This window comes from Hyla sarda, chromosome 3, assembly GCF_029499605.1.
Source record: "Hyla sarda isolate aHylSar1 chromosome 3, aHylSar1.hap1, whole genome shotgun sequence".
Taxonomy (NCBI): domain Eukaryota; kingdom Metazoa; phylum Chordata; class Amphibia; order Anura; family Hylidae; genus Hyla; species Hyla sarda.
In genome coordinates this window covers 53,981,622-54,053,710 of record NC_079191.1, presented here as the reverse complement: position 1 = coordinate 54,053,710, position 72,089 = coordinate 53,981,622, and positions in this window count along the sequence as shown.

The following is a 72,089-nucleotide window of genomic DNA, read 5'->3' as shown; positions in this document are numbered from 1 at the left end:
TAGCATCCTGCCTAACAAATTCTGGGCTGGCTGGGACTTGTAGTGTTGCTGGCTTTAAATAGATTTTCTGTTCTGGCTTAGCTGCTGGGGTCGACGCTAATGGCTCCTTCTCCATGAGTGATGTGAATTCCGAAGTCTGGGGCTGCCCCTCCGAGCGCACCCTAGCTCCTCCCACATTGCCTGGGCTTAGTTTGCCCAGCTGCATGGGCTCTGCCCCTGATCCTTGCGCCCGGACACTCCCCCCCCCCCTCACAGAGGAGTGCCCCGCAGCGCCCGCAGAACACACAGTACTCGGGGGACTGCCCACCGAGCACATGGACCCACCGCTCTCTGCCACCGGCGCCCGGACACTCCCCCCCATCACAGGGGAGTGCCCTGCAGCGTCGGCAATGCCCACGGCACTCGGGGAACCGCCCCCCGAGCACACGGCAGCATAGCTTGCCTCGCCACTGCCCACCATGAGCCCATCCTGCCCCTCCCTACCGGCAGGATGGGTGGGCTTCACATCTATTGCATCCACAGCCTTTCCTGACGCCATGCTGTATCCCCCATGCTGGCTCTGTTCCACCACAGAAACGAAGTCTGGCAGTCTGGGGGGCCCAGCAGCCTGAACCAGCTTTGCAGCTGGCCCAGACTGCTGGAAAGGAACAAACACGTACTTCACTGATTCTTGTGTCTTTTGCTTTGTCCTCTTAACTGCCACATCATCACAGAGATCATCACCAAAGGTGAAATGCTGGAGGTAGGCTGGGGACTCCTGCATGACTATCGCCCTTAGCAATCCCCCAGCCTCACTCTCCACATCATTCTCCTCGCTCTCACTTGAAGGAAGAGCCACCTGGGCCGGTTCAATATAGCTGTCCTGGGTGGCCTGGGTGTCACAGGGAGCAGCCACAGACACAGCGTCTTCCTCCACATTCTCATCCTTATCCTCATCACCACCATCCTCACTTTCTTCACCCCCACTACTCTCCCTATCATCCACCTCCACCTTACCTGGGGATTTCATGGCGGCAAACCGGTCTTCATTAATCAGCTTTTCCTGGAAAAGACCGCTTCCCTCCAGGATCTCGTCTCTCCTCTCCTCCAGCTTCACAATCTCGCTTTTCAGCGCTGTGATCCTCTTTCTTAGCTCTGGCCTGTTCTTTTTGGACCCCGTGCTCACCAGATTCTGAGCCACACGTAGATCCTCCCTGGCCATCCTCAGCTCCTTATCGCACTGGTCATATTCCGCAAAGCGTGCGGCCATGCGGGAGCAGTATGTATCGCTTGACTCCTTGGGCCCTCTCTCTGCCCACATCTCCACTCTTTTCCTCCTCGCCTTGCTTCCTCCAGATCTCTGGTTGGCACCCGTCGCCGTGGAAGCAGAGCCTGCATTGCTGCAGACTCTGCCAGATTTTCTTCCTCCGGCCGGAACAATGGCTGTTGCAGTTTTCTCTCCACCCCCCGCCAGCCTGGAAGAACGGGGAGTGGAGGCTCGAGATTTCCGGGGCTCCATGCAGGGGAGGCTCTCCCCAGGAGTCTGCCAGCCTCCTGGGAAAAGCAGTTAGAACACCTGCCTCTGTAGTCCTCTTGGAAGTCCTGGAGAGCTCAAACAGGGACACACTCGCACGCTTCTCACACTGAACTGGTGTGTTTCACAGGAAGTGCTCTCTGCTGACACCTCTGTCAATGTCAGGAACTGTCCAGAGCAGGAGAGGTTTGCTATGGAGATTTGCTCCTGCTCTGGACAGTTCCTGACATCTGGCTTCATTGGACCTGCTAAAGGAGAAAAGATAGTAGCTATAGCACACCGTCCATTTGAGATCTTTCAAGTCTCCACAAGTCTTTTTCAAGCTAAATTGTTGCACTTTTGCTTGGTGCAATAAATTATGCGATGACTTGGAAATGGAGGGTGTGCAGCTATTGCTATGACCTTCTCTCATCTGGATGATTATGGTATAACCAGGCTTTCACCTGATGCTGCTTGCTCAAAGTGGAGATGACAATAATGTATATTGGTGCTGCTCGAACTTTTTCATAACTTTAGGACATGCTAAGGATAGACTCAGGACAGAAGGGAATAGTTTGTTGGATTTACTAAGAAAACTTCATTGAGTAAGAAACAAGGTTAGGACAATTATGTCTATCTATTTATCTATCACCTATCTATCATCTATCTATTTATCTATCTACTGTATCCATAATCTTTCATTCCTGAATTAAAGGGGTACTCGTTCCCCTAGACATGTTATCCCCTGTATTATCCCATGTTATCGCCTGTCCCTGTCGCTGGCGCTGCAGCATCCATGAACACAGAAGCATGGGGCTTCTTTGTTTGTGATGTCACGCCCCCTCTATTCATGTCTATTGGAGGGGGCTTGTCGGCCGCTGGGGACCCCCGCCCGTGCCGGATGACTGGTTACCACAGGTGCCAAGCCCCCTCTATCTAGCCATCACGCCACCTCCAATAGACATGAATAGAAGGGGCATGACGTGATGTCACAAACACGGAAGCCCCATGCTTCCTTGTTCATGAACACCGCAGCACCAGCAGTGGCCGGACCCCCTGCGAACAAACATGTTATCCCCTTTCCTTTGGATAGGGGATAACATGTCTAGGGACAGAGTACCCCTTTAAACTGTAATTTGCCTTATGTCACTAGTAATGATGTATAAATGACAGAATATAGAAATAATCATAATATTGCTTGCAAAACTCCCTGAAGTACAACAGTATCAAATTTATGTACAGTACCTAAAATTTATAGTCCATATGATAATTAAATAGTAAACCGAAGATGCATTGGGGTATTCGTGTGAATATATGGGGGCTCAACCCATTCAAAGTTATATCCAATATAGAAGAAAATTCACACTGGACAGGTATGTACGTTTTAAATTGCTTTTAGTAAATTATTAATAATTGGTACAAACTTGGTGGATGCTCCACTTTTTTCAAATGTATTCATTACAAATAGTACTTCACCCCAAGTGCACACTAATGAACGTCCGGCATCTCCTGATCCAGCTGCCGATCTATCTTCGCCGTAGCCAAGGCATAGCGGAGTGGATCCTCCTTCCTCTCACGAAGGGGAAAAGTAGGTGAGTGTGTAGGCCGGACACTTCACAGCAGTACCAGCAGTACCTGCAATTTATCTCTGGAATAGACCAAAAATAAAGTGATGAAAATACATGACATATTCTAACATGATGCAGAAGAGTTTTATGTCGCCCATTGTTGCTTTGGGTATCCGTCACCTGATTCAGGAGGCTGTTTATTTTTCAGTAACTGTCATAAAACATCATAAAGTATATGCACAACAACTACTAGTTTTGAAACAGTTGGAGGCACACTGATCAGTGCTGTGCTTTGGTATGGCAATGTTCAGTGTATGCAATCGCAAGACTTCATGAAATGGTGAGTAAAATGTAAAAAATTGTCATAAATGTAACTAAGTTCCTTTGCTAATAAAATCTTAAATCTCCCCTCTTTTCCTATTTTTCAAATAAAATAACATAAACAAAAATAAACATAAACATATGTGATATCACTGCCAAAATGTCCCATCTATTAAAATATTAGGTTAATTTTAGGTTGATTTTTGGTCGCTTTATATTTCAGAAAAAATGTAATAAAATATAATCAAAAAGGTCCATCAAAACAAAAAAAATTAAAACTACAGATCATGGAGCAAGAAATGAGCCCTCATATAGACCCGTATATGGAAAAATAAGTGTTATAGGGTTCAGATGAGGACAATTTTAACCCCTTAAGCCCATTTTCACCTTGCATTGTTGTTTTTCCCTCCTTCTAAAAATAAAGCGCTGTCAATTTTGCACCTGTAATGACATGACTTATTTCATAATATAATCTGCGGCTAAACAAAAATAAAGGATTTGTGAGGTGAAATAAAATAAAAAATGGCATTTTTAACTTTTGGGGGCTCCTGTTTCTACACAGTGCACTTTTCGGTAAAAACAACACATTCGCCCTCATTTACTATTGCAAACCCGATATGTTTTGTCGGGTTGTGCACCAGATTGTTTTGCATTGTGCCAGTAATTCTGTCTGCGTCAGATTTTGCGCCAGAATTTGCGCCAGAATTGAAAAAAACATGACTTACTCTCCATTTTGCTAAGAAAACCCGAAAAAGAGGCGTGGCCACCGGGAATGGGCATGTTCCCGACATTTTCACAAAAACCCAACAAATATACTAAGGATTCACAAAAGATGCTGTGATTAACTTTGATTGTGGTGTCTAAAGGGTTAATGCCAGGCATCGGCCCGATTGGCGGTGCCCGGCATTAGCCGTGAGTCCTGGCTGCCAGTAGCAACTGGGTCCCACTGAGTTTAACCAGTTCTTTGCTGTTAAGAATGGTTTAAACCCGATAAACGGGACCAGGGCGTACAGGTACGCCCTGAGATGTTGAGTGCCAGGACATTAGGGCGTACATGTACGCCCTGCATCCTTAAGCCGTTAAGCATATTCATTTTCATGCAAAAAGTTATTAAACAACTTTTTAAAAGTTGTAAAATAAAACAAAACCTGTATAAAGTGGGTATCATGTAAATCATGTGGACCTACAGTATAAAGATAACATGTAATGTTTACCGAAAAGTGAACTTGCAAAAAGGCTGGAAGAGAAGACTGTGAATACTGAGGGAGGGTGGGGGCTCAGTGAATGAGAGGATTTCCACAGCAGCTGCCTTCTAACTGATCATTACTTGCCCAAATGCTTACAATACAAAGGATGGGCACAAGACTCGGCTGGTCCTGCAGTACACCTGTTATATGGAGTGACATTCCTGCTGTAAAAAAAAGACTCAAGCCCTGCCCAGGAGGACTGCTCTATGCATAAGGATTCAAGCCAAACCCAGGAGGACTGCTATATGCATAAGGATTCAAGCCCTGCCCAGGAGGAATGCTGTATGTATAAGGACTAGGATGACCCCATAAACAATTAGCATAACTGGGCGTGGCTCAAGTTCCTATAGCAGTAGCTTTTGGAACAATTTCTCTTCCAAATAAACACCTTAAGTGTTTAAATAAAATGAAGGCCACTTAAAAAATAAATCAAGCTGCTCTTCATTAAAAACAAATAGGAAACAAGAGTGCCCCCCATGTGTAGAACCATAAATTACTGACATAGGTGAGATAGATGGTACAGAAACCCCTCACCTATCAGGGTTGTACAAACACACCAGAATAAAATCCAAGGCTCTATTCAGCTGGGCTGCTGCTCCTCCCCAAATATGCTCCAAGGTGCAAATTACCACCACTACTTTCGCCTTGAGGAAATCTGGGTGCCATCACATATAAAAACAACAGGCTGATTAAAAGAAATATTTAAAAAAATACTAATTTATTAATAGTACAGCGTGTTTCAAAACTGGTCCGGCTTCTTCCTCAGATACAATAATAAGTAAAAGGTAACAAACTGAATACCTGAAACCTTGATCACATGAAAAAAGCCTACAAATAAAATCCTAACATCATCTGTTTAGCACATGGGGGGAATAAGGATGTTTTAAGTTTGTCTCTTAATAAAACTATCCCGTTGTCCTTTCCTAATTGCTTTCAAAGATTAATTACCAGGGAATCCTAATGGATATTTAAATGTAACACTTTTATGCCTGCCTGAGGATTTGAATGAAATTATAGAAAGGACATGTCTTAGATATAAGCACTTTATGGTAATATATGTATGTTTTTATATATTATTATTTATGTTTCATAGATAAGGGGATATTATGGCTACATATGTATATTTGTGTTTATGAATATTTATGTCCGATATATTTTTGGATTATGGATTATGTATTTATGACACTTGAAATACATGCCTATTCGTTATGTAAAGTAATGTGCAGGAATGGGACTACAACTCCCAGCAGTTTTGATATCACAGGTGTATGAGAAATTTGTAAGCGGTATAATCAATTGATGTGAGAGGGACCTTCGTATTTGGATTTTATTTGTAGGCTTTTTGGTCATGTGACTAAGGTTTCAGATCTGCTACTTTTTTATTATTCTTGCACCTGGAAAAGAAGCCAGAATGGCTTTGAAACGCGTTGTACTTTAAATAAATTAGTTTTTTTCCAATCCTAGTCCATGCAGGATATTGGAATAAACCAAGTAAAATTCAAGAGTTAAAAAGCTATATTCCCTCTTCCAACCTATCACTAGGAGGTCCCCAAATAATGCTCCTGGGTTGCATAAGTGGGAAGTTAATTGTACCACAAGATTTTGAAGATAGAAATCAATACAGTGCAAGAGTTGCGATGTTAAAGACTCTATCCCCGAGATGATTGGGTGTCCCGGTGGGTTAACTATACCCTTGGGAATTTTTGGAAAGTGATAGAAAAAAGGGGTACATGGTTATTCAACCAATAGAAATCTCTTCTCTGCCTTATCCAATATTTTGCAATATCTTTTCACAAACTCCTTCTGTGGGTCAGTGTCAATAACTGTATAATAATTAGTATCCCCCAGAATCCTACAGGCCTCACTGAAGTAATCTTTGCGGCCCTATATGATTATCATGGGGAGATAACTATTTTTTTTATTGTAATTTTACAGCAAAAGGTAATAGAAATGGAGCACTCACCAGGTCAGTAGCTTGAAGACTGTATTCTTTATTTCATAAATTCATCACATGTGCAGGGGAGCGGACAAAAGCAGTGGGGGACGGGAGGGGGGAGTGTATGTGCAATGGTCAGTATCACGCATGTAGTGCACTCCCCCCCCCCCTCCCCACTGACCTGGTGAGTGCTCCATTTCTATTACCTTTTGCTGTAAAATTGCCATAATCATTTCATGTGAGTACCGAAGAGGTCGTATGCATTGGTCATAAGAGCTGCAGCACCTGTCCATGTATACACACGCTAGCTGTGCCGAGGATATATTTTGTGAGAGACTTTATTTTATTCTTGATCTGCAATTTTTTCAGATTTTTTTCATTTTACTTTTACGTGAATAAAGCCACTAGTCTCAGGGTTTTCATTTTTGTGTTATTTTAACATTATTTACTGAAGGCTCTGATGCAGCATAGCTAAAGCACATTACAAGTAGAAAGCATATTACGTTTTTAACAATTCTCTGACTTAGTTGGAATGTACAGAGGCTGCTGCCCCCTAGAAGTGTTTATTTTTTCCTTTGCCGAGTACTGGCGTTTCTGATGTCCTTTCTACTTCTTGACTGCGTCTGAAGTGTTGTCGCACAAGGTGCTGTGGCAACCCATGTGATTTGGCGTACAGAAGAGTTGCGCCTAACACTGCAGGTTAGTACAGTGATTGACAGGTTTGGGCCCGGGTACACCTGTATATACCCACTGAGGATAGTATACAAGGTAGAGCCCCTCCATACTTTTTTGTCCTTCTAGGAAATAAAAAGGTGATTTTATGAGGAAAGGTGTAGTTAAATGTGAAAAATAGAAAATGTATTGAAAAAAACAAACAAATGCCTGCAATGGATGCTCAATTTTTGGTAAAACAGATATATCAATATTATGAATAACTTAAATCTGCGGTTTCAACATGTACACATAGTTGTCAAAAAAGGAAATATCGTCCTGAGGATAATGTTCAATATCTGTACACAGTTGTCTAAAAATGCTTAAAAAATGAACAACACCATGTAGATGTCCTATTTCTGTCTGTTTATCTCAGAGAGAACATCTCCCTAAGGTAAGTCAGGATGCCCTTCGAATCTTCCTTTAAATATAATGACATTTTCACTAAGGAGTAAGAGGAATATATGGAAACCGGCTTGAAGGGCATGATGCAGAGATGACAGAAAAAAAAAAAAAACTCTTGTGCCAACTTACATTAAAAGTCTGATGGCAATTCTCTAAGCATTCTGGAACCAAAACTTACTCTAGGTGTAACATTGTAACATAGGTATTATATATTTTAGGGACTTTTTCTTTTTTTTTTTACATAGACTTTCCTGTCAGTTTGTATAAAAATAACAACAACAAAAAAAAATACTTTGGTGTTATTGCAAGCCATAAAAGCCTCAAAATAAAGAAAAGCAAGAAGTAGGCTTCAGGATGAAGTCTGCACATTTTATATATGCATCCATGTGCAGATCTTGACTGACGAGCAAGTGCCATGTCGATGAATTTAAGGGCCCATTCACACGGCGGAATTCCGAGGCAGCAGTCTCCAATTGTTTTTAATGGGATTCTGCTGCACTGTGAATTCTGTGATGGAAGTATCGGTCAAGGAAATTCAAATTCCAGACTCTGCAGAAAGAATGAACATGTTTATTATTTTAGTAGAATACTCTTGTAAATATACTGTCATCTATGGGAATGGCGAATTTCTGAGTGGTCCTATCACCATCACATGCTGCTTACGGAGTCTCTACTGGGATTCTTTCTAGGCAGACTTTCTGCCATGTGAATGTGCCCTAAATGTGGCAAACTGTAACACAACTGCAATGCAACCAGATTGTGTGGTTTCACCCCTATAGAAAGAAAACTTTGAAACTAGCAAGATAACATTTAACTCCTTAACGACCATATTTACACAGGCCAGCTCCTGGTATGTGAAGCTCGCTCAGGAGCTGAGTGCGCTTCGTACCTGCGGGGCCCCGGTTGCTATCAGCAGCCAGGACCCGTGGCTAATATCAGACATCGCCGATCAAGCTGATGTCTGGTATTAACCCTTTAGATGATGCAATAAAAAAAAAACGGGAGAAAATACTGCCGGTTAGCTCAGCGGAGCTGTTCAGGAGCGCCGCTACGGCATTCCGAACAGCTGAGAGGACAGCGGGAGGGTACTTACCCTCCTTCCAATTGTTCGATCGGCGTTTGATTGCTCCAATCCTGAGATCCAGGCTTGAGCAATCGAGCGCAGATAACACTGATCAATGATATGCTATGGCATTTCATTGTTCAGTGTATGCAATCAAAGGATTGCATGTATTGGGGGCTAAAAAATAGTAAGAAAAAAAAAAGTTAATAAATGGGATTTAACCCCTTCCTGAATAAAAGTTTGAATCCCCCCCCCTTTTCCCATGAAAAAAAATATTTAAACAAAAATAAACATATGTGGTATTACCATGTGTGTAAATGTCCAAACTATAACGCACAGTCAATGATGTACACGTAAATAAAAATGCATATTTTTGGTCACTTTGTATACCCTAAATTTTTTTTTATAAAAAGCGATCAAAAAGTCCCATCAAAACAATATGGATTCAACTTGAGAAAATACAGACATGGTTGCACATCCACAACATGCACCTTGATCTAATGTTTCTCAGCAACATTTATTCAACTAACAGGTCGTTAGTGTACTTTATGATCATGAAGTCCAAGCCCACTAGCCACGTCACTGCCACCTGTAAGTAGTGGGTCCCCTGCATGTTGTGGATCTTCAACTATGTCTGTTCTTTCTCAAGTTGAATTCCCATCAAAACAATCATGGTACCGATAAAAACTTCAGATCACGGCACAAAAATATAAGCCCTCACACCAGCTCTGTATATGGAAAAATAAAAAAGGTAAAGGGCTCAGAAGATGACAATTTTAAACATACTAATTTTGGTGCATGTGGTGCTTTTTTTTATAGTAACTGTCACGATGCCGGCTGGCAGGAGGTGGATCCTCTGTGCCAGAGAGGGATTGGCGTGGACCGTGCTAGTGGACCGGTTCTAAGTTACTACTGGTATTCACCAGAGCCCGCCGCAAAGCGGGATGGTCTTGCAGCGGCGGTAGTAACCAGGTCGTATCCACTAGCAACGGCTCAACCTCTCTGACTGCTGAAGATAGGTGCGGTACAAGGGAGTAGACAAGAGCAAGGTCGGACGTAGCAGAAGGTCGGGGCAGGCAGCAAGGATCGTAGTCAGGGGCAACGGCAGGAGGTTTGGAACACAGGCTAGGAACACACAAGGAAACGCTTTCACTGGCACGATGGCAACAAGATCCGGCGAGGGAGTGCAGGGGAAGTGAGGTATACATAGGGAGTGCACAGGTGAACACACTAATTAGAACAACTGCGCCAATCAGGGGCGCAGTGGCCCTTTAAATCGCAGAGACCCGGCGCGCGCGCGCCCTAGGGAGCGGGGCCGCGCGCGCCGGGACAGGACCGATGGAGAGCGAGTCAGGTACGGGAGCCGGGGTGCGCATCGCGAGCGGGCGCCACCCGCATCGCGAATCGCATCCCGGCTGGAGGCGGTATCGCAGCGCACCCGGTCAGTGGATCTGACCGGGGCGCTGCAGTAGCGAGGATGTTGCGAGCGCTCCGGGGAGGAGCGGGGACCCGGAGCGCTCGGCGTAACAGTACCCCCCCCCTTGGGTCTCCCCCTCTTCTTGGAGCCTGAGAACCTGAGGACCAGACTTTTGTCTAGGATATTTTGCTCAGGTTCCCAGGATCTCTCTTCAGGACCACAGCCCTCCCAAGCAACCAAAAAAAAAGTTTTCCCTCTGACCTTCTTGGAGGCCAGTATCTCCTTTACGGAGAAGATGTCAGAAGAACCGGAAACAGGAGTGGGAGAAACAAGTTTGGGAGAGAAACAGTTGATGATGAGTGGTTTAAGAAGAGAGACATGAAAGGCATTAGGAATACGAAGAGAAGGAGGAAGAAGAAGTTTGTAAGAGACAGGATTAATTTGGCACAAGACTTTGAAAGGACCAAGATAGCGTGGTCCCAATTTGTAGCTGGGGACACGGAAGCGGACATATTTAGCGGAGAGCCATACCTTGTCTCCGGGAGAAAAAATGGGGGGAGCTCTTCTTTTCTTATCGGCAAACTTTTTCATGCGAGATGAAGCCTGTAAGAGAGAATTTTGGGTCTCTTTCCATATGGTGGAAAGATCACGAGTTACTTCATCCACAGCGGGCAAACCAGAGGGCAAGGGAGTAGGGAGGGGGGGAAGAGGGTGACGGCCGTGCTCCACGAAAAATGGGGATTTGGAAGAAGATTCAGAGACTCTGAAGTTGAACGAGAATTCGGCCCATGGTAGAAGATCTGCCCAGTCATCCTGGCGGGAGGAAACAAAATGCCGTAAATAGTCACCCAGGACCTGGTTAATTCTTTCTACTTGCCCATTGGATTGAGGATGATAAGCAGAAGAGAAGTTTAATTTAATCTTGAGTTGTTTACAGAGAGCCCTCCAGAATTTTGACACGAATTGGACGCCTCTATCCGAGACGATCTGCGTGGGCAAACCGTGAAGACGAAAAATGTGTACAAAAAATTGTTTTGCCAACTGAGGCGCTGAAGGAAGACCAGGAAGAGGAATAAAATGTGCCATCTTGGAAAATCGATCAACGACCACCCAAACAACAGTGTTGCCACGGGATGGGGGTAAGTCTGTAATAAAGTCCATACCAATCAGAGACCAAGGCTGTTCGGGGACAGGCAGAGGATGAAGGAGACCAGCAGGCTTCTGGCGAGGAGTCTTATCTCGGGCACAGACAGTGCAGGCCCGCACAAAATCAACAACATCCGTCTCCAGAGTCGGCCACCAATAGAAACGAGAGATGAGTTGCAAGGACTTTTTGATGCCCGCATGGCCAGCGAGGTGGGAGGAGTGACCCCATTTGAGGATTCCGAGGCGTTGGCGTGAAGAAACGAAGGTCTTCCCTGGAGGAGTTTGCCTGATGGAGGCTGGAGAAGTGGAGATCAGGCAGTCAGGGGGAATGATGTGTTGCGGAGAGAGCTCTACTTCCGAGGCATCCGAGGAACGAGAGAGAGCATCGGCCCTAATGTTCTTGTCGGCAGGGCGAAAATGAATTTCAAAATTAAACCGGGCAAAGAACAGAGACCACCTGGCCTGGCGAGGATTCAGCCGTTGGGCAGACTGGAGATAGGAGAGATTCTTGTGATCGGTGTAAATGATAACTGGAAATTTTGATCCCTCCAGCAGATGCCTCCATTCCTCAAGTGCTAATTTAATGGCCAGTAGCTCTCGATCCACGATGGAGTAGTTCCTCTCCGCCGGAGAGAAGGTCCTAGAAAAAAAACCACAAGTAACAGCATGCCTGGAAGAATTTTTTTGTAGAAGGACCGCTCCAGCTCCCACTGAGGAGGCATCAACCTCCAATAGGAAGGGTTTAGATGGGTCAGGTCTGGAGAGCACGGGAGCAGAAGAAAAGGCAGACTTGAGCCGTTTAAATGCATCTTCCGCTTGAGGAGGCCAGGACTTAGGATTGGCATTCTTTTTGGTTAAAGCCACGATAGGAGCCACAATAGTGGAAAAATGTGGAATAAATTGTCTGTAATAATTGGCGAACCCCAAAAAACGTTGGATAGCACGGAGTCCGGAGGGGCGTGGCCAATCTAAGACGGCAGAGAGTTTATCTGGGTCCATTTGTAGTCCCTGGCCAGAGACCAAGTATCCTAGGAAAGGAAGAGATTGACATTCAAACAGACATTTCTCCATTTTGGCATAAAGTTGATTGTCTCGAAGTCTCTGAAGAACCATGCGGACATGCTGGCGGTGTTCTTCTAAGTTCATTAACAAAAAGTTCATTAACAAAGTCTTGGAAGACGGCAGGGGCGTTGCACAGGCCAAAGGGCATGACCAGATACTCAAAGTGTCCATCTCTAGTGTTAAATGCAGTTTTCCATTCGTCCCCCTCCCTGATGCGGATGAGATTATAAGCACCTCTTAAGTCCAGTTTGGTAAAGATGTGGGCACCTTGAAGGCGATCAAAGAGTTCTGAGATAAGAGGTAGGGGGTAGCGGTTCTTTACCGTGATTTTATTAAGTCCGCGGTAGTCAATGCAAGGACGTAGGGAGCCATCCTTTTTGGACACAAAGAAAAATCCAGCTCCGGCAGGAGAGGAGGATTTGCGGATAAACCCCTTTTTTAAATTTTCCTGGATGTATTCAGACATAGCAAGAGTCTCTGGGGTGGACAGAGGATAAATTCTGCCCCGGGGTGGAGTAGTACCCGGGAGGAGGTCAATAGGACAGTCATAAGGCCTGTGAGGAGGTAAAGTCTCAGCTTGTTTTTTGCAAAATACGTCAGCATAGTCCATATAAGCCTTAGGGAGACCGGTTACAGGGGGAACCACAGGGTCACGGCAGGGAGTACTGGGAACCGGTTTAAGACAGTCCTTGAAACAAGAAGTACCCCAGCTCTTGATCTCTCCTGTGGACCAATCAAGGGTTGGGGAATGGCGTCGAAGCCATGGTAGTCCAAGGAGAATTTCAGAAGTGCAATTGGAGAGGACCAAAAACTCAATTTTTTCGTCATGAGGTCCGATGCACATTAGGAGGGGCTCCGTGCGGTAACGTACGGTACAGTCCAATCTTTCATTGTTAACACAATTGATGTAGAGGGGTCTGGCGAGACTGGTCACCGGGATGTTGAACCTGTTGATGAGAGAGGCCAAAATAAAATTTCCTGCAGATCCGGAATCCAAGAAGGCCATAGTAGAGAAGGAGAAGGTAGAGGCAGATATCCGCACAGGCACAGTAAGGCGTGGAGAAGCAGAGTTGACATCAAGAACTGTCTCACTTTTGTGCGGAGTCAGCGTACGTCTTTCCAGGCGGGGAGGACGGATAGGACAATCCTTCAGGAAGTGTTCGGTACCGGCACAGTACAGGCAAAGATTCTCCATGCGGCGTCGTGTCCTCTCTTGAGGTGTCAAGCGAGACCGGTCAACTTGCATAGCCTCCACGGCGGGAGGCACAGGGACGGATTGCAGAGGACCAGAGGAGAGAGGAGCCGGGGAGAAAAAACGCCTCGTGCGAACAAAGTCCATATCCTGGCGGAGCTCCTGACGCCTTTCGGAAAAACGCATGTCAATGCGAGTGGCTAGATGAATGAGTTCATGCAGGTTAGCAGGAATTTCTCGTGCGGCCAGAACATCTTTAATGTTGCTGGATAGGCCTTTTTTAAAGGTCGCGCAGAGGGCCTCATTATTCCAGGATAGTTCGGAAGCAAGAGTACGGAATTGTATGGCGTACTCGCCAACGGAAGAATTACCCTGGACCAGGTTCAGCAGGGCAGTCTCAGCAGAAGAGGCTCGGGCAGGTTCCTCAAAGACACTTCGAATTTCCGAGAAGAAGGAGTGTACAGAGGCAGTGATGGGGTCATTGCGGTCCCAGAGCGGTGTGGCCCATGACAGAGCTTTCCCAGACAGAAGGCTGACTACGAAAGCCACCTTAGACCTTTCAGTAGGAAACTGGTCCGACATCATCTCCAAGTGCAGGGAACATTGTGAAAGAAAGCCACGGCAAAACTTAGAGTCCCCATCAAATTTATCCAGCAAGGATAGTCGTAGGCCGGAAGCGGCCACTCGCTGCGGAGGAGGTGCAGGAGCTGGCGGAGGAGATGATTGCTGAAGCTGTGGTAGAAGCTGCTGTAGCATCACGGTCAGTTGAGACAGCTGATGGCCTTGTTGCGCTATCTGTTGTGACTGCTGGGCGACCACCGTGGTGAGGTCGGCGACAACTGGCAGTGGAACTTCAGCGGGATCCATGGCCGGATCTACTGTCACGATGCCGGCTGGCAGGAGGTGGATCCTCTGTGCCAGAGAGGGATTGGCGTGGACCGTGCTAGTGGACCGGTTCTAAGTTACTACTGGTATTCACCAGAGCTCGCCGCAAAGCGGGATGGTCTTGCAGCGGCGGTAGTAACCAGGTCGTATCCACTAGCAACGGCTCAACCTCTCTGACTGCTGAAGATAGGCGCGGTACAAGGGAGTAGACAAGAGCAAGGTCGGACGTAGCAGAAGGTCGGGGCAGGCAGCAAGGATCGTAGTCAGGGGCAACGGCAGGAGGTCTGGAACACAGGCTAGGAACACACAAGGAAACGCTTTCACTGGCACGATGGCAACAAGATCCGGCGAGGGAGTGCAGGGGAAGTGAGGTATACATAGGGAGTTCACAGGTGAACACACTAATTAGAACAACTGCGCCAATCAGGGGCGCAGTGGCCCTTTAAATCGCAGAGACCCGGCGCGCGTGCGCCCTAGGGAGCGGGGCCGCGCGCGCCGGGACAGGACCGACGGAGAGCGAGTCAGGTACGGGAGCCGGGGTGCGCATCGCGAGCGGGCGCCACCCACATCGCGAATCGCATCCCGGCTGGAGGCGGTATCGCAGCGCACCCGGTCAGTGGATCTGACCGGGGCGCTGCAGTAGCGAGGATGTTGCGAGCGCTCCGGGGAGGAGCGGGGACCCGGAGCGCTCGGCGTAACAGTAACATAATAATAAACTATATCAATTTGGTATCATTGTAACCATATGGACCTACAGAATAAATATTCACTCAGCAGCTTAACATACATGATGTATGTTAAGCTGCTGAAGAAAGGACCTACGGGGGTCCTGAAACGCGTCCAGCCGAACACTATATTTGCGACCACCACTAACCTTATTATTGAGATACAGCACATTTTTGGTGCACATCTGTCTAACAAATCGGCATCACCTGATCTGTCAATCAACCCATGACAGCGCGCATTACACTAGCACGAGGACGCCGCCGGGATCTGTAACCGCCGAGCACAGGAGAAGAACTGAAGACCACCAAACTGGAGCCCACCATCATCTGCGCTGCGAATTTGAGAGACGGCCGAGTCTCCAGCAAAGAGTCTCCAGCAGCTCTCTCTCTTGCAAAGAGAGCCGGGATGTGGACAAAGACCAACACTTACTGTAAGGTACCATTTACCTACCCTTATAATTTATGTGTATTATCACAGTGCATACAGTGAAAAAGCTTAACAGAGACTCCACTGTATCTCATATCCAACATTTAAGAGTGATCACTGAATAGAGAAAATCTACAACGCAGTATACTGTCCATTGTGTTCTCCAGGACGAATTTATTATAAGTGTGTGGTCATATTTTTACCATATTTTATGCAATTTCTATTGCCATTTTTATCAATTTTCTATCTATAAGCTATCTAGTGTTCCTGTTGACCCACAAGGACACAACACACAATATAATATTATATTTTATTAATAAATATTATTTGATTCAATATTCATGACCCTGAGCCCCAATTTCTTCTTCTACTTAATCTTTTGCCAGACACCATGAGTATAGGTGTCATTTGGGCAGCTCTGGTCTTTTGGTTGCTAGTCGCACAAGAGCCTCTCCAACAGTTTTTTTTTTTTTTTTTAACCATTGTCGGATACCGATGGCAGAAAACAAGCTGGTCAGTGGGTGTCCGATGACAATTATACTCCCAAATAAATTGAGCTCACCAAAACCTTTCACTCTATAGTCACACAGGGATTTAGAGCTCTCTATTGAAGAAAGTAACCCCTGGCACATTATGTAATTGTATTGTGGGCCAATTTAGCTTAGAAAAAATTATCCATCTAAATGTCAATTGCAGCTGCAACTTAACACGGTAGGCTTGATACTGTGACAATCATAAACTTTTGCCTTAACATTACCCTTCACATCGCCTATATTATAGCAATCGTCAGATTTCAAATTATTTCAGCCACCAATTCAACAAATAGGAGAAACTAGACTTATTTTTTTTCCAATCACATACTGTTTGTACAGAAAAAAAAGGAAATTCAATCTATATCTGGCTGCACAGTAATTTAATTGGAAATGTTGAATTAGAGGGTAAAGGTATTTAACTGGATATGCACTTGTAAACTTTCCCTTTGCTTGGAAATAATTAGATATTACTTAGTTCCATAGAATCTGAAGATAATTTTCCACTACATCAGCATATTCGCGAGACATTACCATTTATAACCAGCTAGCATGCGGTGCAGTCAACTGTGATCATTATTTCCCCATTGTAAAGAGCCTTGGGAAATGTTTACTTTACTGGTTTAATTTTTAATGCAGACATAAAATACTTCAAAAGAGAAATCTAGAATATACACAATTAATATAAAATACACTATTTAACAAAAATGTTACATTTGCCATTCGTGCACAAGAAAGGGACAAGTGAAAAGGAATGATGAATTTACTGTGATCCAAACCCAAGAAATGTAGCAGAGCATTTGCTTACAGTATTTTTACTCTGCACCTGGATAATATTTTGTGTAAGGCCATATCTCTTCACAGTTTTTTGGTCTATATTTTGAGATTTAAAAAAATCCATTTAACAGGCAAACAAAATGTTTTTATGTGTCTAGTTTCTGTATTTGGCTCACAAATCCATCTGTTCTTCTGCTCACTCATTCTGACATCCATTGCTCAGGAAGAGGTGTGTCCGAGGTAAGCACTGAGTCTGCCATCCTTACCATGCATTTACTTCCTTCCTGAGTCTGCTGTGCCATGCTGGGTCTTTTCAAACAAACACTGCAGGCTGCCTTGTAACCCCCTCCTTTCTGTTTTCAGACTGGAGTCTTATAGACAGGACAGAAATTAGCACAGAGGAGTGCTAGTCCCACTATCACTTCCAGGACTTTGTCCTGGGACAAAGATGATGCTGCAGCCCAACAGGATTATGTTCTGAAAAATATGGTGAACCCTAGTGGTCTTATTTTTTGTGAGCCAAGTTTTTTTTTTTTTATAAAAATAAGATACATTTTATATTAAAATGGTTTTGCCAAGATGTGCAACATATAAAAAGTTTTGATTCTGACAGTGTCCATTAAAACTTGTTTAAACATCTCATTTAGAGTAAAAAAAAAATATATATAAAAAGGTATTTTAAAAAGGAGACACTTTTTTTTTGGCATGTCTATGTTCCAGAATAAGTGCAATAGTATGTGCCAATATATAGACATATTATGGTACATAAATGGCCAAATAGGAGTCCCCTGTACGACCTATAATGTATGACCTAGATTTTTTTTACTAATTATAGACAGCTACTGAGACATCGGCCAGATTTTTTTCTAATCTGTTTTTATTTTCTGATTGTCATATTATTTTATTTTTTTGTACATTATTGTAGGGGCTGTCATGCTGATAGAGCTGTTTTTAACATTTAGAGATATGCTTTACAGCAACCCCATGGACAGATGCAACAATAGACTGAAGCTGTCCCATTTCAAATAAATGGGAAAGGTGTCTGGGTGTGCTGTGTGACCTTTGCAAAGGTCATACTAGAGGGAAGTTGAGGCTGAACTGTTAGCAACAGCTTTTGTATGTACCTCTGTTAACTATAAATGGTGTCACCTTTCACTGTAATTCTGTCTTTCATAATAAGGAGGACACTGCTGGGACGTTATCTGTACAGAACTGTAAGTCTTAGCTTTGTTTCATGCCTAGAGGCTAGAATAGAAGCTGCAAGATTTCAGGATTATTTTAAAATAGAGATAGTAAAATTAAAAACTAGAAAAAAAAATCACCAAAAACCCTTAAAAAATATGTTTATCTTAAAGACTTGCTTTAAAGAATAGTTTATTTTCTGATGACAAATTCCTTTTAATTTTACCTCCATAACAATTACTGTTGTAAAACTAAATGGAATGGATTTCAGTTAAATAAAGCTATGTGGCAATGTAATTATTTACAATATCTATTATATTTGCCATGAAAATGGCTCGTAGGACAGGTAAGTGGCGTATAATGTCTGTTTATCTGTATTTTGTATTTTCTGCTTTGGGTCCTGTTCAAACATTGTTTGTGTCTGAACAGTTTCTGTGTTAGTTCTCCCTGGGATGGGAGGAGTTAACCTTCCTGACTTCAGCACTGGTGTATTGTCAGACTCTGGCCAGACACGCTGGCCGTGAGCACTCTCCCGTCATGTCCCCGCTGCCGGCAGTGCTGGCATTCACAACGCAGGACGCACCCGCATGCGAGTTCCAGCCTGTCACTCATCTCACTGGTCTTCCGTGTTCTCAGTCCCAGCATGCGTGCACCAGCCTTCTAGGGCACGCACGCGCTGGAGCGCTTACATTTAAAGGGCCAGTACACCCTTAATTAGTGAATTCAGCTGCACTTTCCCTTTTGAGTATCAGTTCCTCCCATGACTCGCTGCCGGATCTTTGTTGCCCTAGTGCATGAGAGAAAGCTTCTGTGTTCCATTGTTCCTGTTATCCGTGTACTTGACCCTTGTTCCGTGTCCTTACCCTGCTACTGTCACGATGCCGGCTGGCAGGTAGTGGATCCTCTGTGCCGGAGAGGGATTGGCGTGGACCGTGCTAGTGGATCGGTTCTAAGTCACTACTGGTTTTCACCAGAGCCCGCCGCAAAGCGGGATGGTCTTGCTGCGGCGGTAGTGACCAGGTCGTATCCACTAGCAACGGCTCACCTCTCTGGCTGCTGAAGATAGGCGCGGTACAAGGGAGTAGACAGAAGCAAGGTCGGACGTAGCAGAAGGTCGGGGCAGGCAGCAAGGATCGTAGTCAGGGGCAACGGCAGGAGGTCTGGAACACAGGCTAGGAACACACAAGGAAACGCTTTCACTGGCACAATGGCAACAAGATCCGGCAAGGAAGTGCAAGGGAAGTGAGGTGATATAGGGAAGTGCACAGGTGATCAGACTAATTGGAACCACTGCGCCAATCAGCGGCGCAGTGGCCCTTTAAATCGCAAAGACCCGGCGCGCGCGCGCCCTAAGGAGCGGGGCCGCGCGCGCCGGGACAGGACCGACGGAGAGCGAGTCAGGTACGGGAGCCGGGGTGCGCATCGCGAGCGGGCGCTACCCGCATCGCGAATCGCATCCCGGCTGGAGGCAGTATCGCAGCGCCCCGGGTCAGTGGATCTGACCGGAGCGCTGCAGTGAGGAGAGTGTAGCGAGCGCTCCGGGGAGGAGCGGGGACCCGGAGCGCTCGGCGTAACAGTACCCCTCCCCTTGGGTCTCCCCCTCTTCTTAGAACCTGAGAACCTGAGGAGCAGACTTTTGTCTAGGATATTGTCCTCAGGTTCCCAGGATCTCTCTTCTGGACCACAACCCTCCCAATCCACTAAAAAAAAGGTTTTCCCTCTGACCTTTTTTGATGCCAGAATCTCTTTGACGGAGAAGATGTCCGAGGAGCCGGAAACAGGAGTGGGAGGAACAGATTTGGGAGAGAAACGGTTGATGATGAGTGGTTTAAGAAGAGAAACGTGAAAGGCATTAGGAATACGAAGAGAAGGAGGAAGAAGAAGTTTGTAAGAGACAGGATTAATCTGGCACAAAATTTTGAAAGGACCAAGATAGCGTGGTCCCAACTTGTAGCTAGGGACACGGAAGCGGACATATTTAGCGGAGAGCCATACCTTGTCTCCAGGGGAAAAAATGGGAGGAGCTCTTCTTTTCTTATCCGCGAACTTCTTCATGCGTGATGAAGCCTGTAAGAGAGAATTTTGGGTCTCTCTCCATATGATGGAAAGATCACGAGTCACTTCATCTACAGCGGGCAAACCAGAGGGCAAGGGAGTAGGGAGGGGGGGAAGAGGGTGACGGCCGTACACCACGAAAAATGGGGATTTGGAGGAAGATTCAGAGACTCTGAAGTTATACGAGAATTCGGCCCATGGAAGGAGATCTGCCCAGTCATCCTGGCGGGAGGAAACAAAATGTCGTAAATAATCACCCAAGACCTGGTTAATTCTTTCTACTTGTCCATTGGATTGGGGATGATATGCAGAAGAAAAATTTAATTTAATCTTGAGTTGTTTACAGAGAGCCCTCCAGAATTTAGACACGAATTGGACGCCTCTATCCGAGACGATCTGCGTAGGCAACCCGTGAAGACGAAAAATGTGTACAAAAAATTGTTTAGCCAACTGAGGCGCTGAAGGAAGACCAGGAAGAGGGATGAAATGTGCCATTCTGGAGAATCGATCAACGACCACCCAAATAACAGTGTTGCCACGGGAAGGGGGTAAATCAGTAATAAAATCCATACCAATCAGAGACCAAGGCTGTTCGGGGACAGGCAGGGGATGAAGAAAACCAGCGGGCTTCTGGCGAGGAGTCTTATCCCGGGCACAGATAGTGCAGGCTCGCACAAAGTCCACAACATCCGTCTCCAGAGTCGGCCACCAATAGAAGCGGGAGATGAGTTGCACAGATTTCTTGATGCCTACATGACCTGCGAGATGGGAGGAGTGACCCCATTTGAGGATTCCGAGGCGTTGGCGTGGAGAAACAAAGGTCTTTCCTGGAGGAGTTTGCCTGATGGAGGCTGGAGAAGTGGAAATCAGGCAGTCAGGAGGAATGATGTGTTGCGGAGAGAGTTCAACTTCCGAAGCATCCGAGGAACGAGAGAGAGCATCGGCCCTAATGTTCTTATCGGCAGGCCGAAAGTGAATTTCAAAATTAAATCGGGCAAAGAACAGAGACCACCGGGCCTGGCGAGGATTCAGCCATTGGGCAGACTGGAGGTAGGAGAGGTTCTTGTGATCGGTGTAAATAATAACTGGAAATCTTGATCCCTCCAGCAGATGCCTCCATTCCTCAAGTGCTAATTTGATGGCTAGAAGCTCTCGATCCCCGATGGAGTAGTTCCTCTCCGCCGGAGAGAAGGTCCTAGAAAAAAAACCACAAGTGACAGCATGCCCGGAAGAATTTTTTTGTAGAAGAACAGCTCCAGCTCCCACTGAGGAGGCATCAACCTCCAATAGGAAGGGTTTGGAAGGGTCAGGTCTGGAGAGCACGGGAGCCGAAGAAAAGGCAGACTTGAGTCGTTTAAAGGCGTCTTCCGCTTGAGGAGGCCAAGACTTGGGATCGGCATTTTTTTTGGTTAAAGCCACGATAGGGGCCACAACGGTAGAAAAATGTGGAATAAATTGCCTGTAATAATTGGCGAACCCCAAAAAGCGTTGGATAGCACGGAGTCCGGAGGGGCGTGGCCAATCTAAGACGGCCGAGAGTTTGTCTGGATCCATTTGTAGTCCCTGGCCAGAGACCAAGTATCCTAGAAAAGGAAGAGATTGGCATTCAAACAGACATTTCTCAATTTTGGCATAGAGTTGATTGTCACAAAGTCTCTGAAGAATCATACGGACATGCTGGCGGTGTTCTTCTAGATTGGCAGAAAAAATCAGGATATCGTCCAGATATACAACAACACAGGAGTATAAAAGATCACGAAAAATTTCATTAACAAAGTCTTGGAAGACGGCAGGGGCGTTGCACAGGCCAAAGGGCATGACCAGATACTCAAAGTGTCCATCTCTGGTGTTAAATGCCGTTTTCCATTCATCCCCCTCTCTGATGCGGATGAGATTATAAGCACCTCTTAAGTCCAGTTTAGTAAAGATGTGGGCACCTTGGAGGCGATCAAAGAGTTCAGAGATGAGGGGTAGGGGGTAGCGGTTCTTAACCGTGATTTTATTAAGACCGCGGTAGTCAATGCAAGGACGTAGGGAGCCATCTTTTTTGGACACAAAGAAAAATCCGGCTCCGGCAGGAGAGGAGGATTTACGGATAAAGCCCTTTTTCAAATTTTCCTGGACGTATTCAGACATGGCAAGAGTCTCTGGGGCGGACAGAGGATAAATTCTGCCCCGGGGTGGAGTAGTGCCCGGGAGGAGGTCGATAGGACAATCATAAGGCCTGTGAGGAGGTAGAGTCTCAGCTTGTTTTTTGCAAAAAACATCCGCAAAGTCCATATAGGCCTTAGGGAGACCGGTTACTGGAGGAACCACAGAGTCACGGCAAGGGTTACTGGGAACCGGTTTTAGACAGTCCTTGGAACAAGAGGGCCCCCAACTCTTGATCTCCCCAGTGGACCAATCCAGGGTTGGGGAATGAAGTTGAAGCCAGGGAAGTCCAAGGAGAATTTCAGAAGTGCAATTGGGGAGGACCAAAAGTTCAATCCTCTCGTGATGAGATCCGATGCTCATTAGAAGGGGCTCCGTGCGGAAACGTATGGTACAGTCCAATCTTTCATTGTTTACACAATTGATGTAAAGGGGTCTGGCGAGACTGGTCACTGGGATGTTGAACCTGTTGACGAGAGAGGCCAAAATAAAATTTCCTGCAGATCCAGAGTCCAAGAAGGCCATAGTAGAGAAGGAGAAGGCAGAGGCAGACATCCGCACAGGCACAGTAAGACGTGGAGAAGCAGAGTAGACATCAAGGACTGTCTCACCTTTGTGCGGAGTCAGCGTACGTCTTTCCAGGCGGGGAGGACGGATAGGACAATCCCTCAGGAAGTGTTCGGTACTAGCACAGTACAGGCAGAGGTTCTCCATGCGGCGTCGTGTCCTCTCTTGAGGTGTCAGGCGAGACCGGTCGACCTGCATAGCCTCCACGGCGGGAGGCACAGGAACGGATTGCAGGGGACCAGAGGAGAGAGGAGCCGAGGAGAAGAAACGCCTCGTGCGAACAGAGTCCATATCTTGGCGGAGCTCCTGACGCCTTTCGGAAAAACGCATGTCAATGCGAGTGGCTAGGTGAATGAGTTCATGTAGATTAGCAGGGATTTCTCGTGCGGCCAGAACATCTTTAATGTTGCTGGATAGGCCTTTTTTAAAGGTCGCGCAGAGGGCCTCATTATTCCAGGATAATTCTGAAGCAAGAGTACGGAATTGTACGGCATACTCGCCAACGGAAGAATTACCCTGGACCAGGTTCAACAGGGCAGTCTCAGCAGAAGAGGCTCGGGCAGGTTCCTCAAAGACACTTCGGATTTCCGAGAAGAAGGAGTGTACAGAGGCAGTGACGGGGTCATTGCGGTCCCAGAGCGGTGTGGCCCAAGACAGGGCTTTTCCAGACAGAAGGCTGACTACGAAAGCCACCTTAGACCTTTCAGTGGGAAACTGGTCCGACATCATCTCCAGATGCAGGGAACATTGGAAAAGAAAGCCACGGCAAAACTTAGAGTCCCCATCAAATTTATCCGGCAAGGATAGGCGTAGACCAGGAGCGGCCACTCGCTGCGGAGGAGGTGCAGGAGCTGGCGGAGGAGATGATTGCTGAAGCTGTGGTAGTAACTGCTGTAGCATAACGGTCAGTTGAGACAGCTGTTGGCCTTGTTGCGCTATCTGTTGTGACTGCTGGGCGACCACCGTGGTGAGGTCAGCGACAACTGGCAGAGGAACTTCAGCGGGATCCATGGCCGGATCTACTGTCACGATGCCGGCTGGCAGGTAGTGGATCCTCTGTGCCGGAGAGGGATTGGCGTGGACCGTGCTAGTGGACCGGTTCTAAGTCACTACTGGTTTTCACCAGAGCCCGCCGCAAAGCGGGATGGTCTTGCTGCGGCGGTAGTGACCAGGTCGTATCCACTAGCAACGGCTCACCTCTCTGGCTGCTGAAGATAGGCGCGGTACAAGGGAGTAGACAGAAGCAAGGTCGGACGTAGCAGAAGGTCGGGGCAGGCAGCAAGGATCGTAGTCAGGGGCAACGGCAGGAGGTCTGGAACACAGGCTAGGAACACACAAGGAAACGCTTTCACTGGCACAATGGCAACAAGATCCGGCAAGGAAGTGCAAGGGAAGTGAGGTGATATAGGGAAGTGCACAGGTGATCAGACTAATTGGAACCACTGCACCAATCAGCGGCGCAGTGGCCCTTTAAATCGCAAAGACCCGGCGCGCGCGCGCCCTAAGGAGCGGGGCCGCGCGCGCCGGGACAGGACCGACGGAGAGCGAGTCAGGTACGGGAGCCGGGGTGCGCATCGCGAGCGGGCGCTACCCGCATCGCGAATCGCATCCCGGCTGGAGGCAGTATCGCAGCGCCCCGGGTCAGTGGATCTGACCGGAGCGCTGCAGTGAGGAGAGTGTAGCGAGCGCTCCGGGGAGGAGCGGGGACCCGGAGCGCTCGGCGTAACAGCTACTGTGCCACCTGTCCTGTCCATTAGTTATCCTGACCATGTCTTGTCTGTATTCTTCTGTTCCACGCTTCATCCCAGCAACCTGTGTGGACGGGTCATGCCAGGGGTAGCGACCTGGGTGCTGCCTGCCGCAGCAAGACCATCCCGCTTTGCGGTTGGCTCTGGTGAAAACCAGTAGCACCTTAGACTCCGCTCCCTGGCATGGCTCACGTGATCATCCACACAGGCCCAGGGGATGCACCACCTGCCGTGACCCTAACAATGAGATCCGGCCATGGATCCTGCTGGGGTGCCTCTGCCAGATGTTTCGGAACTTTCCACCGTCATGGCTCAACAGTCCCAGCACAACAGCTGAATCAACTTTCTTCTATGGTGCAATAGCTTCTTGCCGCTCAGCAACAACAGCAGCAACCGGTGCCTGGGTCTCACCCTGTGTGAGCTATTTATTCCCGGTCCAAGCTTTGCTTATTCTTGCCTTCAAAGTTTGATGGAGATCCTTAGATGTGTAGAGGCTACGTGACTCAGTGTTCCATGCATCTGGAGCATGCATGGAGAGTGGCATTTGTGGTCAGTCTTTTGTTCCGGAAAAGCCCTGGCCAGGGCTACACCTCTCTGGGATCATAATGATCAGGTCTCTTCGAACCTGCTGGCCTTCCTTGTAGAATTCTGCAAGGTATTTGAAGCCCCCCCACGAGTCTACTCTGTTGAGACTGTTCTTCTGACTCAAGGTAATTCCGCTGTGGGCGACTACGCTTTTCAATTCCGCACACTAGCTTCTGAACTGGCTTGGAACGACGAAGCCTTGTGTGCCACCTTTAAAAATGGACTCGCCAGTAAAATCAAGGATGCTCTCACTGCACGAGATCCTCCGACTAACCTGAGTGAACTTATCCATTTAGCCACTGATATTGATGTGCGTTTTGCCGAGAGGCAGGAAGAACTTCTTTGGAGAGAGAACCTGCCCGAACACAACAATTTCCCCGACTGGCTCCTGTGTTCCAACCTCTACCATCTTCTTTGCCTCCTACCGAAGAGGCTATGCAGGTGGATCGCTTTCGCCTAACGCATCAGGAAGAATCCCGACAACGCAATGAGAATTTGTGCCTATATTGTACCAGTCCAGGAGCAATTTCTCAAAGACTGTTCTATACGTCCTGCGTGTCAGGGAGAATGCTTGCATCTTGGACAATAGAACCAAGGATACTGTGGGCACAGCTGGAAATCTATGTCTTCAGGTGCTCTTCAAGAAGGTTGATAAATTTAACCGAAACACGGACCAGTAAAATAAAAAGATTTATTTGGCAGTGTAAGAACGAATAGCACGTTTTGAGGGGCGGGACCTTCTCTTCCTCAGGTCCACTGATTGGATAGCAGAGACAATGACAGTTTTTATACCGTATTTGCCCGCGAAAATAATTTTTCCATCTGGGACTGATGTGACAGAATCATGTCAGAAGCAATTTGTTATGCATACACATGTCACATAATGTATAAAAACCAAAAACATGCAGATTAGACAATAAAAAAGTCTTAAAACGTGTGTGTGTATTGTACCGTAATATTCCTTATTCACTTGGTTAAAAGAGTAGGTATAACGTAGCTTCATCTGAGCCATAAATGCCAATTTAGTTCCACATTAGAGCTTGCTTTCTGCATTCTCATATCCGAGACATGGCTCAGCTAAACAAGTACCAGTCGGTTCCGGAGAGAATGGGAGGTAGCCTGATACTCAGGATGTACCGAAGTGTCATGCCGCAAACACGGTCTGCCTCGCATCGCCGGCGCCCTGGCCATGTTATGCAGAGTGGATGGCGAAACTTCATATACGGTAAGCTGCAGTTTTCTATTATTAAGAGGACCATATAATAGATTGTGGGAGTAAGTCCGGACATTAAATTCTGAATGCATTCATGGAATAAATAATTTATTGGTGAGACAGATAAAAACCATAGTATTCCTAAGATGACTCAGGTATAATTTTCCTTTGTCTTCTCAGGCGACTTGGAGCAACAATATTTTGCAAAGATGGAGCCCTCCTGAAGGTTATGCCCGGATTCTCTGGTAGTATGCACTTTAGATAAGGGTCCGAGTTTAATATTTCTCAATGTTTATTAAGTATTTGTCTTATATTTTGTTGTCCCACAGTGGTGATAAAATGCGTATTAAATTTAATTGTTTGTACTTTTTTTTTAGATTCTTCTCTATTTTTCCCTGGTTCTTTTTCCTGTTCTTCATTTCTAGGATTATTGGATGTTCCTGTGTTCACTGACAGGCATTCCTCTTGAGTAAGTAATTGTGTTCTCTGATAGGCGTCTTCTTTTAGTTTTTCGAATAGCCTTTTGCTTTAAAACGTGTTTTTAAGATTTTTGCCTGTTCTGAAAAGGTGGTTTCATCAGTACAATTTTTCCTTACTCTTCTAAATTGACCGTAGGGTATATTTTGCTTCCATTTCCGGTAATGTCCACTTAAAAGGGGACATAACTGTTGGTGTCTACAGTCTTGAAGAAGGTGGATGTCATGACCCCGCTACCAGTGGGGCTGAAATTCGCATCGCGAGACACGCCCTCGTGCGAGTTCCAGCCCGTCACTCACTTCCCTGGTCTTCCATGTTCTGAGCCCCGGCGCACGTGCCCCCGCATCCTAGGGCGTGCGCGCCGGAACTCTTACATTTAAAGGGCCAGTACACCCTTAATTAGTGAATTCACCTGCACTTTCTCTTTATCTGACCCTTGTTCCGTGTCAGTTATCCTGACCAGATCTTGTCCGTATCCTTCTATGCCACGCTTCATCCCAGCAACCTGTGTGGACGAGTCATGCCAGGGGTAGCGACCTGTGTGCTGCCTGCCACAGCAAGACCATCCCGCTTTGCAGTGGGCTCTGGTAAAAACCAGCGGCACCTTAGACTCCGCTCCCTGGAATGGCTCACGTCATCATCCACACAGGCCCAGAGGATCCACCACCTGCCGTGACCCTTACAATTGGAAGGATATATACGGCCTCTTCAGAAACTGTTCGGTGCTGGTGATTAGACCTGTATTCTGGCCATGTTGGCTTGATGTTAACTATGTCTGTCTGTACACATATCCTGAGTTTTAACCATGGTTATGTGTCCTGTTTGATATATAGATTTTAGTCTGCTTTGTTTTAGTACATTTTTGGGGTTTTAGTATTCTTGTATGTCTGTTCTGCATTTGCTTTGTGTTGCCTTAGTCTGTATTCACACTGTGCATTTTTGTCAGTCCTGTTTTGACCTTGTTTGATCCTGCAACTCCTAGGATAGAATCCTGTTCTGAGCCTTGTGCTATTCTGTCTATCGAGGAGTAAGTGAGTCTTGTGCCTGTACCTGTGTTTGCTTGTATGTAGGATTTTTGTTTCCACTTAGGCCAGTATCCTGATCACTCGGTGGAGAGTGCCCGCTGACTAGGAGCCTATTTGGCTTTAGTATTGATGTCCCTCCATGCTTGGAGTGGGATGGCTAGTGTGTTCCTTGTGAACAGGGCTCTTGATTGTCCGACCTATTTAGTGTTCTGACATTCAGTTAACCTGTTTATCCGCTGCATCTCCTGGATTTGTCTGCTGTAAACTTAATATCATGTCTGCCGTTAATCTTGGTTCCGGTTTCTGAACTGTATGTTAGTACGCTATATACTGCTTTGTTTGTATTTTTACATCTGTTTGTTGGTTACTCTATTCCCGTTATGTGCCTGACTTGTTTCATGACTTTGTACAGTTCTGTTTGTACTCTTGACTTCGACACCCATGCACTTTAGCGCAAGGAAGGGACGAGGTCCAAGTTGTTGATCCGTCATTTAGGGGGGATGGACAAGTAAGCAGTGAAAGTAGTCTTAGGGACATCTATAGGACTCACTTCTCCCTGCCCCCCATTCACAGCATGGTGAAGCTCTAATCTCACCCACAGCCCCTGTTCCTTCCTATTGCATATCCGCCCTATGCGACGGATCTACAACCGCAAAGACGGTCTATGCATTGTGCTAATGTGCTAAGAGTCAAAATAATAAACAAAAACAGTACAAAGTCGGGATAAATGTCAAGAACACAAGGGGTTAACACAGTAACCAACAAACAAGAATATCAGGGCACAATATAGCATACTGACAATCAGTTCAAGAACCAGAGAGAAGATAAACACTAGATATGAAAATATGAACAGGACTGAATAACAAGATAAATATAACATGGACTAAACAGGATTAGGACATGCAGGGGATGAATGGGTTAACTGATGACAGACACTGTACAGGTCAGGATACTAGTACACAATTCCCACTAGACAGATACAACAAAAACTTCAATAGCCAAACCCGATAACATGGAGGAATACGGGTCAAGATACTAAACAAGAATACTAAATACTGAACAATGGAATGAGAACCGGTTAAAGGGGTACTCCGCTGGAAAACTTTTTTTTTTAAATCAAATGGTGCCAGAAAGTTAAACAGATTTGTAAATGACTTATATTAAATCTTTACCCTTCCAGGACATTTTAGCAGCTGTATGCTACAGAGGAAATTCATTTCTTTTTGAATTTCTTTTTTGTCTTGTCCACAGTGCTCTCTGCTGACACCTGATGCTGTATCAGGAACTGTCCAGAGCAAGAGAAAATCCCCATTGCAAACCTATGCTGCTCTGGACAGTTCCTGACACGGACAGAGGTGTCAGCAGAGAACACTGTGGACAAGACAAAAAAGAAATTCAAAAATAAAATAATTTCCTCTGTAGCATACAGCTGCTAATAAGCACTGGAAGGGTAAAGATTTTTTAATAGAAGTAATTTACAAATCTGTTGTTGGGGGCAGCGCTCCGGCCATCCATCCTGGCTGTGAGCGCCTCCTCTCTCATGCCTCTGTTGTCCTGGGACTCACGGTGCGGGCCGTTCTGTCCAGCTGTGAGCACTCCCCGTTTAGCGTATGCGGCGACTCTGGGACTCGCTATGTGGGACGCGCCCGCATGTGAGTCCCGGGCATTTCCTTACCTCCCACTGCTCCCGTCTGTCCTCCTGCTCTGCTTCACCGGTGCGCGCTTTCCTTAGGGTACGCACGCGCCGGCATTGCCAGATTTAAAGGGTCAGTAAGCCCATAATTAATTGTCTGCTGGGCAGACTCTATATTAGGTCGGCACCTCCCTATTATGGTGCCGGATATTTGTGCTTAGTGCCCTAGAGAAAGCGTTACTGTGAGTGTGCCCTTTAAGTGGTCAGCTTCTAACCTGACTTTGCTCCTTGGTGGCCTGCCTCCTGACCTTGTGCCTGTGACCCGACTACGCTCCTTTACCGCCAGCCACCTAACCTTGTGCCTGTTACCTGTCTACGCTTCTGTGCTGCCTGCCTGCTGACCCGTGTTACGCCTGACTATGCTTCCTTCTCTGTGCCAAGTTACATCTGGGCAACATGTGTGGACGGATCGTGCCAGGTGTAGCGACCTGGGTACTGCCTGCAGAAAGTCCATCCCGCTTTGCGGCGGGCTCTGGTGAAAACCAGCAGCACCTTGGACTCCGCTCCCTGGTGCAGTTCAGCCATTGTCCACAGAGGACAGCAGATCCACTTCTCAGCCGATCACAGTAAGGCCGTTACATCTGTTTCACTTTCTGGCACCAGTTGATTTAAAAAAAATGTTTTCCACTGGAGTACCCCTTTAAGTTTAAACAGACTCCAAGAACCAAACAGGACAGATAGCAGAATACAATCTGAACACGGGTTAAAGCAATGAACACTAAATAACACTAAAGCAAAGTACAAACATAACAAGGCTAAAATTGAGATACACAAGGATACATGTGGACAGAATAAGGTGCTATGAAACATAGTACAAACATAGTGCAATTAGCAGCAAGCAATACCAGCAGAGCTGTGGTCTATATAACCCCACTCGGGAGCCTATTGGCTGCAAACATTAACACTATCCTGACAAAATAACCCAACATGCAAAAACTGGTCTGTAAAGAAATGCAGGTGTGAATACACACCAATACAGAAAAACACAGAAAACAGATATGACAATATTAGTACAGAAATTATCAAGATGGGGGTGCACCTTGTGGACTATAGTGAGCAATGCTCAGAGCCTGGTGGAGTCAATGGGACTTAAGGAGACCCACTGTTAGTAAAGATGTCCTTCTTGGAATTTACCAGCTTCATGATGATGAACTTGATAGACATAAACTGTATATTTTTAAACATACTTTGTAAATATTTATAATTTGGCATACTATGATATCTACTATGGAGTCCTTGCAGTAATAAAGAAAAAGGAAAACTAAAATAATGGCGCATTGTTAGCATTTGACACAAAATAATATTTTCGGGGATCGCTACCTTGTAGACATCATATACTAGCTAATAAACACCACTATTATTTATGTATGCATATTCTGTTGCTTGTATCACTCTTACATTATTTGACAAATCTATTTCCTTTTTTCAAACACACACAAGGGCCTATTTTTAAAAGAAGCCATTTAACCTCTTGGGGATGTAGTGTGTATACATACGCCCTGCATCCCCGATCCTTAAGGACCCTGGGTGTACCTGAGACAGGTGTCACGATGCCGGCTGGCAGGTAGTGGATCCTCTGTGCCAGAGAGGGATGGCGAGGACCGCGCTAGTGGACCGGTTCTAAGCCACTACAGGTTTTCACCAGAGCCCGCCGCAAAGCGGGATGGTCTTGCTGCGGCGGTAGTGACCAGGTCGTATCCACTAGCAACGGCTCACCTCTCTGACTGCTGAAGATAGGCGAGGTACAAGGGAGTAGGCAGAAGCAAAGTCGGACGTAGCAGAAGGTCGGGGGCAGGCGGCAAGGTTCGTAGTCAGGGGAGATAGCAGAAGTTCTGGTACACAGGCTTTAAACACACAAAACGCTTTCACTAGGCACAAGGGCAACAAGATCCGGCAAGGGAGTGCAAGGGAGGAGACCAGATATAGCCAGGGAGCAGGTGGGAGCCAATTAAGCTAATTGGGCCAGGCACCAATCATTGGTGCACTGGCCCTTTAAGTCTCAGGGAGCTGGCGCGCGCGCGCCCTAGAGAGCGGAGCCGCGCGCGCCAGCACATGACAGCAGGGGACGGGAACGGGTAAGTGACCTGGGATGCGATTCGCGAGCGGGCGCGTCCCGCTGTGCGAATCGCATCCCCAACGGCCATGACAGAGCAGCGCTCCCGGTCAGCGGGACTGACCGGGGAGCTGCAGGGAGAAAGACGCCGTGAGCGCTCCGGGGAGGAGCGGGGGCCCGGAGCGCTAGGCGTAACAGTACCCCCCCCCCTTAGGTCTCCCCTTCTCTTTGTCCGGTAACTGCCTCCGCTGGGATGAGGGCACCGGGAAAGGATGGAGGGATTCCTCAACGGCAGGCAGAACAGCAGGAGTAGGAATGGGGAGAGAGGGCAGAGGGCGAGACCTGGCACGGGGCAGTGTGACACCAGGACGAGGGCCATGAGGGGACACAGAGGCTTGCCTGATGGGACTGGGAGGGGGGGAGGGGCATTTCCTGTGGCAGGCAGAGTCCTTAATGACCTTAGGGGGACCGGATACAGGAGGAACCACAGGGTCACGGCAGGGAGTACTGGGAACCGGTTGAAGGCAGTCCTTGGAACAAGAGGGACCCCAACTCTTGATCTCCCCAGTGGACCAATCCAGGGTTGGGGAATGGTGTTGAAGCCAGGGTAGTCCAAGGAGAACTTCAGAAGTGCAATTAGGAAGGACAAAAAATACAATTTCCTCGTGATGAGGTCCGATGCACATTAGGAGGGGCTCCGTGCGGTAACGCACGGTGCAATCCAACCTGGCTCCGTTGACCGCGGAAATGTGGAGTGGCTTGACAAGACGGGTCACCGGAATGCGGAATTTATTCACTAAGGACTCCCGAATAAAATTCCCAGAAGCTCCAGAGTCCAGGCAGGCCACGGCTGAGAGGGGAGAGCTGGCTGAAGTAGAAATCCGAACAGGCACCGTGAGACGTGGAGAAGCCGACTTAGCATCAAGAGACGCCACACCCACGAGAGCTGGGTGCGAGCGTGCGTTTCCCAGACGTGGAGGACGGATTGGGCAATCCACCAAAAAATGTTCAGTACTGGCACAGTACAGACAAAGATTCTCTTCCTTACGGCGATTCCTCTCTTCCAGGGTCAGGCGAGACCGATCCACTTGCATGGCCTCCTCGGCGGGAGGCCTAGGCGCAGATTGCAGTGGAGACTGTGGGAGAGGTGTCCAGAGATCTAAGTCTTTTTCCTGGCGGAGCTCTTGATGCCTCTCAGAAAAACGCATGTCAATGCGAGTGGCTAGATGAATGAGTTCATGCAGGTTAGCAGGAGTCTCTCGTGCGGCCAGAACATCTTTAATGTTGCTGGATAGGCCTTTTTTAAAGGTCGCGCAGAGAGCCTCATTATTCCAGGATAGTTCAGAAGCAAGAGTACGGAATTGTATGGCGTACTCGCCAACGGAGGAATTACCCTGGACCAGGTTCAGCAGGGCAGTCTCAGCAGAAGAGGCTCGGGCAGGTTCCTCAAAGACACTTCGAATTTCCGAGAAGAAGGAGTGTACAGAGGCAGTGACGGGGTCATTGCGGTCCCAGAGCGGTGTGGCCCATGACAGGGCTTTTCCAGACAGAAGGCTGACTACGAAAGCCACCTTAGACCTTTCAGTAGGAAACTGGTCCGACATCATCTCCAAGTGCAGGGAACATTGCGAAAGAAAGCCACGGCAAAACTTAGAGTCCCCATTAAATTTGTCCGGCAAGGACAGGCGGAGGCTAGGAGTGGCCACTCGCTGCGGAAGGGGTGCAGGAGCTGGCGGAGGAGATGGTTGTTGCTGCTGTAGCTGTGACTGTACTTGCTGTAGTTGTGACTGGAGTTGCTGTGTCATGGTGGTCAAGTACGACAGCTGGTGATCTTGTTGGGCGATCTGACGAGCTTGCTGGGCGACCAGCGTAGGGAGGTCAGCAACAGCTGGCAGAGGAACTTCAGCGGGATCCATGGCCGGATCTACTGTCACGATGCCGGCTGGCAGGTAGTGGATCCTCTGTGCCAGAGAGGGATGGCGAGGACCGCGCTAGTGGACCGGTTCTAAGCCACTACAGGTTTTCACCAGAGCCCGCCGCAAAGCGGGATGGTCTTGCTGCGGCGGTAGTGACCAGGTCGTATCCACTAGCAACGGCTCACCTCTCTGACTGCTGAAGATAGGCGAGGTACAAGGGAGTAGGCAGAAGCAAAGTCGGACGTAGCAGAAGGTCGGGGGCAGGCGGCAAGGTTCGTAGTCAGGGGAGATAGCAGAAGTTCTGGTACACAGGCTTTAAACACACAAAACGCTTTCACTAGGCACAAGGGCAACAAGATCCGGCAAGGGAGTGCAAGGGAGGAGACCAGATATAGCCAGGGAGCAGGTGGGAGCCAATTAAGCTAATTGGGCCAGGCACCAATCATTGGTGCACTGGCCCTTTAAGTCTCAGGGAGCTGGCGCGCGCGCGCCCTAGAGAGCGGAGCCGCGCGCGCCAGCACATGACAGCAGGGGACGGGAACGGGTAAGTGACCTGGGATGCGATTCGCGAGCGGGCGCGTCCCGCTGTGCGAATCGCATCCCCAACGGCCATGACAGAGCAGCGCTCCCGGTCAGCGGGACTGACCGGGGAGCTGCAGGGAGAAAGACGCCGTGAGCGCTCCGGGGAGGAGCGGGGGCCCGGAGCGCTAGGCGTAACAACAGGGATGCCTGCTGAAATCATTCAGCAGGCATCACGTGCCAACGCCTGGGGGGGTCCTGAGACCGGCGATCTGTGAAGATTCCGGGTCATATGGGCCTCCGGTGACCCAGAAAATAAGGAGGATCGGGGCTGTCCAAGACAGCCCTGATCCCCCTGAAGGGATTGGAATGAGGTGGCAGAGGTGCCACCCCTCCTATCCCTGCTATTGGTTGGTCAGAAGAGACCAATAGCAGATCAGAGGCGGGGAGGTTAAAGTTCGGTTCCCCCGCTCTGCCACCCATGGTAGTCTGAGTAAAGCAGGGGAACTGTCCTGCAAGCGGCCGCAGTGGAGGTCCCTTACCAGTGGGAAGAGGGACGGAGGGAGGTCCCTGGTGCGGCGGCGATGAGGTGCCGCTTCCTGGTGCGGCAATGTTGCCTAGCAACATCTGGAGAGCCACAGTTTGGAGACAACTATTGTTACACTGAGCGCTCCGGGCCCCCTGCTGGCCTCGGAGCGCTCTCAGCGTGTGTCCCCAGGCAGCACTCCGGCGTCTCGGCGTGTGCGTCCCCACTCTCTAGGGCGCGCGCGCCAGGACTCTTAGATTTAAAGGGCCAGTGCACCAGTGATTGGTGCCTGGCCCAAAGTGGTTATTAAGGGTTAAGGTTTGTGAGAGGCAGTGCTGTTTTGACTTAATTAGGCATTCACCTGTGCACTGCCTATAAATACCTTCTCCTCCCACAGCCTCCTGCCGGATCTTTGTGCCTTGTGCCTAGAGAAAGTGTACCCTATTGTTCCAGTGTTACCCTGCCTGTTGCCGACCCGTTGCCCGTGACTACAGCCTTAAAACCTGTGCTGCCTGCCCTGACCATTGCTACGCCTGACTATGCTTCTGCCTATCCCTCCTGTACCGCGTCTATCTCAGCAACCAGAGGAGTTGAGTCGCTACCGGGTGGAACGACCTGGGGATTACCTCCGCAGCAAGACCCTCCTGCTTTGCGGCGGGCTCTGGTGAAAACGAGTAATCCCTTAGACTCCGTTCCCCTGGTACAGCCCACGCCATCTCTCCTCTGGTCCAGTGGATCCACCTCCTGCCATCTGACTGGACTGTTACAGTAAGATCCGGCCATGGATTCCGCTGAGGTACCTGATCCTAAGGATCTGCCTATGGTTCGTTGCCATGCAGGCCCGCCAGCTCCAGCAGATGTCCGCCATGTTGCAGCAGATCATCTCTACCTAGCAGCAGCCTACTCCACCGCCTGTTCCTGCTCCTCTGCCAGCAACTGTTTCCAGAGTACTCCTGCCCCTGCCTAAGAAGTATGCTGGAGATCCAAAACAGTGCTGTGGTTTCCTTACCCAGTGTTCTCTGCACCTCGAGATGTCAGCCGACCTATTTCCTTCTGAGCGTGCTAAGGTGGCATTCATACTCTGTCTGCTCACCGGGAAGGCTCTGGCCTGGGCTACACCATTACGGGACGGCTCTGACCCTGCCACAACCTCCGTCCAGCGCTTCTGTTGGGAGTTTCGGAGTGAATTCGAGGAACCCGCCCGGGTATCCTCTGCAGAGACAGTTTTGCTAAATTTGACCCAAGGAGGCGCTTCTGTGGGTGATTACGCCATCCAATACCGTACTCTCGCCTCAGAGTTGAATTGGAACAATGAAGCCCTATGTGCTACATTCAAGAAGGGACTAAGCAGTGAGATTAAGGACGTTCTAGCTGCACGTGAGATACCTGCTAACCTTGGTGACCTCATTCTCCTAGCCACAAGGATTGACAAGCGTTTCTCAGACAGACAAGAGGAACTCCTCCAAGAAAGAGAGAAGGCTAGTACAGGACGCTATACTCGCTTGTCTCTGGTTTTTCAGCATCCACTGCACCTCTTCCCCGGGCCTTACGCTGTGTAAGCCATGCATGTGGACCGGTCTCGCCTGACCTCACAAGAACGGAGTCGTCGCAGACATGAAAATTTGTGTCTGTACTGCGCTAATGCCGAGCATTTCCTCAGAGACTGTCCTCTCCATCCTCCGCGTTCTCGGAAACGCACCAAGTAAATGCAGGAGAGACGTTGCTAGATGTGGATTCTTCCTCTCCACGCCTGACGGTATCTGTGCAGCTTTCCGTGCCTGCCAAGTCTTCCTTCACTGCCACAGCCTTCTTGGATTCAGGATCTGCCGGCAATTTCATCCATGCCTCCTTGATAGACATGCATCAAATTCCTGTGGTCCATTTGTCCAAGCCTTTCTTCATCTCTACAGTCAATGGAGAGACACTTACTACTAGTGTTGCTCGCGAATATTTGCAATGCAAATTTTATTAGCGAATATCGCATATTCACGAATTTGCGAATATTTGCGAATATAGCACTATATATTTGTAATTACGAATATTCGTTTTTTTTTTTTTTTTTTTCACAGTACACATCACAGTGATCATCCCTCTCTGCTTCCAGCTTGTGTGCTGTAAAGAAGGCTCTAATACTAGTGTGTGAGACTGGCGTGCGAATTTTCGCATATGCAAAATTTGCATATGCTAATTGTTGCATATGCAAATTTTCGCTTATGCTAAGGTTTGTATATGCTAATTTTCGCATATGCTAATTTTCACATGCGCGAATTTTCGCATATGCGAAAATAAAACGTGAATATTAACAATATGCGAATTTAGCGAATATATGACGAATATTCATCCATGTATTAGTGAAATATCGCAAATTCGAATATGGCCTATGCCGCTCAACACTACTTACTACTATTGTCCAGTACCGCACTCCACCTCTACAGATTGACATTGGATTTCTGCATACTAAAAGTTTGGGGTTCTTTGTCCTACCCTTTTGCTCCTCTGAACTCCTCCTGGGTTTGCCCTGGCTTCAGCGCCATTGTCCCGTCCTGGATTGGACCACCTGAGAAATCCAGAGTTGGGGGTCCTCTTGCTTCGGCCGCTGCCTCAAGACTTTACTCGTCAAGCAACTATAAGTCAAGAAAAAATGGAATTTCTAGATATAGAAATCTTTCCGGTACACGGTAGTTTACACTGTAAAACTTTTATAAAACCTACAACACGTAATAGCTTTATTAGATTTGAAAGTTGCCATTTACCATGATGGTTACTAAATGTCCCAATGGGACAATTTAGAAGGCTAAAGCGCAACTGCACCGCCGAATCCCAATTCCAAAGAGAAGCAGTGACTTTAACTTCACAATTTACAGATAAGAACTATCTCATTAAACAAATTCAACAATCCCTTAATAAAGTTAATAATTTGGATAGGAGGACCTTTTTTGAACCTAATTCTAATTCTAAACCACAAATTGAAACACATTCTAATATAATATTACCTTTCAATAAAAATTTTAAACAGATAGAACAGATTTTTCATAGACACTGGCACCTTATTAAACAGGACAAAGTCATAGGAGACATCCTTCCAGCGAAATCCAAATTGGTTTATACTAAGGCTCCCAATTTGGGGTTAGCTGTGGCTCCCACAATAAAGAAACCAGATAAAATCCAAATTCAGATTCATGGTTAACCACAAAAGTTTTTTTTAGATGTGGTTCTTGTACTAATTGTAATATCATAAAGGGACCGAGGAAGGTATCAGAGATAAAATCTACCACTAATGATTTTTCAAGGAAAATAAATGACCTTATCACTTGCAACACGAAGGGTGTAATACAGTGGTCCCTCAACATACGATGGTAATTCGTTCCAAACGACATATTGTTTGTCTAATCCATCGTATGTTGAGAGATCCATGCAATGTAAAGTATAGGAAGCTGTACTCACCTGGTCCTCACTGCTCCCAATGCTGTCCCAGGGGCTCCCGATGCTGTCCCGCTGCTCCGGTGTCTTCTTCGCGATCCTCCGGCTTCTTCCGCATCTTTTGCAGGGTTCGGGCCTCGCTTTCTGGTGACGTTATTACGCTGCTGTGCCGGAACGGCGTGCGTAGTGACGTAATAATGACGCCGGAAAGCGAGGCCCGGACCCCGGAGAAGATGCAGGAGACGCCGGAGGATCGCAAAGTGGATCCGGAGCAGCGGGAATAGGTAAGCGAACCTGCCTGGGATGCTTAAACTGCTATCCGACAGCAGCTTAAGCATTTTGCGCTGTCGGAGAGCAGTTAATGCGATGGCCCCGACATATAAAAGCATCGTATTTCGATGCTGACATCGACATGCGATGGCCTCTGAGAGGCCATGGTATGTCGATTTTATCATATGTCGGGGCCATCGCATGTCGGGGGGTTACTGTAGATGTATTGCAGTGCACATGCAACAAACAATACATAGGAAGAAAGAAACGCCCTCTTAAGGTGAGAATATACGAACATATTAACAATATAAAGAAGGGGAACCTAAAACATCCATTATCACTACACTTTACAAAAATACACAATAAAGACCCTACCAATCTTAGTTTTGTAGGCATTCAAGTGGTTAGGAAGGACTGGCGAGGTGGAAGTCATATGGTGAAGATGTCCAAAGTAGAAACACAAAAGATCTACGAATTCGAAAGTTTAGAACCAAGGGGACTTAAAGGGGTATTCCAGGCCAAAACTTTTTTTTATATATCAACTGGCTGCGGAAAGTTAAACAGATTTGTAAATTACTTCTATTAAAAAAATCTTAATCCTTCCAATAGTTATTAGCTTCTGAAGTTGAGTTGCTGTTTTCTGTCTAACTGCTTTCTGATGACTCACATCCCGGGAGCTGTGCAGTTCCTATGGGGATATTCTCCCATCATGCACAGCTCCCGGGACGTGACATCATCATTGAGCAGTTAGACAGAAAACTTCAGACACTAATAACTATTGGAAGGATTAAGATTTTTTAATAGATAGTAATTCACAAATCTGTTTAACTTTGCGGAGCCAGTTGATATATAAAAAAAAGTTTTGGCCTGGAATACCCCTTTAATGTCTTGTCCTGGGGGCACGGCCCCATGGCTTGACTTCCGTGGCCGTCCTCCCAGCATGATTACCACCCCCACACTGTTTTCTTCTCACCTGCACTATTCATCTATGCATTTTTTTTTTATTTATTTATATTTAATTTTTTCATTTTTCCGTTTTTCATTTTATTTTTTTATTTTTTCTTTATTTTTCATTTTTATTCTTATCTTTATTATTATTATTTTTATATTTATTTTTATTTTTATTTTATTTTTCATTTTATTTTTATTTTCATTCTTATTTTTATTTTTATTCATATTTATTTTTATTTTTACTTTCATTTATTTAAAATTTAATTTTTATTTTATTTTATTTCATTTATATTTCATTTATATTTTTATTTATCCTTATTTTTTGTTTGCATCGCTATTTTGCACTTATATTTCCATTTTCTATTCATTTGAAACATATTGAATAGTTTTCATTATTATCACATTCCTTTTTATTCATATGCATTTTTTATATATTTACTCTAGTATGTCAATTCAGTAACATGTTGATGAGGTATGGTAAAAATGTTCTATATATTGAACTTATGATATATTTTTTGAAGGGATACATTCACATTTTTTTTTTTTATTTCACTTAGGAATGATCTGTGGTTGATCCTTTTTCCTCCTTTTACTTCTTTCCCGAATCCTTACCATTTTTTGGGAATTACTTATGCAAATATAAACCAAATTAAATAAGGAAGATATAAAATGTATGGTATGTTAGACCTTCATTTATGCACCCCTGAGGAAGGGGTTCTGACTTTATTTCCAAAACCTCGAAATGCGCTTGTTGAAATCTATCTGCTATTTTTTTGAGCATATGAACATTACATAGTATGGTCGAAAAAAGACATATGTCCATCAAGTTCAACCAGGGAATTGAAGGGTAGGGGTGTGGCGCGATATTGGGGAAGGGATGGGATTTTATATTTCTTCATAAGCATTAATGTTATTTAGTTCCAGGAATGTATCTAATCCTGTTTTAAAGCTGTTAATTTTTCCTGCTGTGACCAGTTCCTGAAGTAGACTGTTCCATAGTTCACAGTTCTCATGGTAAAGAAGGCATGTCGCCCCTTGAGACTAAACTTTTTCTTCTCCAGACGGAGGGAGTGCCCCCTCGTCCTTTGGGGGGGTTTAACCTGGAACAGTTTTTCTCCATATTTTTTGTATGGGCCATTTATATACTTATATACGTTTATCATATCCCCCCTTAAACGTCTCTTCTCAAGACTAAACAATTGTAACTCCTTTAATCGCTCCTCATAGCTAAGATGTTCCATGCCCCATATTAGTTTAGTCGCGCGTCTCTGCACCCTTTCCAGCTCCACAGTGTCCCTTTTATGGACAGGTGACCAAAACTGAACAGCATATTCCAGGTGAGGCCGTACCAATGCTTTATAAAGGGGGAGTATTATGTCCCTGTCCCTTGAGTCCATGCCTCTTTTGCTACATGAAAATATCCTGCTGGCTTTGGAAGCAACAGCCTGACATTGCATGCTATTCTGTAGTCTGTTATCTACAAGTACACCCAGATCCTTCTCTACCAGTGACTCTGCCAGTTTAATCCCCCCTAAGACATACGATGCATGCATGTTATTAGTGCCCAGATGAATAACTTTACATTTATCCACATTGAACCTCATTTGCCAAGTGGATGCCCAGACACTTAGTCTATCCAAGTCATCTTGTAACCTATACACATCCTCTATAGACTGTACCGTGCTACAAAGCTTGGTGTCATCTGCAAAGATAGAAACAGAGCTGTTAATACCATCCTCTATATCATTGATAAATAAATTAAACAATAGCGGGCCCAGTACAGAACCTTGGGGTGCACCACCAACAACCGGGGACCAACCAGAGTACGAATCATTGACCACCACTCTCTGGGTACGATCCATGAGCCAGTGTTCAATCACCTTAACTTACCTGTCAGACGTCTATGAGGGACAGTATCAAATGCTTTAGCAAAATCCAGAAACACTATATCCACAGCCATTCCTCTGTCAAGGCTTCTATTCACCTCTTCATAAAAGCAAATTAGATTGGTTTGACAACTTCTATCCTTAGAAAACCCATGCTGGTTATCACTTATAATACAATTATCCCCTATGTATTCCTATATGTAATCCCTTATAAGTCCTTCAAACAATTTACCCACAATGCACGTTAAACTTACCGGTCTATAGTTTCCTGGGGAAGACCTAGAGCCCTTTTTGAAGATTGGCACCACATTCGCCTTGCGCCAGTCCCTTGGCACAATACCAGACACCAGAGAATCTCTAAATATCATGAACAAGGGTACAGATATTACTGAACTTACCCCTCTAAGAACTCTTGGGTGTAGTCCATCCAGCCCTGGAGATTTGCTTACATTTACCTTACTTAACTTACATTGTACCATCTCTACATTAAGCCAGTTCAGTACATTACATGATGTGTTACCAGCACTGACCAGGCCAATGTCAGCTCCTTTTTCCATAGTATATACAGAACTAAAGAACCCATTCAGTAGCTCCGCTTTCTCTTTATCGCCTGTGACAACCTCCCCATTATCATTATTAAGGGGTCCTACATGCTTTGTCCTGGTTTTTTTTGCATTTATATATCTAAAAAAATATTTAGGATTAGTTTTGCTTTCTTTGGCCACCTGTCTATCATTTTGAATTTTTGCTGTTTTTATTAAATTTTTACAGATTTTATTAAGCTCTTTGTACTGTTTAAATGTTATAGCTGACCCATCAGATTTATATTTTTGAAGGCTATTTTTTTGTTGTTTATTGCTCTTTTAACATAATTTGTCAACCATGTAGGATTTAGTTTTAATCGTTTATATTTGTTCCCTTTTGGTACATATTTAGCTGTATAGTTATTTAGAGTTTATTTAAAGATGTCCCATTTACCTTCTGTATCAGTATTTGACAACACCTCCCCCCAGTCTATGTCCTTCAACTACAGGGATATCACTGGATTTAATAATAGTGCAATAACTACAGTCATATATTTGCATGAATTATTTACATCTAATTATTTGAGGTATATATTTTTGCCTTTGCGTATGTCCTATGTGTCCAGTGATCACCCTCAAGTTGATTTCATTTTGTTATTCCGATGATCACTCTGCACCTCATATTATATAAATACAATTTTGTCATCTATAATTCTATACATGTTTTCTATTAGGTGCATGAGTTTTTTCATCGTTTGTCTTTCTTTAACTTTGCTGTTAGAACGACTCTCACATTACTCGCTTATACATGCAGGTATGATTAGAGACTCGTTCACACACACAGGTTTTAACCTTATGTTTATACCCCCCGTTCTTTTGTTATATAATTTTATATGCACATTATTGGTTATGTTATTGAGTCAGTAATGAGTGGTGTAACATCCACCGTATTTATTTTCATTATTCTTATTATTTTTATTGCTGGGGAATTCTTTTTGATCAACATGTTTATATATTTTATATATTTTCTATGAAACTGTGTATTTACTATTTTGTACACGTCACAGCTGAAATCATGTATTTTGTAATATTTTTCTTTATTACTTTTGTATATTCACCATATTTATTGTTGTATACAACATACTGGAGTGTATTTTTTCTATGTGTATTGTACATTTAAACTGTGTCTGTGTGGGGAGAGGGTAGCTCCACCCACACCACTCAGGTGTTTTCACCTGGTGGGGGGTGGAGCTGCTTTCCCCTATATAGACCAGAAGGATCTTAATTTTTCTTTGTACGACTAAGGCGATAGAGCTCGCCGAAACGCGTCACTTGTGATCCACGTTTGGTGTCCGTGTGTTCTTCTACAATAAAACGGCTTCCTTGCTTTGGACCTGCAGTGCTGGACTTTCCTTTCTTGTCAAGTTTGCATTTGTACGTGGAGTCCACACATTTCCGTGCACTGTGATGGAGAGTGGAGAGCTGGACACTGCGTGAGTGTATGTCCTGTAGTGCAGCCCTCAGCCCAGGGAAGTTTGCCTTTTTAAAGTTATATGTTTTTGCCTTCCCCGCCTGTCTTTGTTTTCTATATTTTAAGTCAAAAGTAACTATATTGTGGTCGCTATTACCAAGGTTTTCCCTCACAGTTACATTACCAACCAGCTCTGCGTTGTTGGAAATGATCAGATCCAACAAGGCATCACTTCTTGTTGGGTCCTCCACAAACTGGCCCATAAAATTATCCCGCAATAAATTTAGGAATTGTCGCCCCTTTGTAGTTTTAGCCAACCCCGGACCCCAATCTATATCTGGATAGTTAAAATCTCCCATTATTACCACTGTACCTGCCCGGGCAGCCCTCTCTATTTGTTTATGCAGCCGACCTTCTATCTCTTCAATGATATTAGGGGGTCTGTAGATTACACCAAGTATTATTTTTTCAGTATTTCCCTCCTTTTGTAATTCTACCCACAGTGATTCCACATCCTCAGAATCATCACACACTATGGCATCGTTCACACTGACTTGTAGTTTCCCAAATAGTATGCCATGTGAGGTGTGTTTTGCTGTTCTGGCACCACAGGGGCTTCTTAAATGCGACATGCCCCCCAAAAACTATTTCAGCAAAATTCACTCTCCAAAATCCCATTGTCGCTCCTTCTCTTCTGAGCCCTTTAGTGCACCCACAAAGCACTTAACATCCACATATGAGGTATTTCCTTACTCAAGAGAAATTTGGTTACATATTTTGGGGGGGCTTTTTCTCCTTTTACCCCTTGTAAAAATAAAAAAAAATATGGGTCTACGAGAACATGTTTGTGTAAAAAATTTGTATTTTGAATCTGGCCCTCAGGGTTTAAAATGGGCTTGGTTCCCAAGGGATTAAGGAGAACCTCCAGAAAGGTTTTATCCAGAAATCCTCCTCTCCTGCCAGAGCTGGATTCTTTTTTGTGGAGAAGAAGGACGTCTCTCTTCGCCCTTGCATTGACTACCATGGTCTCAATAAAATCACCATTAAAGGGGTATTCCAGGCAAAACCTTTTTTTATATATATCAAATGGCTCCGGAAAGTTAAACAGATTTGTAAATTACTTCTATTAAAAAATCTTAATCCTTCCAATAGTTATTAACTTCTGAAGTTTTCTGTCTAACTGCTCAATGATGATGTCACATCCCGGGAGCTGTGCATGCTGGGAGAAAATCCCCATAGGAACTGCACAGCTCCCGGGACGTGAGTCATCAGAGAGCAGCTAGACAGAAAACAAAAACTCAACTTCAGAAGCTAATAACTATTGGAAGGATTAAGATTTTTTTAACAGAAGTAATTTACAAATCTGTTTAACTTTCCGGAGCCAGTTGATATATAAAAAAAGTTTTGGCCTGGAATACCCCTTTAAGAATTGGTATCCTTTACCTCTAATTTCTGAGCTCTTCGACCGTCTGTGGGGCACCAAGGTCTTCACCAAAGCATATAATTTAATCAGGATTCGAAAGGGAGACGAGTGAAAGACAGCTTTTAATACACGTGATGGACACTTTGAGTACTTAGTGATGCCGTTTGGAATCTGTAATGCCCTGCCTGTCTTCCAAGAATTAGTAAATTACATCTTCCGGGATCTTCTTTACACGTGTGTCGTGGTTTATCGAGTTGACATCTTGATCTTCTCTACCAATTTGGAGGTGCATCACACTCATGTGCGCCAGGTCTTACGTCGCCTGCTGAATAATCATCTTTATGCCAAACTTGAGAAATGTCTCTTTGAAAAGATGAGTCTTCCGTTCCTGGGTTACATTGTCTTTAGCCAAGGCCTCCAGATGGATCCAGTCAAGTTGTCTTCGGTATTCAATTGGCCACGACCTTCTGGCCTACAGGCCATACGTTTTCTTGGATTCGCCAAATATTATTGACAATTCATTCCATATTTCTCCTTTTTGATTGCTCCGATTGTGGCTCTCACCAAGAATTCAGAAATCCCAAGTCTTGGTCCACGGAAGCAGAATATTCATTTACCCAATTGAAGTATGCCTTTACTTCTGCACCTGTTCTGTCTAGACCCGACCCAGAAAAGCTGTTCTTTTTTTAAGTAGATGCCTCATCGGTAGGAGCCGGTGCCATGTTAACTCAAAAGTCCTCCAGGGGTAAAATGGTGACTTGAGGTTTCTTTTCTAAGATGTTCTCACCTGCTGAGAGGAACTATTCTATTGGAGACCAGGAACTCTTGGCCATTAAGCTTGCCTTAGAAGAATGGCATCACTTATTGGAAGGATCTACTCATCCTGTCAGTATCTATTCGGACCATAAAAATCTTTTATATCTTCAATCTGCACAGCATCTCAACCCCTGCAGACCAGATGGTCTCTTTTCTTTTCCCAGTTTAACTTCTTTATTAATTTTCGACCTGCAGACAAGAATGTTAGAGTGGATGCTCTCTCCAGAGCTTATGATGTAAAAGGTCTGGACTCTACTCCTCAGCATATTGTTCCTCTTGAACAAATGATTACAGTGGCTCCTGTTGATCTTCAGCAAGTTCCTCCAGGGAAGTCCTTTGTGCCTCCTCGGCAGAGACGCATAGTGTTGTTTTGGGGCCATTCTTCTTTACTAGCAGGACATGCTGGAGTACGAAAGTCCATTCAATTGATCACCCGACATTACTGGTGGCCGAATCTGGAGTGTGATGTCACTGATTTGACACGGACTCTGAAGCTACTAAAACTCCCCCGTTCTTCATCGTGTACGGTCATCACCCTCGTCCTCCTCTTACTCTACCTGTTCCTTCTGAAGTACCTGCAGTGGATATTCTGTTACGGGACTTTTCTTCTATTTGGCAAGAAACTCGGCTCTCTTTAATTCTTGCATCCTCCTGCATGAAGTTGCAGGCTAACAAGAAGAGAAGACCTCCTCCGATCCTTTCACTGGAGACAAAGCCTGGTTGTCCACCAAGTATATTCGTTTTAAGATTCCCAGCTACAAATTGGGTCCTCGCTTCCTGGAACTTTTCAAAGTTACGCAACGCCTTAATCCTGTGTCTTATAAACTCCATTTGCCTCCTTCTCTTCACATTCGGAATTCATTTCACGTCTCTCTCCTCAAAAGCGTTATTCTTAATCGTTTTTCTCATGGGAATGTCTCTACCACTCCTGTCTCTGGTTCCTCTGACATCTTTGAAGTTAAGGAGATTTTGTCCACTAAGATCGTCAGAGGAAAACGCTTCTTCTTGGTGGATTAGAAGGGGTTCGGGCCTGAAGAAAGATCTTGGGAACCTGAAGAGAACATACCGGACCAAGGTCTGATTCATCAGTTCCTGCAGCCCAAAAAGAGGACCTAAGGGGGGGTGCTGTCATACAGCGCTGCGGTCAGACTTGCTGACTGCAAGCGCATCCTTGTCCCTGCTGCCTGCGCCTCAGCGATTTGCATCCCTCGATGCGAACGCATGTGACCGCATGTGACCGCTGGGTCTCCCGTCACCTCATGCTGGTTCTGTCTCCTCCGATCCCCATGTCTGCCGGTGCATGATTGATTGGTGCTAGTTCCATTTGACCCTATTTAACCCAACACTTCATATAATCCTTGCCAGGTCTTTGTGCTTAGTTTGCCTAAGAGAAAGCGTTTACCTGTGTCTTGTCTCGCCATGTATCTGACCCCTTGCTATGTATTCTGACCTTGCTCCTGCGCTGCTTGCCTTCTGACCTTCTTGCTGCATGACCTGACCTTAGTTCATTGCCAATTGTCTCTATAAGATAAAAAAGGCAGAGCTTACCATGGGACAGTATATCTAATAAGGCAGGAGATGCACAGACAGGTTTTGAGTGTAGGTGCTCACCTGGGTTAGTTGTGAAGAATTCACAACTACTTGAAGCGTATAGGTGAATAGTGGTGCTGCTCTTCCGGTGTCAGCGTGGATCGGGCTCCAGCCGATGGATATGGTAGAAGGAAAAACAGGAAAAAGCCGGGTATAAAGTGCAAACCACTCCGGACGACTCTTCAAAGGTAATATAACTTTATTACAGCCACATACAACGCGTTTCGAGGCGCATGCCTCTTCTTCAGGTAGCAGGCTTATTTGTATGTCAGTGCCTCTGTGTGCTTTTTATGACTAAAATTGGCGCCAAAAATCGGGGCTTTTTTGGCCCCGCCCTATGGGCGGACCCCAACTTGCAGGTAAAGGCCAGGTGTTTGGCCCACATTATTTAAAACACAATAAATAATACACTATAAAACACGTTAAAGAATAACAATAAAAAGGCTACTGGTTCGGTATGGATGTCATTCAAGACAATATACTTCATAGCGGACCATAGAGGCAAGTACGGCGCAGGCGCTCTGTGTTCCGGGCAAGCCGAACTTCTGCGCCGACTCGTTCTCACTATCCCGGCGGAGAGAATTTCGCGCATGCGTATTCCCTGCAGTACTCGCGGCGCTGCTGCGCCGTCGTGTTTACTCCGCTCTAGTGAAGGAAAAGTGGTCATCACGCACGCGCACTTCGTGCTATGCCGGGATGCCAATATTATGATAATCATGGAATTAAAAAATAATTAAAAAGCAGTATGCAGAACGCAAGTATTATGGAATTAAGGTGACATTTACATAGAGTTAAGTTGATATTCCATTCAGGTGAGTATCTCAATATCCAAATGATTCTGGATCTTAAGGTTTCTTATTGTGCATGCTGTCACTATTGAAATGGTGGGAGTGTGGTGACTCAGTATAGCACATATGCTGGTAAATGAGTATTTATGTGTGCCGGCCAAGATTATATTTTTGCGACTGGTTGCGCTGCGAGAGAGAGAGGAAGTTGTTTGAGCTGGTAATGGTTGTTAAAACTAATTAATTGGCATATATTCATATGACACTTAAATAATGTTAAAAATAAATCTATAGTATCAAGATCTAGTACTCCAATGGATAAAGCCTGGAAATTTAATCATGTATTACATACATTCGGTCCAGGTCATAGGATACAAATCCAGATTATTGGACCGAGGACTCCATCAGTCAAATCCCACACCACTGGATGGTGCTTTATCAGTAAATCAAATCCATGCATTCATTGAGACCCATAGGTGTTAAAGTATTCAATTTATAAATCCAAAAGGATTCTCTTCTCTGGAGTCTTTCAAATCGATTGTGGAGATTTGCTGGTATAGATTCTATTGCTGTTAATTTATATGCTCCAAAGTTGTTATCATGCACTTCATGTGCATGGCGTGAAATACTATGAAGTAGGTATCCTATTTTCACATTAGATCTATGTTTATTAATCCTAGACCTCAAATGTTGTATCGTACGCCCCACGTATTGTAGGTGGCATTCGCATTCCAACAGGTAAACCACGTAGGTGGTTGAACAATCATTCCGGTTTTTAATCTGAAAGGTCTCGCCTGTATTGTTGCTCTGAAACGTATTTTCGCCTTGTTTAATGCTATGACAGCATTTGCAAGAATTTCCACCGCATTTAAAAGTGCCTACCTTTGTTTTTGTAATTGATTTGGTCTGGATTTTGGTTTTTAGTCTACTTGGAGCTAATTTACTTTTAAGGGTGGCTGCCCTTCTGAAAGTTAGCTGAGGTTTTTTTGGAATGTGTTGGTTAAGGATAGGGTCCTTAAGGAGGATATCCCAGTTTTTCTCCAGAATTTTTCTACTGATGTTATGATTGGTGGAATACGTGGTGATAAAGTTGTTTTTGTACTTGTGTTGTTGTTGAGATTCCACCTTCATAGCTTTGTCGATGTTTTCTACGTGCTGTCCTATGGGTGCTTCTTTTGCTTCCACAGGAGTTCTTTTTTGTTCGGTTAGGGCCCTCTGGTACGCTGCTTTTATGATTTTTTTGGGGTATCCTTTTTCCATTAGTCTCCCAGATATGGTCTTGCTTTGAAGTTTGTAGTCTTCATTCCTTGTGCAATTTCTCCGTATTCGATGGAACTGTCCGTATGGCATGCTCGTCTTCCATTTTCTGTAATGGCAGCTCTTATACGATAGGAGACTGTTGCTATCCACTTGTTTGAAGTAGGTTTTTGTTATAATTTGGTTGTTGTTACTTGATAGCAGGAGATCCAAGTACTCCATTTGACTGTCGCATTTCCCACTGAGAGTAATGTTGTAATGATTATCGTTGAGATGTTTTGTAAATTTGGTGAAATCATCCTTGGACCCGTTCCAGATAAATAGCAAATCATCAATATATCATTTGTAAAGTACTATGTTCCTGGACCAAAGGTGATCTTCGTATATGAAGGCTTTTTCGAATGCAACCATAAATAGGTTCGCGAAAGCCGGCGCGAAACGCGTACCCATGGTGGTCCCACGGGTTTGTTTATAGATTTTTCCTTCAAATGTAAAATAATTGTGGTGTAGTATGAACTTGATACACTGTAAAATAAATAGCTTTTGCATGGGTGGCATCGACTGGTCCTCCTCCAGTGTTCCTTTTACAACTTCCAGGCCCTGCTCATGGGGTATATTAGAATATAATGCCGAGATGTCCAGGGTAGCCCACAGGTACCCCGGGTGCCAATCGACCTCTTTCAAAATTTTTATCAGGGAAGGTGTATCTTTTAGATATGATTTTAATTTGACAACGTATTTCTGAAGTAGGATGTCCACATATTTGGACATATTACTCGTTAAGGAGTTGATTCCCGAAATAATCGGTCTTCCAGGGGGATTACTTACACTCTTATGCACTTTTGGCAGATGGTAGAAAAGTGCTGTTTTGGTTTTTTTTATGATGATAAAATCTCTCTCTTTTTTAGTGAGAATTCCGTTTTTCAAAGCTTCTTCAATCAATTGATTACATAAATCCTGGTATTTAGAAGTAGGGTCATAGGTGAGTGTGGTGTAATACTCCTTGTCTTCTAAAATCCTAAGCGCCTCTTTGATATAGTCTTCTCGATTTTGCAGGACTGTAGCTCCTCCCTTATCCGCATTTCTAATCACCACATTGTTGTTCCGTGATAATTTTTTCAGTGCCTCCTGTTCTGCTCTCGAGAGATTGTGATTAGTGGATATTTGTTGTTGTTTCACATTTCTAAATTCTGCTGCCACCATCTCAAAGAAGGTTTCAATATAGTGGCCTTTGTGATGTGTTGGAAAAAACGTGGACGGTGGTTTTAGATGTGTGGAAATAGGAGGTGGGTCCAGACTGACTGCATTGGTTTCTGGAGCTGCTGAAGCCTCCTAAAACAAGGGGCTGTCGTTCTGTCCATCCAATAACTTTTATGAATTCGAACTATATGTTGATCTAAATAAGTTCATCAGAAAGCTTACCTTGACACGACATTTCAACTTACCAAACCAAGTTGGGAAATTCCCAGCAGCTCCAGAAACCAATGCAGTCAGTCTGGACCCACCTCCTATTTCCACACATCTAAAACCACCGTCCACGTTTTTTCCAACACATCACAAAGGCCACTATATTGAAACCTTCTTTGAGATGGTGGCAGCAGAATTTAGATATGTGAAACAACAACAAATATCCACTAATCACAATCTCTCAAGAGCAAAACAGGAGGCACTGAAAAAATTATCACGGAACAACAATGTGGTGATTAGAAATGCGGATAAGGGAGGAGCTACAGTCCTGCAAAATCGAGAAGACTATATCAAAGAGGCGCTTAGGATTTTAGAAGACAAGGAGTATTACACCACACTCACCTATGACCCTACTTCTAAATACCAGGATTTATGTAATCAATTGATTGAAGAAGCTTTGAAAAACGGAATTCTCACTAAAAAAGAGAGAGATTTTATCATCATAAAAAAAACCAAAACAGCACTTTTCTACCATCTGCCAAAAGTGCATAAGAGTGTAAGTAATCCCCCTGGAAGACCGATTATTTCGGGGATCAACTCCGTAACAAGTAATATGTCCAAATATGTGGACATCCTACTTCAGAAATACGTTGTCAAATTAAAATCATATCTAAAAGATACACCTTCCCTGATAAAAATTTTGAAAGAGGTCGATTGGCACCCGGGGTACCTGTGGGCTACCCTGGACGTCTCGGCATTATATTCTAATATACCCCATGAGCAGGGCCTGGAAGTTGTAAAAGGAACACTGGAGGAGGACCAGTCGATGCCACCCATGCAAAAGCTATTTATTTTACAGTGTATCAAGTTCATACTACACCACAATTATTTTACATTTGAAGGAAAAATCTATAAACAAACCCGTGGGACCACCATGGGTACGCGTTTCGCGCCGGCTTTCGCGAACCTATTTATGGGTGCATTCGAAAAAGCCTTCATATACGAAGATCACCTTTGGTCCAGGAACATAGTACTTTACAAATGATATATTGATGATTTGCTATTTATCTGGAACGGGTCCAAGGATGATTTCACCAAATTTACAAAACATCTCAACGATAATCATTACAACATTACTCTCAGTGGGAAATGCGACAGTCAAATGGAGTACTTGGATCTCCTGCTATCAAGTAACAACAACCAAATTATAACAAAAACCTACTTCAAACAAGTGGATAGCAACAGTCTCCTATCGTATAAGAGCTGCCATTACAGAAAATGGAAGACGAGCCTGCCATACGGACAGTTCCATCGAATACGGAGAAATTGCACAAGGAATGAAGACTACAAACTTCAAAGCAAGACCATATCTGGGAGACTAATGGAAAAAGGATACCCCAAAAAAATCATAAAAGCAGCGTACCAGAGGGCCCTAACCGAACAAAAAAGAACTCCTGTGGAAGCAAAAGAAGCACCTATAGGACAGCACGTAGAAAACATCGACAAAGCTATGAAGGTGGAATCTCAACAACAACACAAGTACAAAAACAACTTTATCACCACGTATTCCACCAATCATAACATCAGTAGAAAAATTCTGGAGAAAAACTGGGATATCCTCCTTAAGGACCCTATCCTTAACCAACACATTCCAAAAAAAACCTCAGCTAACTTTCAGAAGGGCAGCCACCCTTAAAAGTAAATTAGCTCCAAGTAGACTAAAAACCAAAATCCAGACCAAATCAATTACAAAAACAAAGGTAGGCACTTTTAAATGCGGTGGAAATTCTTGCAAATGCTGTCATAGCATTAAACAAGGCGAAAATACGTTTCAGAGCAACAATACAGGCGAGACCTTTCAGATTAAAAACCGGATTGATTGTTCAACCACCTACGTGGTTTATCTGTTGGAATGCGAATGCCACCTACAATACGTGGGGCGTACGATACAACATTTGAGGTCTAGGATTAATAAACATAGATCTAATGTGAAAAAAGGATACCTACTTCATAGTATTTCACGCCATGCACATGAAGTGCATGATAACAACTTTGGAGCATATAACTTAACAGCAATAGAATCTATACCAGCAAATCTCCACAATCGATTTGAAAGACTCCAGAGAAGAGAATCCTTTTGGATTTATAAATTGAATACTTTAACACCTATGGGTCTCAATGAATGCATGGATTTGATTTACTGATAAAGCACCATCCAGTGGTGTGGGATTTGACTGATGGAGTCCTCGGTCCAATAATCTGGATTTGTATCCTATGACCTGGACCGAATGTATGTAATACATGATTAAATTTCCAGGCTTTATCCATTGGAGTACTAGATCTTGATACCATAGATTTATTTTTAACATTATTTAAGTGTCATATGAATATATGCCAATTAATTAGTTTTAACAACCATTACCAGCTCAAACAACTTCCTCTCTCTCTCGCAGCGCAACCAGTCGCAAAAATATAATCTTGGCCGGCACACATAAATACTCATTTACCAGCATATGTGCTATACTGAGTCACCACACTCACACCATTTCAATAGTGACAGCATGCACAATAAGAAACCTTAAGATCCAGAATCATTTGGATATTGATATACCAACTTAACTCTATGTAAATGTCACCTTAATTCCATAATACTTGCGTTCTGCATACTGCTTTTTAATTATTTTTTAATTCCATGATTATCATAATATTGGCATCCCGGCATAGCACGAAGTGCGCGTGCGTGATGTCCACTTTTCCTTCACTAGAGCGGAGTAAACACGACGGCGCAGCAGCGCCGCGAGTACTGCAGGGAATACGCATGCGCGAAATTCTCTCCGCCGGGATAGTGAGAACGAGTCGGCGCAGAAGTTCGGCTTGCCCGGAACACAGAGCGCCTGCGCCGTACTTGCCTCTATGGTCCGCTATGAAGTATATTGTCTTGAATGACATCCATACCGAACCAGTAGCCTTTTTATTGTTATTCTTTAACGTGTTTTATAGTGTATTATTTATTGTGTTTTAAATAATGTGGGCCAAACACCTGGCCTTTACCTGCAAGTTGGGGTCCGCCCATAGGGCGGGGCCAAAAAAGCCCCGATTTTTGGCGCCAATTTTAGTCATAAAAAGCACACAGAGGCACTGACATACAAATAAGCCTGCTACCTGAAGAAGAGGCATGCGCCTCGAAACGCGTTGTATGTGGCTGTAATAAAGTTATATTACCTTTGAAGAGTCGTCCGGAGTGGTTTGCGCTTTATACCCGGCTTTTTCCTGTTTTTCCTTCTACCTTAGTTTATTGCCAACAGCCCTGACCTCCTGCCTATCCTGACTACGTCTGTGCCTCTATCTTCCTGTGCCATGTTATACCTCGGCTGCCTAAGGGGACAAGTCATACCAGGGGTAGCGACCTGGGTGCAACCGGCTGCAGCAAGTCTATCCCTGCGGTGGGCTCTGGTGAAAACCAGCGGCCCCTTAGACTTCACTCCCTGGTACAGCCCACGCCATCATCTTCACAGGTCAGTGGATCCAACTTACCACAGCCGTAACAGATGCAGCTCATTTATGTTTCAATGGGTGGGGTAGCTGATGTGTGGGAGGGAGGAAAATTGAATTATGGAATTTGTAGGCAAAGAAGAAACTCAAACAGGAAATACCAGTTCACAAAAAGCTAGCCACAATGTTATGGTTATCTCACAACATAGCCATTTAGCCCCAAGACAAGTGCAAATCCTTCCTAAGCATGTGCATTACTGTCTGGCAGGTATGTACTAAAATCACCTTATGGTGGATAACCCATTTAAGTTCTCTGTTAAAATGCCATCTTGCTGGTCAATATCCTCTTTTCATTCCATATTCTGGCCTTCCTGCTCCAACAGACACTACATTGTTGGAAGATCCTACAAAAATTCCTTATGTATTCCTTATTCCTTTTTTTTAAACATATTTATATTTTAATACTTAAGAAACCAATATTTAATATTAAAATGGGCACTGTCATGAGAAAAAAATCTAAAACATTTGATATGTTATAGAGACATATTAAAAGTTGGTTCTGAATGTTTGGACCTTGACCGATCATAAGAATCAGAGAAGAGAAGTAGGTGCTTACCAGCTTCTCTCCTGGCTCTATGTCACATGACCAGGATAATGTAAGTTTATGGGGCCATCCAGGCTTCATAGACACTCAGAACATGACCAATAACATTTTTTGACATTTGCCTAGGACATCTAAAAAAAAAAAAAAAATTCTTGACAGGTATACTTTAAAATAGTTTTAGGCAGTCACTTTGGGGTTCCATGCTATGCTGTCTACTAACTTTTGTTAACATATTAAAAAGTAATAATATAAATTATTAAGAGAAAATATTGTGGTGCAAAAAAGCTTACTTGAACCTTAGAATTACAGTAAACTTACTCTATACCCTACCCCAAAGCTGCCTTGAAAAACAAGTGTTAATGTAAAAAAGCAAGAATAATGATGGACAACATCACAGTATGTGAATTCTCAGGGGGATATATCGAGAGCCTTATCTCTTTTCTCTATAGTAGCCTAAGGTATAAATAGATAGATTTTTAGACTGACTAATCTAGTCTAAAAAAAAAAACTTTCATTGGGGAAGATAACTTGCTGGTTTATTAAAAAGACTCATTGATCACATGACAAATGATCAATTGACCAATCACAAGACCCAAAAATCATTGTTGGAAAACTGTGAAAACAGGGGGCAGAGGCAGACAATGAAGTAAGTGAAGAGTACAGCCAATGGCCCGTTAATTGTTCGTTTGGCTCTGGCTACTCATTCATCAGGCCATTTACAAAGGTTGCTTATACCAGCACCATTCTGCTAGATCAGCACTCATTTCGGACATAGGTCAGCTCATCTATAACGACTCTTTTACATTAAAAAAAAACATTTTGTTAAATAGTATTTGTCAAGATGGTCCGGTCGCAAGATATGTTTCAACTTTCCAGTCAACCTCATAACCTGAGACATGCGCCATGAAGTTTAAATGGGCACTGTCACCAACTTTATTTTTTGATATGTTGTAGTACTTATGTACTACAACATATCTCTAATATACTTTTATTATTTTTTCTATTCATTAAAAAGGTTTAATTTTCATTTAAAAACCGGCCACTGAAAAAGGACTGATTTTGGAGTGGCAATCAGTCCTTATTCAGTTAGACTGCACTCGCTCACTGCCTGTCAATCAGACAGGCGGGAGCGAGCGCATTGGCTCCCCGGCCACTGGCTGGGAGGCCACTCCTCCCACACATCGCCGCCGCCTCGTTGCCGCAGCTGTCCCTGCACGCCAGCTGCCGGACTCTGCAGTAACTGCAAGTGTAATGAGGGAACGGGGTATGCGGGGCGGGGCGGGGCGGGGGGGGGGGAGGAATGGGCTAGTGCCGTAGCGGGGGGGGGGAACAGGCTAGCAAAAAAAAAAAATAGGATGGTGGGAGCTACCCTTTAAAGAGTACCTCTCATGATCTTGTTACATTTTATAATCCTCCCAGTTCACTGTCCCCATCATGAAAAACCACCCCTGCCTTTATTTTTATAATTTTTTTGTTTTCTACCTTGATATTGTTCCGTATTTTCTGCTCAGTCTCAGTCAGATTCACAGATTGGAAAGAGGCATTACCCAGCAGGCGTGTCATCATCTGAAGCCATACAGGGGAGAACTTCCTGCCTCACTTTGCTGCACACAGCCCAGAGCAGTTGTGTGAGATGAGCTATGATTGGATAAGGCTGCACACTCCCCCACTCAGCATTTCCTGCTTTTGGACTTTTGCCAGGCCAGCAGGAGTCCAAAGTCTGTGCAAAAGATTGGGGAAAATGTGTTCTGGACAAGTAGGGAGACACCTAGTGGCAGCTTTTTTTTAAAAACAAATAAATGTAGAAAACTTAATTTATTCTAAACAAAGTACATTAGAAAGATTTTTTTATTTACCATAAGGAGTGCAATAGCAAAAATTTGTTTTAATGAAAGTGCCCATTTAAACATATCTTGTTGGGACTATCAAAAATAAGTGTCTTTATTGCAGCAGTCTCGTCGCAAGCCTCAGGCTCCAAAACCAATCTGAGGAAGGGGTGAGGGTACCCCAAATGGCATTATTGGTCCTTTTATTATTTTATTGTACTGCAAATAAACGAGTCCACTTGGAATCAATGACTTGGAATCAATTTTCACTGAGATAAGCAATGCCTGAGATCAGAGGGGTCTTCATTCTTCACCTTCGTACCATGTTTTACAAGAAAAGTTGCCCCTCTCCTGCAACCCTTGGGCTGAAAAGTTTATCCACATCATTTGAGGCCCCATTAAAGGAGTAGTTTACTTAAAAGTATCTTCAGTCCGTTTTGCCCGGGCTGCACAAAAACAAACTTTAACTCACTTTCCTCCGTTCCCCCATAGCGCCGTGGTAATAGATGAGGTGCTGTCCTCCGATCTTTCTTTTTCTACTCCCATATGAACTCCGAGATTAACCAGGAAGTTTTACCATATCCTGACACTGGACCATCATGGGCACTTTTTAGGGTAAGTATATTTCTGCTTACAGACTAGAGCTAGCTCTTTCTTGAGCACAAAGCAAGAACAGAAAATTACACCCCTAAACCCCTGTAACATACAGTCCCATGACTTATTTATATTTTATAAAATATGTATTACACATTTTTTAAGTCCCCATTGGTGACTATTATCTTTCGATTGCACTGATCAGTTTTATCGGTGCTCTGCTCATACAGTCTGTCTGAGGCAGCCCAGAGGTAAGGGAGATACCTCTGGCAGCCATCTTAGCTGATTGGGACTAGTGATGTCGCGAACATAACATTTTCGGTTCACGAACCGCGAATGCGAACTTCCGCAAAAGTTCGAGAACCGGCGAACCGCCATTGACTTCAATGGGCAGGCGAATTTTAAAACCCACAAGGACTCTCTCTGGCCACAATAGTGGTTTAAAGGGCATAAATCACCTAACATTCCTAAATGGTTTGGAATAACGTGTTTTAGCCCTCTTTAGACATCACGTAGTTAGATTCCCCCTTTAGGCAGCACATAGATTCCCCCATGTTAGGCAGCACATAGTTAGAGCTCTCCTTTAGGCAGCACATAAGATTCCCCCATATTAGGCAGCACATAGTTAGAGGCCCCCCTTGAGGCAGCACATAGTGGGATTTGAACCCAAGGCCCCAGCGCTGCAAGACAGCAGTGCTAACCTCTGAGCCACCATGCTACCCTTAGCATACATCTAATATCCACGGTTGCTAAAATGGACAGAGTACCTGAAAAATTAGGCATGTACACATGCCTGAAAAATTTGGTATTGTTGCAGCCGCTTCTGTAGCAGCAGCCAGAAAAATTGCAGCACCATAACAAGTGCAGCAGCAGAGGCCAGAAAAATTAGGCATGTACACATGGATGAAAAATTGGGTATTGTTGTAGCCGCAGCTGTAGCAGCGGCCAGAAAAATTGCAGCACCTTAACAAGTGCAGCAGCAGAGGCAAGAAACATTAGGCATGTACACATGGATGAAAAATTTGGTATTGTCGCAGCCGCAGCTGTAGCAGCGGACAGAAAAATTGCAGCAGCAGAAAAAGTGCAGCAGCAGAGGCCAGAAAAATTAGGCATGTACACCTGGCTGGAAAATTTGTGACAGTTGTGCAAATTTTTTTTAATTCGCACAACTGTCACACCAAATATGATTTGCACTAGTGTGACAATGAGCAAAAAAGCTTGCCAGCGGAGTTCCCCTTTTAAGCAGTGGTCCCCAACCAGGGTGCCTCCAGCTGTTGCAAAACACATGGACTGATATATTTCAGCCCTTTGAATACTGTAGTAGTTAGTTGCTTTAAAGAAAAAAAGCTTGCCAGCGGAGTTCCCCTTTTAAGCAGTGGTCCCCAACCATGGTGCATCCAGCTGTTGCAAAACACACGGACTGATATATTTCAGCCCTTTAAATACTGTAGTAGTTAGTTGCTTTAAAGAAAAAAGCTTGCCAGCGGAGTTCCCCTTTTAAGCAGTGGTCCCCAACCAGGGTGCCTCCAGCTGTTGCTAAACACACGGACTGATATCTTTCAGCCCCTTGAATACTGTAGTAGTTAGTTGCCTGAAGGAACTTAAGTTTTATACTGGAGTACCCCTTTTAACCAGCGGTTCCCTCCCAAACAGGATGCCCCCAGCTGTTGCAAGACACACGGACTGATATTTGAGCCATAAAAAGGGCTTTTTTGGGTGCTGTCCTTAAAGCAGATGTTACACTAGTGCTTTAGGAGTAAATTGGACCCTGAATACACCACCTAGCAGCAACCTAGCTATCGCTTTCCCTATACAGCAGGAGCAGCTTCTCTGACCCTCCACTTCCTAAGCCTGCAGCATGCCGAATGAGGGTAAAATGGCGTCCGTGCAAGAGGTAGGAGGGTCTGGAAGGGAGGGACTGCTGCTGATTGGCTGTAATGTGTCTGCTGACTATGACTCACAGGGTCAAAGTTTACCGCAATGTTAAAGTATAGGGGGCGAATCGAACTTCACATATGTTCGCCCGGCGATGGGAACGCCAACATGCTAAATTCGCCGGGAACTATTTGCCGGCGAACAATTTGCGACATCTCTAATTGGGACCATGCAATTGCTCTGCGGAGGACCAGATTGGCCCCCCAACCCACCGGCAATTGTATTTTTAGCTTTAGAATGCCATGGTCAGCATTAATCATGGCATCTAAAGGGTTAATGCCAATGCTTTCAACAGTGGAGCCCTCAATTATCAACGAACGGTGAGCGCTCATGGCCGATTCACTAATAATTGCTGGTTGCACATGGACTTGCCACTGATAAAATAGGTTCAGGTAATGAATACAGTAATGCAGTTCAGGTAATACAGTTCAGTTAACGAATACAGTTCTCCAATGCATGCTCAGGCTGCACCGCTAGTACTGCACGTAAGATCTACCTTAAAAAAAAAGAAAGTTCATGCAATAGGGCAAATGTAATAATATGCAAAACTGCAATATTCACAAAAAGACCCCAACAACCTAATGTAATTCATGCCCTGGAGAACTCTCTGTTGTGTTATACTGGGGCATCGGCCAAAGGCATTTGTTGGGGGTCTAAAACAATAAATCCTTCTGAAGTATCTCTGATGTACTATACACCGCAAGCATTGTGTGAATAAACCTTATCTATCTATCTATATATATATATATATATATATATATATATATATATATATATATATATAACTCAACGTGTGTGTGTATGTGTGTATGTATGTATATATGTATGTATGTATATATTTATGTATGTATGTATATATGTATGTATGTATGTATGTATGTATGTATGTATGTATGTATGTTCCACAAAAACTTTCTAACGGCTAAAGGTATTAACTTGAAACTTGGCACACATGTTACTTATATGTCAACAACAAACATAGGATAAGTAATTTAACCCTTACTCACCCCCATTTGCCAGGGGCGGGGCTTATTTTAAAGTCCCATGCAAGTCAATGGGAAATATTTGTTACTGCATAACTTCCAAACGGCTGGAGATATTTCGATATACTTGGTCACATGTTACTTAATTGTCCACTCTAAAATATAGGATAGTTAATTTAACCCTTAACTACCCCCATTTGTGAGGATCGTTTTTTTTTTTTTTTTTTTTTAAGTCCCATGCAAATCAATGGGAAATGTATGTTCCCATCTAATTTCTGTTAGGCTGGAGCTATTTGATTACCTGGTACACATATTACGAGTCAGGATATGAGGACGGGATGGGAGGTCAGGATAGGAGGACGGGATATGAGGACGATATATGAGGTCGGGATAGGAGGTCGGGATAGGATGTCGGGATAGGAGGTTGAGATAGGAGGTCGAGATAGGAGGTCTGGATAGGATGTCAGGATAGGAGGTCGGGATAGGAGGACAAGATAGGAGGATGGGATATGATAACGGGTTAGGAGGTCTGGATAGGAAGTTGGGATAGGAGGTCGAGATAGGAGGATGGGATAGGAGGTCAAGATAGGAGGTCGAGATATGAGGACGGGAAAGGAGGTCGGGATAGGAGGTCGGGATAGGAGGACGGGATAGGAGGTTGAGATAGGAGGTCGAGATAGGAGGAGGGGATAAGAGGTCGGGATAGGAGGTCGGGATAGGAGGTTGGGATAGGAGGTCGGGATAGGAGCTCGAGATTGGAGGACAGGATAGGAGGTCGGGATAGGAGGTCGGGATAGGAGGACGGGATAGGAGGACGGTATAGGAGGTCGGGACAGGAGGTCGAGATAGGAGGTCGGGATGTGGGGTTGGGATATGACAACAATATATGAGCACTGCATATGAAGTCAAAAGCTTCCTCCTTTGTTTATTTTCCTACCCAAAAAGGATTAGGAAGGAAAAACCGGGCAACGCCGGTTACTCAGCTAGTAGTTAATGAAAATGCCATAATCTTTTGTGGAACAATGAATCATTGAAAGGTATTAGATTATTTACAGAGTTAGATTTTATACGTTGTTTGAAAGCCTCGTATTAAAAATATGTTTATATTTTCAAAGCATAAATAAAATGTTCTCAAGGCATTAAAAGAGCAATAAACCTAAGGTCTGTGACTAACAGGATAATATGCATTGTGGAATTTCAGTGCAATATTCTTCGTAGAGTTGATGCGATTCAGACACCTTTGCATGAACAGCTTGTTACAGGTCTTAAAACCGCTCTATTGGGTTCAAAATTAGGACATCTGTGCAAACATTTATATATACATCTTTCTGTAAATTTTTTCTTTGCAGATATACACACACACATATATATATATATATATATATATATATATATATATATATATATATATATATATATAACTCAACGTGTGTGTGTATGTATGTATGTATGTATGTTCCACAAAAACTTTCAAACGGCTAAAGATATTAACATGAAACTTGGCACACATATTACTTATATGTCAACAACAAACATAGGATAGGTAATTTAACCCTTACTCACCCCCATTTGCCAGGGGCGGGGCTTATGTTTAAAGTCCCATGCAAGTCAATGGGAAATATATGTTACATAGTTACATAGTTAGTACGGTCGAAAAAAGACATATGTCCATCAAGTTCAACCAGGGAATTAAGGGGTAGGGGTGTGGCGCGATATTGGGGAAGGGACGGGATTTTATATTTCTTCATAAGCATTAATGTTATTTAGTTCCAGGAATGTATCTAATCCTGTTTTAAAGCTGTTAATTTTTCCTGCTGTGACCAGTTCCTGAGCTAGACCGTTCCATAAATTCACAGTCCTCACGGTAAAGAAGGCGTGTCGCCCCTTTAGACTAAACTTTTTCTTCTCCAGACGGAGGGAGTGCCCCCTCGTCCTTTGGGGGGGTTTAACCTGGAACAGTTTTTCTCCATATTTTTTGTATGGGCCATTAATATACTTATATACGTTTATCATATCCCCCCTTAAACGTCTCTTCTCAAGACTAAACAATTGTAACTCCTTTAATCGCTCCTCATAGCTAAGATGATCCATGCCCCATATTAGTTTAGTTGCGCGTCTCTGCACCCTTTCCAGCTCCACAGTGTCCCTTTTATGGACAGGTGCCCAAAACTGAACAGCATATTCCAGGTGAGGCCGTACCAATGCTTTATAAAGGGGGAGTATTATGTCCCTGTCCCTTGAGTCCATGCCTCTTTTGATACATGACAATATCCTGCCGGCTTTGGAAGCAGCAGCCTGACATTGCATGCTATTCTGTAGTCTGTGATCTACAAGTACACCCAGATCCTTCTCTACCAGTACCTTCTCTATTAGTACCCAGATGCATAACTTTACATTTATCCACATTGAACCTCATTTGCCAAGTGGATGCCCAGACACTTAGTCTATCCAAGTCATCTTGTAACTTATACACATCCTCTATAGACTGTACCATGCTACAAATCTTGGTGTCATCTGCAAAGATAGAAACAGAGCTGTTAATACCATCCTCTATATCATTGATAAATAAATTAAACAACAGGGGTCCCAGTACAGAACCTTGGGGTACACCACTAATTACTGGGGACCAATCAGAGTACGAATCATTGACCACCACTCTCTGGGTACGATCCATGAGCCAGTGTTCAATCCAGTTACAAACTAAAATTTCCAAACCCAAAGACCTTAACTTACCGCATAACTTCCAAACGGCTGGAGATATTTCGATAATACTTGGTCACATGTTACTTATATGTCCACTTAAAATATAGGATAGTTAATTTAACCCTTAACTACCCCCATTTGTGAGGGTCAGGTTTTTTTTTTTTAAGTCCCATGCAAATCAATGGGAAATGTATGTTCCCATCTAATTTCCGTTAGGCTGGAGCTATTTCATTACCTGGTACACATATTACGAGTCAAGATATGAGGACGGGATGGGAGGTCGGGATAGGAGGATCGGATATGTGGACGAGATATGAGGTCGGGATAGGAGGTCGGGATAGGAGGACAAGATAGGAGGATGGGATATGAGGACGGGATAGGAGGTCTGGATAGGAGGTTGGGATAGGAGGTCGAGATAGGAGGACAGGATAGGAGGTCAGGATAGGAGGTCGAGATATGATGACGGGAAAGGAGGTCGGGATAGGAGGACGGGAAAGGAGGTCGGGATAGGAGGACGGGATAGGAGGCATGGATAGGAGGTCAGGATAGGAGGTCAAGATAGGAGGATGGGATAGGAGGTCAAGATAGGAGGTTGAGATATGAGGACGGGAAAGGAGGTCGGGATAGGAGGTCGGGATAGGAGGACGGGATAGGAGGTCGAGATAGGAGGTCGGGATAGGATGTCAGGATAGGAGGTCGGGATAGGAGGACAAGATAGAAGGTTGAGATATGAGGACGGGAAAGGAGGTCTGGATAGAAGGTTGGGATAGGAGGACGGGATAGGAGGTCGAGATAGGAGGTCGGGATAGGATGTCAGGATAGGAGGTCGGGATAGGAGGACGGGATAGGAGGTCTGGATAGGAAGTTGGGAAAGGAGGTCGAGATAGGAGGACGGGATAGGAGGTCAAGATAGGAGGTCAAGATATGAGGACAGGAAAGGAGGTTGCCATAGGAGGATGGGATAAGAGGTCTGGATAGGAGGTCGAGATATGAGGACGGGAAAGGAGGTTGGGTTAGGAGGTCAGGATAGGAGGACGGGATAGGAAGTTGATATAACAGGTCGAGATAGGAGGACGGGATAGGAGGTCAGGATAGGAGGTCGGGATAGGAGGTCGGGATAGGAGGTCAGGATAGGAGGTCGGGATAGGAGATCGAGATTGGAGGACGGGATAGGAGGTAGGGATAGGAGGTCGAGATAGGAGGACGGGATTGGAGGTCGAGGACGGGATAGGAGGACGGGATAGGAGGACGGGATAGGAGGTCGGGATAGGAGGTCGGGATAGGAGGACGGGACAGGAGGTTGGGATAGGAGGTCGGGATGTGGGGTCGGGATATGACAACAATATATGAGGAATGCATATGAAGTCAAAAGCTTCCTCCTTTGTTTATTTTCCTCCCCAAAAAGGATTAGGAAGGAAATCCGGGCAACGCCGGGTACTCAGCTAGTGTATATATATATAAATACTAGTTGAGTACCCGGCGTTGCCCAGTTTTTCCAACCTAATCCTTGTAGGGGAGGTAAAGCAACAAAGGAGAAAACATTTGTCCTCATATCCTATCCTCAAATCCTGACCCCATGTCCCCTCCTCATATCCGGAACCCCAAATCCCCTCATATATCCTGACCTCATATCTCAACCTCATACATCGACCTCATATCACGTCCTCATACCCCGTCCTTATATCCTGACCTCATACTCCGTCCTTATATCCCATCCTCATATCCTGACCTCATATCCCATCCCCATATCCCATCCTCATATCCTGTCCCCATATCAGACCTCATTTCCAGACCTCATATCCCTTCCCAGTATCCCGTCCCCATATCCCGTCCTCATATCCCGTCCTCATATCCCATCCTCATATCTATTATCTAATCCTCATTTCTAATCCTCATATCCTGTCCTCAGTTGGGGCTGTGTTGTGATGAAGATATTGTAATCTGAAAATTAAAGGGGTGTGTCTTAAAGGGTAGGCGTGTATTTTCAAGATGGGGCATGGAATGCGTGGAGGGTGTGGCTTGCCAGCCGGACTGACACATTCACCAGGAGATGCAAAGGGGAGCTTGTGGAGTAAGGTACCAGAAGTCCTATATACTTGCATGGGGTAGGTTAGGGTTAATTTAACTATTGTATATATTTTTGACAAATAATTAACATGTGACCAAGTATTATCGAAATATTTCCATCCGTACGGAAGTTATGCTAGAACATACGTTTCCCATAGATTTGCATTGGACTTTAAACAAAAACCCTGACCGACGCAAATGGGGATAGGTAAGGGTTAAATTAACTGTCCTATATTTTTAGTGGACATTTAAGTAATGTGAGTATTATCGAAAAATATCTCCAGCTGTTTGGAAGTTATGCAGTAACATATATTTCCCATAGACTTGTATGGGACTTTAAACAAAAACCCAGACCCTCGCAAATGGGGGTGGGTAAGGGTTAAATCACCTATCCTATGTTTGTTGTTGACATATAAGTAACATGTGTACCAAGTTTCATGTTAATATCTTCAGCCATTTGGAAGTGATGCTGGAAAATACACATACCCACACATACTGTTATGTCATGCACTCCGGCCCAACACGCTGGCCGTGAGCGCATGGTCCCATTACCTGCTGCTGCCGGCAGGGCTGGGACCCGCATCGCGGGACGCGCCCGCATGCGAGCCACAGTCCATCACTCACCTGGTGCTTCTCCTGCCCCCGTCCTCTGCCTTTCTGCTCCGGCGCGCATTTAAGCTTTAAGATTTAAAGGGCCAGTGCACTCATTAGTGTAATTACCTCATTAATAAATTCCTACACCCTCCTCACTTCTCTGCCAAATCTTTGTTTCCTTGAGCCTGAGAGAAAGCATTCCTGTTATTGCCTTGATGTGTGTGTGATCCTTTGCTCGGTGGCCTGACCTTGCTCCTTGCCACCTTTCTACTGATCATTTGCTATGTTCCTGACTACGCTACTGTGCCTCCTGCCCTGACCTTCTGCTATCCTGACTACGAGCTGAGTTATTCCTCCTGTGCCTTGCATCTCCTCACCGCCTGTGTTGTCGAGCAATGTCAGGGGTAGCGACCTGGGTGCCGCCTGCCACAGCAAGTCCATCCCGCTTTGCGGTGGGCTCTAGTGAAAACCAGCGGCACCTTAGACTCCGCTCCCTGGTACGGTCCAAGTCATTTGCCACACAGGTCCAGCGGATCCACATCCACCGGGGTTCCTGTCTTCTAAAAAGTGAGTGTTACACATAGACACATACGGGGATGTTTATCCTCGTTGCTTTGGTAAGCAAGTTCTGTAGGCATTTTTTTTATTTTGTTTTGCCTATGTGTGACATATTTATTTTACTATCACAAGGGGTTGATAAATGTGGCTTGCATAAGCAAAAAGCAATAAATCACTTTTAAATATCATTTTTTTTGGCACACATGTGGCAACAAAAAACAATAAATGACTCCAGAACACCACTTTGTATACCCCATCTCCTCTCTGTAAAAATAAATGTGCACTTTTCGGTAAAAATGACACATTCTATGTATTCTGTAAGTCCATACAGTTGAAATTAGATCAAACTTATGCTTCTTTCACACTGTGAAAGTGACAGTGTGACCGTTGTGACAGTGTGACGTCCACGGGGAGAATAGCAGGAGGAACAATACATCATGCAACGTTTTTTCCTCCCGTTACTCCTGTCAAAAAACAACGGCGCCCTACAGGTCCCATAATTTAGAAGGGCATCTGTTTGGACCCTTTGTTTCCCATTGTGCCCCATCATAAATAATGTCTGTTAAGGCAAAAAAAAAAAAGTGGCTGACGGACGTTTGCGTCATTGTGAAAGGGGCCTTATACAGGTTCGATTTTGTTTTACTTTAAAAAAAAAAAAATTTATATGAAAATTGGCACGTTTAAAATTGTCCTCTTCTGACCCCTCTAACTTTTTTTTATTTTTCAGTATATGGGGATGTGTGAAGGCTTTTTTTTTTCATCACGGGAGTTGTAATTTAGAGACAGCGAGACTATTGCCAAAGGCTGTCTGGAAATGATGGGGGTTGTAGTTTAGCAACAGCTGAAGGCTCCCCGTTTGTAAATGCTGGTTTATGGGTGTTTTCCCTAAGGTAGGGCACCATAAATTTTCCATGTTTTTTATTTTTTCTCATAATTTCAGATTTGTGTATGCAGAGGACTTCTTCGAATTGAGAAGACTACGTCGATGACCAGCGTTTAAATTTTTGAATTTTTTTTTAATATGAATAAAATGGTGAACAAGGGCTTGTGGGGGAGTGTTTCTTGGAATAAAAGTTTTTAAAAAGTGATGTGTTTTTTTTATTTTATTTACTTTACAGGCTTAGTAGTGGAAGTTCTCTTTTAAGCTGGGGCTTTGCGTTAGCTTACCCCGAATTACTACCCCGGTACCCACCGTCACAGGGGTGCCAGGAAAAGCCGGTACCAACAGGCCCGAAGCGTCAAAAATCGCGCTCCTGGGCCTAGGCGGTAACACACGGTATTTAGGCTGGGGAGGGCCAGTAACAAGGCTCCCCGCACACCCTGGTAACGTCAGGCTGTTGCTGCTTGGTTGGTATCTGGCTGAGAATTAAAATATGGGGAACCCCCACACATATTTTGCATAAATAATAATAATTTAAAAAAATGCATAGGGTTCCCCCTATTTTTATTCTCAGCCAGATACCAACCAAACAGCAACAGCCTGACGTTACCAGGGTGGGCGCGGAGCCTTATTACTGGCCCTCCCCAGCCTAAATACCGTGTGTTATCGCCTAGGCCCAGGAGCGCCATTTTTGACGCTCCCGGCCTGTTGTACCCACTCTTCCCGACACCCCTGTGGCGGTGGGTACCAGAGTAATAATTTGGGGTTAGCGCTAGCTGTTTTTGGGGCTAACGCTAAGCCCAGCTTAGTAAAGGACTCTTCCACTACTTCCACTACTAAGCCTGTAAAATAAATTAAAAAAAACAACAATTTTATTCCAAATAACAATCCTCCACAAGCCCTCATTAACCATTTTATTCATTGTAAACATAAAAAATGCTGGTCATCGACGTAGTCCACTGATTCTGAAGAAGTCCTCTGCAAACACGGATCTGAAATGAGAAGAAAAAAACACGGAAAAGTGGTTTCTACATTTATGGTGTCCTCCCTTAGGGAAAATGTCCATAAAGCAGCATTTCCAAACAGGGAGCCTTCAGCTGTTGCTAAACCACAATTCCCATAATTTCCGACAGCCTTCGACCGTCCGGGAAATAAATAACTTGTAATTTAGCAACAACTGGAGTCTCGCTATTTCAAAACTACAACCACCGTCATGGGAGTTGTAGTTTAGCAACAGCTGGAGGTGCCCTGTTCCTAAACTACAACTCCTGTCATGGAAGTTGTAGTTTAGCAACAGTTGGAGGAGCCCTGTTCCAAAGCTACAACTCCCGTCATGGGAGTTGTAGTTTAGCAACAGCTTGAGGCACGCCGTTCCTAAACTACAACTCCTGTTATGGGAGTTGTATTTTAGCAACAGCTGGAGGGACCTCGATTTTAAACTACAACTCCCGTTATGGGAGTTGCAGTTTTGTAACAGCTGGAGGCACCCCGTTCCTAAACTAGAACTCCTGTTATGCGAGTTGTAGTTTAGCAACAGCTGGAGGCACCAGCCACCCGCCCACACCTACAACCCACTTGTTAGCTGTTGCAAGACTACAACTCCCAGCATGCCCTAACAGTGAGGACATGGGAGTCATGGGAGTTGTAGTAATAGTTAAGCAACAGCTGGAGACACCCCATTCCTAAACTACAACTCCCGTCATGGGAGTTGTAGTTTAGCAACAGCTGGGTACACCCGTTCCTAAACAAAGTACAACTCCGGCCATGGGAGTTGCAGTTTTGTAACAGCTGGAGGAACCCCATTCTTAAACTACAACTCCTGTCATGGGAGTTGTAGTTTAGCAACAGCTGGAGGCACCAGGCGCTCATCGGCCACCCGCCCACACCTACAATCCGCCCGTTAGCTGTTGCAAGACTCCAACTCCCAGCGTGCCCTAACAGTGAGGACATGTGGGGAATTGTAGTCGCAATGGCTAGTGGGCTTTTGGTAGTTGCAGTAGCCGGTGTGAGGTGAGATTCGTGCGATCTCGGGCTCTGCCTTCACTCCTCCCCGCTCTAGCTTCAGAAAACTTCGGAGAGCAAAGGGGAGGAGCGGTTTGATTTTTGCATGGGTTCGGAAATCTCACCTCACACTGGCAGTTCTGCTTCTGACCAAACTAGTTCTGTCCGAACCTGTACTTTATCAATAGCCAAAAAAAGTTTGTATAACACTGTCTAAGAGCCTTAACCCCTTAAGGACCAGACCAATTTTATTTTTGCATTTTCGTTTTTTCCTCCTCGCCTTCTAAAAATCATAACTCTCTTATATTTCCATCCACAGACCTATATGAGGGCTTGTTTTTTGCTGCACCAATTTTACTTTGTAATTACATCACTTATTTTACCATACAATGTACAGGGCAACCAAACAAATATTATTTATGTGGGAAAATTGAAAAGAAAAACGCAATTTAGCAAATTTTGGAAGGTTTTGTTTTCACGCTGTACACTTTCCGGTAAAAATTACTTGTTTTCTTAATTCTGTGGGTCAATACAATTAAAATGATACCCATGTTATATGCTTTTCTATAATTGTACCACTTAAAAAAAATCTCAAACTATTTTAACAAAATTTGTATGTTTGAAATTGCCCTCTTGTGACCACCTATAACTTTCTAATTTTTCCGTATATGGGGCGATATGAGGGCTCATTTTTTGCGCCATGATCTGTAGTTTTTATTAGTACCACTTTGCTTAGGTTTTACTTTTCATACATTTTTTATACATTTTTTGGGGAATAAAATGTGACAAAAAAAGCAGCAATTTTGGACTTTTTTTTTATTATTTTACATTTACAACGTTCACCATATGGGATGATTAGCAATATATTTTAATAGTACAGACTTTTATATAACAACGATACCAAATATGTGTATTAATAATTTTTTTAAAACGCTTTTTTGGGGGTAAAATGGGAAAAACCCATTTACCCATTTTACCCCCCAAAAAACGGGAAAAAAAACGATCTCAGACCAGAGCAGAAGACCCGGGGAGACGGCCGGAGCAAGGTGAGGGGACCTCCTGCCGCCATGCTGGATGATCGGATCCCTGCGACAGCGCTGTGGGCGATCTGATCATCCATTCAAAGTACCGCACTGCCGCAGATGCCATGATCTGTATTGATGATGGCATCTGAGGGGTTAATGGTGGACATTCGCGCGATCACAGATGTCCGCCATGCCGGGCATGACGCGAGCACCGGTCCGGTGCTCGCGATCATGGCGGCGTGTAAATGTACGTCATGGTGAGCTAAGTACCACTTCACCATGACGTACATTTATGTCCATCGTCGTTAAGGGGTTAAAAACCCTTTATAACACTGTCAGGTCACCTAGGTGTGTATCTATTGACTTCTGAGGTGTTCCTATAGGGGTACTCTGGTGGAAAAAAATATTTTCAAATCAGCTGGTGCCAGAAAGTTAAACAGATTTGTAAATTACTTCTATTTAAAAATCTTAATCCTTCCAGTACTTATCAGCTGCTGTATGCTCCACAGGAAGTTGTGTAGTTCTTTCCAGTCACTCTCTGCTGACACCTCTGTCCGTGTCAGGAACTCTCCGGAGCATGAGAGATTTACTATGAGGATTTGCTTCTACTCTGGATGGAGGTGTCAGCAGAGAGCACTGTGGTAAGACTGGAAAGAACTACACAACTTCCTCTGGAGCATACAGCAGCTGATAAGTACTGGAAGGATTAAAATGGTTTAATAGAAGTAATTTACAAATTGGTATAAATTTCTGTCACCAGTTGATTTGAAAACATTTGTTTTCCACAGGAGTACCCCTTTAAGGCAACATGTATGGCTATGGGTAACCTGATGGTCTCCCATGGTAACTAACAGGTTGAATAAGAACACACTGCATACGCAGATTTTTTTATGCTTTTTAAAATTAATGTGCAAAAATGATCCCTTTTTGGAGGCAGGTGTTTATATGCACAAGAGGTATCAAAAGTAGCAATGGCTTTTTTCAGGTGGTCCTAACAATTATACCTTTTTGGGAGTAGCAATAGGTTTTGTGCCTGGAACGCAGGAAGCAGTGGCTTTTTACAAGCTGTAGGAGATGATTTCTATTTTGGACTGACACTCTGGAAAGAGCACATAAGTGACAATACCCTTTATGTGGCTTTTTCACAATCTAAAACAGAAAAAAAACTGTCACACTTCACTTCCACTTAAAAGAGATTTTGAACTGACAGAACACATGCACTCTCTGCTGCTTCACTACAATTAAATGATATACAGTAGGGAAAAAAAAGTATTCAGCCACCAATTGTGCAAGTTCTCTCACTTAAAAAGAAGAAAGAGGCCTGAGGTATACCTCAACTACAAGAGACATAATGAGAAAAAAAAAATATTTGCAAATTATGGTGGAAAATAAGTATTTGGTCAATAACGAAAGTTCATCTCTTCACAAGGTTTTCACACACTGTTGCTGGTATTTTGGCCCATTCCTCCATGCAGATCTCCTCTAGAGCAGTGATGTTTTGGGGCTGTTGCTGGGCAACACAGACTTTCAACTCCCTCCAAAGGTTTTCTATGGAGTTGAGATCTGGAAACTGGCTAGGCCACTCCAGGACCATGAAATGCTTCTTACAAAGCCACTCCTTTGTTTCCCGGGCGGTGAGTTTAAAAACCATGAATTACCTTTTCTATGAGTATGAAAAATTCTGCAAGTCTGAACTACAACATGGAATTGATGCATTATTTTTACAACATTATCTAAATGACCACTTCTCCCCTCGGGGTTTACGTTTACCTTTTGACTCATCTTTCCCTGATGATATTAGTTTTACTAAAGAATGGGATGAATATGCTGAGCAATGCTCTAGGGGTCTCGTGGAACGCCTCTCTCTTAAAAGACGGGCGGTGGCCCAAAAGTTCCTACAGCGGGCGCAGCATGTTAAAAATGTACTTTCTCGGTTTAAAAACACTTCTGAATATAAAAAAATGGATGGGATCATTTATAATAGACTTAATAAATTAGAGATGGATACTATAAATAAAAAGGCCCATAAATTTAATAGAGATAAGCATGACTATTTGTGTGGCCAAATCCATAAATGGCCTAAAAATAATATACAATATAAATCAAATGAAATTGTGAAAACTATTGTTAATGACATGGAACTGCCCCCCTCCACTCACACGAGAATTATTAGAAATTCTTCTTATAGAAATGTATCTAAAAGAAATATATCCACCCATAGAAATAGGGGTGATTCTGAGAAAGTCATTGCTTCCTCCAGTGATAAAACAGTTACAAATCCAGGTTCTTTCAAAAACAAAAAACCTGGTTTTGATACTAATGACACTACATCTCATATTGATTTTTCTACTTATAAACCTGACCATAAGACTCACAATACCGATACCGTCATTAATTTCCACTTCAGTTTCCA